Genomic DNA, 72089 nt, shown 5'->3' with positions numbered 1-72089 from the left:
AATTTCTTCTGACCAAATATAATATTTAGCTTCAAGGAAATGCCAGGAAGTGATCAAATCTGAGGGCTCTGAAATCAGATAACTTAGGTTCAAATCCCAGTTTCACCACTTGCTTGCTGTGTAATAAAAGAATACCTATATGGTGGCTTGCCCCTGCCCTCTGTGAAATACTGATAACAGTAGTATATAACCTTATATTATAAATCTTAAAATTTCATATTTTCCTGCTACCTCAACATCCCCACAAACAAGTTGTGAGCACCCCACTCAGGTGACAGGTACACCAGAATGATAAGGGTGGCCCCTGTCACAAGTTACCCTTCTTGCCCTCATCTGACTGTGACCTAGTGTCATTCAAATGCACCAATGAAGTCTCCTCACATCTTTTGCTTGTGTTCTCCACCCTGACCTCTATTAAGGAACTTGCCCACAGGTTCTGAAGCCCACTCTTTGGTGTTCCCAGGGGGTCATGTGGTGACTCTGTCTCTCTAGAATCTGCGAGTATAATAAACATTGTTTCCCTATGCTTCTCATGTGGCCCTTCTTGTGGCCACACGTAGCTGATCATTTCATGAAAGAATACTGAACACACTTCATAGGGACTTTGTAAAGATTACATCTCTCTCTCTCACTCTCTCTCCATATATATATATATATATATATATATATATATATATATATATGTATGGTGTAAAAACTGTCTTTATTTCATTATGAAACTGGTGATTTTACTCAACTCAAAGAATGTCAGATAAATAAAATGGATAGAAACCATTTATTGAATGACTACTATATGTTTTACATGATAGTTTATATGAATTATTTCACTTAAATTTCACAACTTTTAAAATATTGTTCTTCTGACATTTTCCCAGTATGGATGCATTGTCACCAATGAATTATATATATCAAAGAATAGGTCAACTTATGTAACATCTGTATATTATTTTATTAGTCTGGCTTTGGAAGTCAAATATAGAGACTGAGGTTGATAATTAGAGAGAGACTGCAAATTGGTCTAGGCTGATGCATGAAGGGCAAGTAAGACATATCCCATCAATTTTCCACTTATTACTTTATGATCTATCTGTATTCTGGATTGAAAAGTCTCCACTGAGATTTGCAAAGACATGATCATGACTCTGCCCATTCCAAAATTGAGAATTATAAGATGTGGTTTTCTTTACTTCCTTCCTTCCTTCCTCTTTCATTCTCTCCTTTACTCTTTCCCTCTTTACATTAATCCAAATTGCTTTTCTCAAGAAAAGCGTTGAACAAATTTTGGGAGGTTGAGAAATAACAGAAAATTCTTTCTACTTTCTCAAGCAATTCCAATTCTGTCAATCACTACACTATTTCAATAATTTAAAAGAAAATTCTTTAAACACTTAGTAAAAATAAAAGTGAACAACATCCAGGGAACTTCAAATATTCAATCTATTATCATAAGATAGTCTCTCATAGAATTATAAGATCTGAGACCTATTTTGAATTGACATGGTGTATTATTTATCCTTTTTTTAAAAAGTGTCTTCTTTACAAAGCTATCTGTCAATTGTAGTTGGCTCTGGCCTCTAAAGTATGCAAAATTCTATAACTGCAGAGCACTTACAAAGATTTAGAATGATTTCTCACAGCAAAGGGAAGCAGCATTTAATTGAAGCAGTGGAGCAAAACTGAGAAAATCATTCATATTTCAACAACTGAAAAACTGGATTAAAATAGTGCTTATTACCATTTCTAACTAGCATTTTCTAACTCACACATACACACACACACACACACGTGCACGCACACACACACACAGGGAATACATGGAGACATGTAGACCCAGCACTGCTTTCTGTTTTTGTTAAACTCATATTTCAAAGAATAAAGAACTGGATATTACTTGTCAATGTGCTTGGAGGAATACTGTACATCATATTACTGCTCTCCTGTTTTAGCATTTTTTTTCATTTGTTTAAAGATTCCCACTACTTCCATGTATTATATTGATACAAGGCTAAGAGAACTACAAACCCAATTATTCTTGACAGGATTTGTAGTGACCAGGAAATACGTCCACTGTGTACTTGCCAGATGTCAAGTTGCAACTCAGAAAATACAACATCTTCTGAGAAAAGGGAGTCCTGAGCTGAGGTACAGCATCCAGTTGTGTTCAGAGAGATTCATAAACCATCACTGAAAATAGCTTTCCTTCATCCTCATGTAAATGAACATGTTCTACTTCTGATTACCTTAAAATTCCACAATTACAGCGAAGCCATGGAGAGAAGACACAGCATTGATCTTCAGCCAGGCATAAAATAATTCATTTTCTAATCAAGCTATACAAGACAGGAAAGTAGAAGGAGGTAAACACATATTCTTCTACTGTTTTTTTGTGTATCAGTGAAGAATAAAATATAAGATAAATCCATTTTCAAATAAATAACCCACATTTACTCATGGCATCTCTCAAATGCAGTAATGAAACCTAAACATCATAATGAGGAATTACTTTCCTCTAATATGCCATCATGTAAATAAGCCTTACATGATGTCACCAGATGGTAAAACAGTAAGATTTATAAATAATTCCCCTTTGCAAGACAAACCTATCCAAATGTTTGAACTCAATACTGTGTATAATGTTTTAGAATTCGGTGCACTACACTTTCATTTTGCCATTTTACATCTTTCCAGATCATGCTTTTAAAAAGTATATATTTGCTTTTTGCCTTCCTAATGCCAGAAATATTTGAGGTAGTTGATGTCTGTTAGTTTCATTCATTCATCTATTCATTCTTTTAAATTTCCATATTATGCGCAAGGAAGAGCAAGAACTATTTCAAACAACTTCAGTGTAATTATACATTGTTTTTGTCTTTCTATTGTTTTGAATAGCCTCATCAGAGCTCTTCTAAAATCCATAATAATCACAGTCTAGTAGTTTTCCCCAACTTTAAAGGTTAAATGAGAACATAATGAACAAAGCGAAGAAAAGAAAATGTTTTACTTGGAACACTATGCTATGTGTTTTAATATGTTATTTCATATAAACATGCCATCAAACTCACTAATTAGAGTTTTTATTTTTAAATCAAAACACTAAACCACCAAAAAATAAAGTAATTTGCACAAATTTACTATTACTATTTCAGGTACTGTTGCTTGTCCACCACTAAGTTCCAAAATGTAGTGGTTCAGGAGGGTTTTTGAACATACTATTCCTTCAGATTAGAACAGTCTTTCTCCAGATCGTCCTAAGGTTGATCCTCTCATTTCTTTTTTTAAAATTTTTATTGAAATATAGTTGATTTACAATGTTGTATTAGTTTCAAGTGTACAGCAGAATGATTCAGTTATACATATACATATATATCTATTCTTTTTTAGACTCTTTTCCATTATAGGTTATTACAGGATGTTGAGTATAGTTCCCTGTGCTATATAGTAGGTCCTTGTTGTTTATCTATTTTATATACAGTAGTGTATATATTTTAATCCAAAATTCCTAATTTGTCCCTCCCCCCCTTTCCCGTTTGGTTACCATAAGTTTGTTTTCTATGTCTGTGAGTCAATTTCTGTTTTGTAAATAAGTTCATTTGTATCATTTTTTTTTAGATTCCACATATAAGCCATACCATATGAGATTTATTTTTCTCTGTCTGACTTACTTCACTTAGTGCGATAATCTCCATGTCCATCCATGTTGCTGCAAATAGCATTATTTCATTCTTTTTTATGGCTGAGTAATATTCCATTGTATACATATACCACATCTTCTTTATCCATTCATCTGTCTATGGGCACTTAGGTTGCCTCCATGCCTTGGCATAATAGTGCTGCTATGAACATTGGGGTACATGTATCTTTTTGAATTAGAGTTTTCTCCAGATATATGCCTAGGAGTGGGATCTCTGTATCATATGGTAACTCTATTTTTAGTTTTTTAAGGAACCTCTATACTGTTCTCCATAATGGTGGCACCAATTTACATTCCCACCAACAGTGTAGGAGGGTTCCCTTTTCTTCACATTCTCTCAAGCATTTATTATTTGTAGACTTTTTGATGATGGCCATTCTGACCAGTGTGAGGTAATACATCATTGTAGTTTTGATTTGCATTTCTCTAATAATTAGCCATGTTGAGCATCTTTTCATGTACTTGTTGGCTATCTGTATGTCTTCTTTGGAGAAGTGTCTATTTAGATCTTCTGCCCATTTTCGTATTGGGTTGTTTGTGTTTTTAACATTGAGCTGTATGAGCTGTTTGTATATTTTGGAAATTAATTCACTGTCAGTTGCATCCTTTGCAAATATTTTCTCCCAGTCTGTAGGTTTTCTTTTCATTTGGTTTATGGCTTCCTTTGCTGTGCAAAAGTTTTAAGTTTAATTAGATCCCATTTGTTTAGTTTTGCTTTTATTTCTGTTACTCTAGGGGATGGATCCTAAAAGATATTGCTGCAATTTATGTCAAAATGTGTTCTGCCTAAGTTTTCTTCTAGGAATTTTATAATATCTGGTCTTACATTTAAGTCTTTAATCCATTTTGAGTTTATTTTTGTGTATATTGTTGAGAATGTTGTAATTTCATTCTTTTACATGTAGCTGTCCAGTTTTTCCAGTACAACTTGTTGAAGAGACTGTCTTTTCTCCATTTTGTATTCTTGCCTCCTTTGTCATAGATTAATTGACCATCAGTGTGTGGGTTTATTTCTGGGCTTTCTATCATGTTACATTGATCTCTATCTCTGTTTTTGTGCCAGTACCATATTGTTTTCATTATTGTAGTTTTGTAGTATAGTCTGAAGTCAGGGAGTCTGATTCCTCCAGCTCAGTTTTTCTTTTTCAAGATTGCTTTGGCTCTTCAGAGTCGTTTGTGTCTCCATACAAACTAAAAAAATTTTTTTGTTCTAGTTCTGTGAAAAATGCCATTGGTAATTTGATGGGGATTGCATTGAATCTGTAGATTGCCTTAGATAGTATAAGTCATTTTGAGAATATTGATTCTTCCAATCCAAGAATATTGTATATTTTCCAACTGTGTCATCTTCAGTGTCTTTCATCAGCATCTTATAGTTTTCAGAGTACAGGTCTTTTGCCTCCTTAGGTAGGTTTATTCTGAAATATTTTATTCTTTTTGATGCTATGGTAAATGGGATTGTTTCACTAATTTCTCTTTCTGCTATTTCATTGTTAGTGTATAGAAATGCAGCAGATCTCTGTATATTAATTTTTTATACTGCAACTTTACCAAATTCATTGATGAGGTCTAGTCATTTTTTGGTGACGTCTTTAGGATTATCTATGTGTAGTATCATGTCATCTGCAAAAAGTGACAGTTTTACTATTTCTTTTTCAAATTGGATTCCTTTTATTTTTTTGTCTTCTCTGATTGCTGTGGTGAGGACTTCCAAAACTATGTTGAATAAAAGTGGCGAGAGTGGGCATCGTTGTCTTGTATCTGATCTTAGAGGAAATCCTTTCAGCTTTTCACCATTGAGTATGATGCTAGCTGTGGGTTTGTCATTTATGGTCTTTATTATGTTGAGGTGTATTCCTTCTATGCCCACTCTCTGGAGAGTTTTTATCATAAATGGATGTTGGATTTTATCAAAAGCTTTTTTTGCATCTGTTGAAATGACCATGTGGTTTTTATTCTTCTATTTGTTAATGTGGTGTATCACATTGATTGATTTATGGATATTGAAAAGTCCTCACATCGCTGGGATAAATCCCTCTTGATCATGGTGCATGATTGTTTTAATGTATTGTTGGATTGGGTTTGATAGTATTTTGTTGAGGATTTTTGCATCTATGTTCATCAGTCATGTTGGCCTGTTGTTTTCTTTTTTTGTGATCTTTGTTTAGTTTTGGTATCAGGTTGATGGTGACCTCATAGTTGAGTTTGGGAGTGTTCCTTCATCTGAAATTTTTTGGAATAGTTTCAGAAGGATAAGTGTTAACTCTTCTCTAAATGTTTGGTAGAATTCACCTGTGAAGCAATCTGGTCCTGGACTTTTGTTTGTTGGGAGTTTTTAAATTACTGATTCAATTTCAGTACTGGTAACTGGTCTGTTCATATTCTCTATTTCTTCCTGGTTCAGTCTTGGGAGATGGTACTTTTCTAAGAATTTGTCCATTTCTTCTAAGTTGTCCATTTTACTGGCATATAGTTGTTCATAGCAATCTCTCATAATCCTTTGTATTTCTGTGGTGTCAGTTGTAACTTCTCCTTTTTCATTTCTGCTGTTATTGATTTGGGCCCTCTCTTTTGTTTCTTGGTGAGTCTGGTTAAAGGTTTATCAATTTTGTACCAACTTTTACTTTCATTGATTTTTTTTCTTTTCTTTTTTTTTAGTCTCTATTTCATTTATTTCTGCACTGATCTTTATGATTTCTTTCCTTTTACTAACTTTGAGTTTTGTTTGTTCTTCTTTCTCTTGTTGCTTTAGGCGTAAAGTTAGGTTGTTTATCTGAGATTTTTCTTGTTTCCTGAGGTAAGCTTTTATCGCTATAAGCTTCGCTCTTAGAACTGCTTTTTACTGCTTCCCATAGGTTTTAGGTCATCACGTTTTTGTTTTCATTTGTCTCTAGGTATTTTTTTATTTCCTGTTTGATTTCCTCAGTGATCCATTGGTTGTTTAGTAGCATATTGTTTAGCCTCCAGGTGTTTGTGTTTTTGCAGTTTTTTTCTTGTAGTTGATTTCTAATCTCATAGTGTTGTGGTTGGAAAACATACTTGATATGATTTCAATTTTCTTAAAGTTACTGAGGCTTGCTTTGTGGCCCAGCATGTGATCTATCCTGGAGAATAGAAAAGAATGTGTATTCTGCTGCTTTCAAATGGAATGCTCTAAAATTTCAGTTAAATTAAAATTTCAGTTAAATCTGCTCTAGTGTGTCATTTAAGACCTCTATTTCTTTATTAATTTTCTGTCTGGATGATCTGAACATTGGTGTAAGTAGGGTGTTAAAGTCCCCCACTATTATTTTGTTACTGTCAGTTTCTCCTTTTATGTCTGTTAACATTTGCCTTATATATTGAGGTGCTCCTGTGTTGGTTGCATATATATTTACAATTTCTTATTCTCATTTCTTATTTCATTTAAGTCTGAGAAAATGTCATCTCTTTTCTGAACATCCTATCTGGACTAGCATGTCAGCTCAACTTCCTCACTTTCTGTATTATTATTTTGATCTTTTTCTCCGTAGAACTTATAACTACATTAAATTATAGCATATGCTTGTTTTCTTATTACTATCAGTCTTTCTTGCTAGAACACAAGTTAAAGAAGAGTAGAACTATGTGAGTTTTTCTGAAGGCTCTTCAGTGCCTTGAATAGGATGGAGCATATCCAAGTGCAAAATTCATATTAAATATTTGTTGAATAAATGAACAAATCGATAAAGCAATGTTTAGATTAAATAATAATACCAAAAAATGTGGGGAGAAGATAATTATTTGGAAATATACATGAGAGAAAAGTTAAATAATCAAGATTTAGGAAATAAAGACTAGACAGCAAATGCACAGACCCCTTTCTCCAGCCCTCCTCTTTCTGAGGCCATAAGATGGCTTCTTTCTCCCTACTTGAGATTTCAGATTCCTATTAGAGAGAAACTGATTGGCTCAACCTTAGATCAGGTAACTATACCTGGATCAGACCACTGTAGCCAGCATGGCACAGTCACACAATATGGGCACTGTCACTGATAATACAGATTCATATACTGTTGCTATTCCCAGGGATGAGAGAAAGTTTTGAGCTCAGCAGATAACTAAGGAGACAACTACCACTTAATGCTAATCATAAGAAATAAACGGACTTTTAAAATTCCTGTATTTACAGTAGTTTTCATGTTCTAGTGATGAAATACTTTATCTTTCAGTTTGATATTATTTTAACAATTTCTCTATTAATATATATTTATTCTGGAAGATTTGGAGATCAGTCATTTATTGCTTAGTCACGATTTATTCGGATTAATTGAGATTGTCTTATTACATCAAAAATTTGAGGGAAGTGAATATTGTTAAAAAAGAATTGATTGTATATTTTAGTATACCTTGTTGTTGTAAAGACAAAGAGAGAAAGCAGCTTTAGATAATAGAGGGTAATATGAGAAGTTCAACATCAAATGTATTTCATAAGTTAGAACTATGTGAAGGTTTTTTTGTTTTTAAATTTATTCAACTGAAATAGTTCACACACGCTTGACACCAGTGTTTGAGAGTATTAGTTTCTCCATATCCTTCCCAGCATAGCTACATAAAGTTTAGTGTACAATAGAGGAAAAACTACTTACTTTGAATTTTGCAATAGCTCAACCAGTTTAGTTTTACTGTATGACTCAACCTCTAGTTTTACTGTAAAATTGTAGAAAGTATAAAATGACTATTGAAATATTGATGAAAATTCAAAAAGGCAGGGCACAATGTTATGTTGAAATGGTAGTTGAATGGGATAGAAATTGGACAGAAATGGGTTTTAATCTCTGCCCTATCCATATGAGATTGAGCTTGGAAAATACTTATGGGTCTTGAAATACTTATGTGTAAAGTGAGAATAATTAGTCCACAGTGATATTTAAAATCATATGAGGTAATATATTAAAAATACCACAATTTTTTTTTTTTTGTAAAAGACAGTTTAAATAAATGACAAAATTAGCTTTGGAAAAATACATGAGAAATTGATGTTGCTGGTTGCCTCTGGTGAGAAGAACTGAATGAATTTTCCAAGAGTGAGAAAAAGAATTTTTTGTATACCTTTGTGTACTCTTTTGGTTATGAACCATGGGAATGTATAGCCAATACAAAGATGAATAAATGATGTTGAAAGCCAAGTAAAATGTCCCCTTCTCTATCCTTCCTGATTCTTTAGCGAGACCACAAGTAAAAGAAATTTAACATATAGGTAAAAAGTCTTAGCAGGTAAGACATTATTTTTTAAATATGTAAGCACTGAATAAAGTTAAATCATTTTAGATTATAAAAAGATTTTTTCATCTCCCCTATTTAGTCCCTTTTATTTGGGTTTAGGATTAAAGTATTAAGATTGATTGTTAGTAAAAACCATACTCAACTGAAAATTGCCTATTTTTCACTTTTAATATATGTTAGACTACCTGAAAAGCATAAAAATACTAGAAAAAAGTAGTTTTACTATATAAAATGTGCTTATTATATAAAATATTATAGTAACTACCTGCTTTGTTCTTTATGTTTAATGAGTCTTGTGTTTAACCTATTTTTGCCTAATCTTATCATTAGCACAAATATTCATTTAGCATTCAACGTTTTTCTAACAGTTTAGAAAATTAAGAAAAACAAATATTAAACATGTTCATGTTTATTCAGCAGCAGACACCCAGTGCTCTATACCTGTTAAATGGCTTATCTGTGTAGTAATCACATTGCTTTTGAAAGGTAAAAGTGCCAAATACTCAGGTTAGTCTTCGTATGTTAAATAATGTGTTCTAGCCTGCGAACTATTTCTTCCTATGCCAAATAACTCAAAAACAATTACTCACAATGATGATGCAGGGAAATTATTTTAGGATATTGTTAACTGAAGCTCAATAATACTTTTAGTTTTAAAATAACATCTCATACCTGTGCAGTGCTTTACACTTTCACATGTTATCATCTGATTTGATTTGATTATCTTTAAATGGCATATGGCTCTTTAACAAAGACAATAGTGATTCAATTTCTTCCCAGGGCTGAACATGGCATAAGATAAAAATAAAATTTGACATGAACAAAACATGTAATCCAGCAGGATATGGAGCTTAAAACATCTTTTTTTTCCCATTGAAAATCAAATTTGCCATAGACATCGTAATGCCCAAAGGATAATGCTAGAAATGCTATGCAGATTTAAAAATTATGTCTGTGTTTTGCTGGCACTTATGTTCAAGTATAGTTGTCTCATCACATTTTAAAACGGGCAAAATTCCATTTTGACAGATGGACAAAAGCAGTAAATGCCAACTTTCAGTGTGTCAGAATCATGTACAAAAGGCTTGCTTAGAAGGCCAAGAGAATGAAAATGTTCTAAAATTCATCTATTCTGCTATTAAAAATAAAACATTACTACTTCAGTTAAGTTTTGTGGCATTTAGGATTACCAGTTAATCACACCTTCAACATTATGGCAATTATGAATAACCACAATAACAAAAATTGCATTGATTTGATAAATCCAGGGATGGCGTAAGATGCTTCAGAAAGTAGAGAGTATTACAAAGGAAAGTGTAGAAACAAATTGAAAGGGATGCTGAGAAAGGGATAAAAGCATTAAAGGTATTGTTAGAGACCTTGGCCTTTAAAGACTTATTCAATCTTGAGATTCAGGGACTATATTACTTTTTTCTCCTGTGCAGTTTTGTAGACAATAAGTAGAGCAAAATGATATCTACATACAATCCCTAAAATTATTTCGTATCGTAAAAATGCAAGTGGCAATTTCAATTTATTTTAGGCTTTTATTCAAAAAATAGGCATCAGCTGATTTTTATATTAAGAATATATATTCTTTGGGGGGATTTTTAAAATGGATAAATGAATGCATTAAAAAGTCACACATTAAATGTTGGGTTAATGTTAGGTTGTAGCATTTTTGACTAAATTTTTTTTTGACTAAATTGCAAGCTATTTGATTAAGAATAGTAAATCAAGCGTTTCACCATCCCAGGTGTGTTAGTTTTCGTTTTTGTTTTTGTTTTTCTCCCTATGGCGGAAGTAACAAGTCACTACAAACAAGGGTTGAAAATAACAGACATTTATTATCTTACAGTTCTGAAGGTTAGATGTTGCACACAGATCTCATTGGGCTAAACTCAAAATACTGGCGGAGTTGCATTCTTTCCTGGGAGCTCTAGGAAAGAATCCATTTCCTTGCTTTTTCCAGCTTCTAGAGATTGCTCCAATTAGTTGAATCGTGCCCCCTAACTCCATCTTCAAAGCCAGCAACTTTACATCTCTCTGATTGTTCTTCTATAGTCACATCTCCCTCTGACTCTCTTTTTCTGCTTCCCTCTTATAGTTTTAAGTATCCTGTGATTACATTAGACCTTCCTAGGTAATCCAAGAAAATGTCTCTAATTTAAAGCCAGCTGATTAGCAACCTTATGTCCATCTTCAATCTTAATTCCTCTTTACTGTGTAATTTAGCATATTCATATGTTCCATGGATTAGTATGTGAACATTTTTTGTAACGGTAGTTACTATTGTACCTATCACAGTGTGCCCTCTAGGCTGCAAAAATGCATGTCTATCCTACATGAAAAATACATTCACCTCTCATCAAGATCTCCAAAAAGTCTCAACCCATTAGAGCATCTACTCAAAGTGCAAAATCTCAATTTAATCACAGCAGTTAAAAAAGTCCCAAATTTTATCATCTAAATCATCTGAATTAGATAGATTTGGATGAGGCTTTGTGTGTAATTCATTCTGGAGCAAAATTCTTTTCCATCTGTGGACCTGGGAAACAAGAAAATAAGCTATCTATTCCTAGAATACAATGGTAAGAAAGAAATAGGAGTAATGGTAGATATTTCTGTTCAAAAAAAGGTGAAAATGGAAGGAAAAAAGGAAACACTAGTGCCAAGCATTATCAAAATCAAGCTGGGTAAACTCCATTAGGTTTTAAGGCCTGTGAATAGGTGGTGCCACTCTGCACTCCAGGCCCATGACTCCACTCACTGAGTCATCCTTTTATTTTCATGAAAGATCACATGTTTGCAGCTGAGTAGTTTTATCAGACTAGCCTTTAGACATTTGAAAGTACAACAGCCTTTTTTTTTTTTTTTTTAATAAATGTATTTATTTATTTCTTTTTGGCTGAGTTGGGTCTTCATTGCTGTGCGTGGGCTTTCTCTAGTTGTGGTGAGCGGGGGCTACTCTTCATTGCGGTGCGCAGGCTTCTCATTGCGGTGGCTTCTCTTGTTGTGGAGCGTGGGCTCTAGGCGCACGGGCTTCAGTAGTTGCAGCACGTGGGCTCAGTAGTTGTGGCTTGCAGGCTCTAGAGCGCAGGCTCAGTAGTTGTGGCACACGGGCTTAGTTGCTCTGCAGCATGTGGGATCTTCCCGGACCAGGGATTGAATCCGTGTCTCCTGCATTAGCAGGTGGATTCTTAACCACTGTGCCACCAGGGAAGTCCTCAACAGCCTTTTTTTTATTTCACATACTCTCTCTGTCCTTTCAGGTCCAAAATGCAGTGTTTCTTTTAGTTTAAAATTCTCAAGAATTCTGTGGGTCTCCCGTGTATGTCAGAGAAATTCACTCCATTGGGGAAGAGATCCCTCCACAGATTTTTCTTAAATAACCTCATATCTATTTCTGTCTTCTGCTGAGATGGCTCAGGGGATCTATTCATAACATACTTAATCTCTTCCGATTGCTTTTTCTGCAACTAAATACTCTGACCTTTTGATCTTTCTGAAGTGCTATATTTGAAAAAGATTGTGAGGAATTTGGCTACAAGCCAAAAACCTATTGGGATCTTCTGGGTCCAACTATAGGCAATTACAGGGCAGGCTTCATGAGAATCATCTGTTCCCCACGCACCAGATTTGGTGCACATCCAAGGCCTTGCAGTTTTCTAGACTTTCATTCAAAGGCTCAGCACCGCTCACTTCCATAGGTCAGCCATGTTCATATGCATAGCTGCATTCCTAACCCAGGGGCCTCTATTCTGACACCTTTTAATCAGAGGCCTCAGTTGAGAAAATTCCCAGGCTCCTACGCTAAGACCTCATCATTGGAGGCTTTGGCTATCTCCCTACTTCCTAGCTCATGGTTTCATAGATAGTCAGAAGCCTATTTATCAGGGCTCTTTGACAGTGAGGTGTTTCTCTTTGTCTGCCCTGTATCCACTTGACTTTCCTGGTGCTCTTCCATGGCGAAAAATGGAACATAAGTGAGCAAGTGCTTCTTTTTGCCCCTTGAATTCACTGTTGCTGTAAGTAAGTGAGGGCTTATTTGCTACTTTCCGTTTAGCTTGTTGTTCTAATTGACTACCTCAACTCCTGAGTCCTTAGCATTTTCTCTAGGAAGAGTGAATCTCTTAATTGTAGAGTCCTTTGCTATCTAGGAAGGCTGAAAAATTTCTGAATCATCAAGTTCTGCTTTCATTTTTGTTTAATAGTTCTTCCATTAATCCATCTCTTTCCTCTCTCATTCTACTATGAGCAGTAAGAAGAAACCAGGTCATACCTTTAACAAACACTATGCTTGAAATTCTTTCAGATAAATGTCCATTTTCTCCACTTACAAGTTCTGCTTTCCATATAATAGTGGGACGTGATTCCGCTAAGCTTTCTTTCACTGTACAGCAAGGAGCCTCTTTCCCAAATTTCCAGTAGCACTTCCCCATTTCCTTCTGAACTTTTACCAGCAGTGCCTTTAGTGTTCATATTTCTATAGTCTATTCAGAACAGTAGGTATTCTCTAAGGCAATACATGTTTTCTCTACCATGCTCCTGACTTTGTTTTGAGTACTCCTTAGCACAGCTGTTAACATCCATATTACTACTAACAGTTTATTCAAGGAAATCTAGATGTTTTCTATCAAAACCCTTGAAATTCTTTGATCTATAATATTTTTCTATAGCCTTGTAACAATTTACCAAAATTTAGTGGCTTAAACCAACACGAATTTATCATCTTACGTTTCTGTAGGTCAGAAGTCTGATTTGGTTCTCACTGGATTAAATTCAAGGTGTTGACAGGACTTCATTGCCTTTTGAAGGCTCTGGTTAGGTGAGGGAAGGGAATCCATTTCCTCGTCTTGTCCAGCTTCTACAATCCACCTGCATTTATTGGATCATGGCCCCCTTCCTCCATCTTCAAAGTGTGCAATGTTGTATTTCTCTGACCATTCTTGCACAATCACATCTCCCTCTGATTCTCTTCTTCTACCTCCCACATATACTTTTAAGGACTTTTGTGATTACATTGGATCCACCTAGATAATCCAGGATAATGCCCTCATTTTAAGGTCACTTGATTAGCAACCATAATTTCATCTGCAACCTTAATTCCCCTTTGCTGTATACTCTAACATATGCACAGGTTTCAGGAATTAGGACATGGACATCTGTGAAAGGCTATTATTCTCCCTACCACATTAAGTTTAAGGTAGACATTATAGTTGAAGGTATATTGACTACAGAGAGTAGCAAATACACTTACTAAATATCTCATGGCATTTCTGCAAAATGGTATCACATGTAGAAATTTTTTCAAATGCCAACACAGAGATTCCCATTCTGTAACTTTAGGGCAGGGCAAATAAATTGGTATTAAAAAAAATATATTTCAGCCAAGTTTGCAATAAAAAATTTAACAAGGTCTCAATTGTTCTAAGATATATTGTGATGTATCCTTCCATAGAACTTGTAACAGTTGCAAGAAAAAGTGTGCAAAGATAATCTGAGCATTACTCATGATACCTAGGTTTCAGGTTGTTTTCTGCCATCAGAGGTCTACATAGGACCTTGATTTCTCTAACATAAATTTTACTTTCTGGGATGTGGCGAATCTTTGAAAATATGATGATACAACTATATTGGAAGTGTTTTGTTAATTAAGTGTGCTAAATTTTTATTATTATATTTTCCTATTTTTAAGCAACCAAAATTCAAAATTTAACAGCATGGACTTTTTTTTCAAAAATGATTGCCATGGTGTTTATTTAGATCTTCCAACATGTCCATAAAGATGCTGAGATGGTTTTTAGTCTAATTTTTATAAACTAGACACTGCTTCATGTCCTTATTAAGTTTTTTGGCATTTTGGTAAAGATATTTAAACTATGCTTTAAATAGCCCCTTTTCTCAACTATAGCAATACCTCAACTTAATTATGGTGTCAATATCTTAGATCTAAGGGCATTCAATTTCAGGACCATACATTGAAATTCATTACTTTAAAGCTTTCTTGCATTAAATGAGTAATAAGGGAAAGTTTGTTTGTTTACTTGCTTATTTTTGATTCAGTGTCCATGTACTTGCTTAAAACTTGTCACAGTATCACCAATTGCTATTTTCTGTTATTAAAACCTATGACCAAATATATTATATACAGATGTAAAAAATGTTTTTTCTACCCCAAATACATTTTCATCAAAAGGAAAAAAGAAGAAATCCTGAGTAGCAATAAGTTAAACTACAAAACTAGCACAAAATTTTTGGTAGCATTAACCTAATCAGTTGATTACATATTTAGGTATTTACCAGGAGTTACAGAGACAAAAATGTCACCGAATAAGTAAGAAAGCCAGCAAACTCACTTTACCTACAGATTCTCTGATCAGCATATCTTGTATTTCACTGTGGGTGCTAAAGGCTTGCACTATCCACCTCCCTTCCTCGATTAATATTTGAACTGATGCTTGTCCTAGAAGAAAGAAATGTCAAGAAGTAGGACACCTTCAAATTCAGTCTTCATAATTATTATAGCCAAATTTGGAAGGGATAAGATTTCTTTCAGTATCTTCCCAGGGCCAAATATGGTGTGAAACTTAAAATGCCAATACTATAATACAATTACTATACTATTTACTTCTGGATTTATATTACAGACATTGAAGCACGTTTTGAAAAGAGGTGTGAATATTAATGTATTTATGTTGTTATTCCCCTAGTATCAGTGAAAAGATCATGTGCAAAGAGATTAGATGACTTCCAAGATCCCAGAGTGACACTGCAGTGAAAGTAGCTCAGTCAGTTCAAAACTATGTTTATTAAAGATCTGCAATACTTGCCTTAAAAAAAAAAAAAAATTAATCAAATAGTCAAATCTTATAATAAGACACACAAAATACCCTTAAAATTTGTGAAATGAGTTCAGGAATTGTAAGAAAAGTAATTGGTATCTTCAAAACTTCCTTTCAAGCATCACAGGACTAAAACATAATAAGAGAAAATGAACTTTGTTTGAACTCTGCAGACTAACACTTTTCATCATTGTTAATATGTTTCACTTACATTAACAGTTCTCTGTGAGTTCCCTCTTGTGGCTAATCTAAAATATAAAAAGATGTTTTCTTCATTTACCTATGATGGTACTGCATTAGGGAGATAACACACTATAACTGCCAGCTGTATGAGAGATCTGTGTTTCAAATTCTTTTCTGGAGTAGTTTCTTAAATCTGTTGGTGATTAACATACATATTTTATGCCACTGTTATAGAAAGAAATATATTTTGCCAATTATTTTTCCTAGTTATTTCCAAACATATCAAAAGAATTGTAAACTAAATTATAACTCAAATATTGTCCTAGGAAATAGTAAAAGGTTTTCTATGTGCATATAATATACAAGCACATGAAGCACTTTTTTTTTTTTTTTTTTGCCTCAGAGGAGAAATACTGTTACAACTGTTTTGGAATATTTTGGGGACTTAAGACAATCTATATTTTATGCTTTAGAGCTCTGCTACTATGTGTCCTTATCCTACACCATTTTATCTCTACCATTCATATTGCATGATTTCCTGTCTTAGGATACAATCATTTAAGTTCATATATAGTTTATCTTCTTAATAAATTATAATCATCTTGTAAGATTCATATCTGATTGAACTCTACACATCCCCCAAACTCTTGGTTCAGTGCCCTAATATATGGTCAGTAAATAATATGAATTCAATTATGAACTCTCATAATCATGAAATTTTATTGGATGTATATTATATATGGTTATTTAAATAAATATGAATAATGCAAAATATTTAATTTCAATAAAAAGATGGTCTATCTATATTTACAAAATAATATGATAAAATATTTTTGTTTACTTTTCATTCACAGTTGTAACTGGTGATTTGTTATCATATGCATAGAAACTTCATGGTAAATTATCTGCACTTGACTAACCACTGGACTTTCTTACAATAAAACCAATTATATATCATGACTTCTAAGAATGACAATCAAATAGGATATTAGCAAAGGCTATATTGATTAGACATTAGTGTAGATTGAGTTGTAAATGCACAAAAGAGATTAATTAATAAACATATTATCAATTAACACAACAAAAGAGCGCATAGAACTTAGAGTGAAGAGTGGCTCCAAAGGAGGCAATAAGGGCAGAGTACTCATCTCTAACTGAACACAAGGATTGCCTGGAGAGCTCCCCGGCTCAGAGATCCTATTTAAGTGACCTGGGTGTGGCCCTGACATCAATAGTTTTTAAAAGCGTCTGTTCTATGCAAACAAAGCTGAAGGCCGCTGGTGTAGATTTCAGTATGATGCAGATGATGCAGTGACTTGTCAGTGTTACTAAGGATTTGAAATTCAGGCAATGGAAAGTTACTACTGGGTTTTAAGCAGGGCAGTCATAAATTCTCATTTGGTTATTGTAGGGAGAGTAAATTATACAGAAGAAAAGACAGAAATGGAAAACTAGTTAGAGACCTGGTCCAAAAGAGGAAAAACAGTGGTCTAAAGTAGTATGATGGCAAAGAACAAAAAGAGAAGTATAAGTAATTGACACAGTGGTTAAAGGTACAGACTTGAGTAATTCTTTCGCCATCCTTCTTAGCAGTGTGACCTCAAGTGGTTACCTTCCTCTATAGCCTGTTTTCACTATCTATAAAATAAGAATGATAATGTTAAATTAAATGTGTAGCTATAAGGATTATATGAGCTAACCTAGTAAGATGTTTTGCAATATAGAGTAAACGCTTATTATATATCAGCTATATAATTTTGTTTAAGTGGATTGGCTTAAAAGATAATTTGAATAACAATGATTCATTGAAATATTCATTCATCTATTAAGAAGAATATTGTATGTACAAAGGAGAATAGATATAAAGCTTTCTCCTTTCTAAGAGGGAGTATATTAGAGGTCTTATTTTGCTGGTCAATATTGATAACGAAAAGCGGGAGAAGCAAAGTTAGGAAAAGATACCAAAATAGTAACTCGAGAAGGACCCCTCATGTAACAACCATTAAGGATTTTGGAATTCAATAATGTAAAATCCCATTACATTACAAATTTATTCCTGACTTGGTATTTCTTTCACTTTGACCTATATAACTTGAATCTATTTTTAAAAGAGCACATCAAAATAATTTATTATAAGATTAAAGAGGTATTTTATTTCTAGAGCGTATTATTGTGTGTGATCTATTTTCAAAAGATATTTAAGAAATAATTCAAATTATTACCTAAATATTGATACTTAATAAAAATGAAATTGAGTACACATTCACAAACAATAACGATAATTGTTCTAATAGGCTTCAATAATTGAAAATTATTATTATTTAGTGCTATGTCCATTCAGAGTCCTCAAAAATATGCCTAAGTATTCACTGAATAAACACATTTTCATTGCATTAATAGAAACTTGGGTTATCTGTAGTTCCAGATTATATTGTTCCTTTGCTTTTACCACTACCATAGATTTATATTTATAAATTTGTTACTTTATCCAGTATATATTGAGGACTTTTCATATGTCAGGTACGGTTATGGGCTCTGGGGGATACAAGCGTGATAAAACATTAGAAACAACAACAAGAAAAACCCTAATCTACCCCCTTGGAACTTACACTCTAGTAAGAAGTGAATGACAATATACAACACTAATAAGTAAAACACATATTGTGTTAGATGGTGATACATAACAAAAGAAAATAAACTAGGAGAAGGAGTCAGGGAGTTGCCTAAGGTGAGGGTAAGTATAATATTAAAAAGAATAGTCGTGAGCAGCTCCTCGAGAAGGTCAAATTTGACAATAACGTCCGTCTTAACTGCAGCGAGAGTGGGATCTATGTAGGGGTTAGAGAGAATTTTAGGCTTTGGATAAGAGTTTGAAAGGAAACCCATATCTTTTTTCTCCGGCAACATGAAGAATAAATTTGTCACCAATAAGTAAGAGATCTGGGGAGAACAGTCAGGTATCCCATTTTGAAGATGCAAAATTTGAGACATCTTAGTGGATATATCTAGTGGAAAGTTGGAGATACAAGTCTTGGGTTCAGAGAGATGTCTAGATTTGAGAAAAATTGAGAATTGTTACAGATTATACATGCCTGAGAGACTATGTGTGTGTGTATGTATATGTATCACCTAGTTAAATTTAAATTACAGAAAAACAATGAATAATTTTTAATATAGTATATTCACACAATATTTAAGATAATATTGAATAGACGTAGTTATACTAAAACAAGATTGTTTTTTCTGAAATTCCAATTTAACTGGAAATCCTGCATTTTACCTGTCAACCCTACACATATATTTTATGTAAGGCTATGAGCCCTAATAGAAAAGAGAAAAGGCTCAAGGAGGTCCTGGGTACCCCAATGGTTACTTTGAGATCAGAAAGAAATGCTAAAGAATGATAAGAGGGAGTGGCCAATCAGTTAAGAGGGAAATTACAAACAGATTAAAGGGCAGAAAGTCTGGAGTGATATCCTTAAATAGGTAAGAGGAGGAAAAGATCTACTACAAAATAGAGGGACTGGCTTTCTCCAGAACCGTGGACACCTTGTGCACAGGAACAAGTACAAAGCAGAGGACATGCCACAGATGCAAGTTGTTAAGATGTGTGTGTGGACGGGGGAGAGGAAGCTAGTTGTATAAGTTTACTTCTGATTACTTCCATTTTTATCAATGCAATATACACGTAAGACCATCAGTAAAGATGGGGGAAGAGGTGTTGGAAGTTTGAAGTTTAAAGAAGGCATAGAAACAAATATATGTCTGAACTCTCATTTTCAAAGCAAACTTATTTTTTTTTTATTTTTTTTTTTTATTTACATACAGCATTTATTAAGGAAAAATGCACCCTGATGGACCAGGAAAATCTTAACCTGCCACAGAAATCAGACAGATGAAATACAATGTAATAGAAACAAAAATTTTCTCTTTTCCATGAAACCAACTCTAGGGATGCTAGTAAACTTAAATGCAAATATAAAGGCTGCCAGACCAATCTTCTATATAAATGCCTTCCAAACTTCCATTTCAGAGACCAGGATGAGGGATTTAGGGGGGACAATATTTGAATCAACATTTTATCTTCAATTCTTTGCTTCACTGACTTCTGACAGTTTGGCAAGTTGGGGGTCATCACATTTCAAAGAAATGCCAAAGCATGACAAATGCAATCTAAGAAAAATAGTATAAATTCCAAATGCCTGTACAATTTTCTATAGTTCCTAGCATTCTACCTCAAAGTTATCAGATTTAAAACTTAAGCCGTTTCCTTTAGATGGTATAATTTTAGCAAAAACCATTATCCAAAGTACAGGATAACTAAGGTAACACTAAAATCATATACCCAAAATTCAAGTCTAATGCCCTTTTGTTGTTCTGGGTTATTTGGTGTGTAGGAGGATGTATGCAGATATTAACTTTGTTTTTGAAAAAACCTGAAAATTTTCCAATCTGATTCTATCTTACAGTTTCCTCAGTATATGTTCAGGAATCTCCCTCTTTGGAACTGAATACTAGTTACTGGCCACCAACACGGTCCACTTAAAAACAGATCTCCACCCCTCATCCCCCATCTGCCATGGTCTAAAAAATGTGCCAGTTTCCACAGTTTGGGGCCTGTTACTTACAGCCAGAGCTGAAAACAAATATACTTCACCTTTGCTGGTTTCCAGATTTCAGCTTAATACAAACAGGAGTCATGGCCTTGACTGACCTCTTCTCTGTCCAACATTACTTTTGCAATTATTCTACTACAGAAGCTATTTTCCTTAAAAATATTAAGATTTATATGCTTAAATATTCAAACACTATGCATAAGGGTAAGACAAAGTAAGAAGTATTAATTTGGAAAAAAACAAAAATAAGAAACCTGAACAACTAGATATTATCTTATTTTTAAATAAAGGGGACCAAATTCCCTGGTTTCAAAATTCAAATTTGACTCTAGTTTAAAAGGAAGGAAAAAAAAAAAAAGGGACCAGTGATGTCATACATTAAATTCCTAGATAGGCTGTACTTCTTTATGTCAAATTTCACTTAAACAAACTTTAAGGTATCAGTGCAGAACAGAACTGCAGTGAAAGGACAGAAACATAAGCCTTCAATTATTATTTAAGAATAGGTATGACTTCAATCAAAATAAGGTTAGAAAACCCAAAGAAATATCAGGAGTTGGCCTCTTTCAGGGAGTCCTTTAAAAAAATCTACCATTTGGAATAACTACTGCACATCAGCTTTTGAGTTTTTTTTTAAATGAGTTAATATTCTTGTCTAACTATGTGAAAATTTTTAGAGTAATTTTATTAGGAGGAAATTGGACATAATTTGGTACCTTCCCACATGGCACACTGACATGGAATAAACAAAATGGCAGGTGGGAAAGGGGAAGGAGGAAGACACAGAAAGTATAGAGTTAATTATAACGGGTAAAAAAGTTTTTTAAAAAGTACGAGTGAAGAATTTGAAACCATAAGAACAAATTGTGTGCGTGTATATACATATATATGTATAAAACAATTTCGTATCTTAAAAAATAAAATTGGAATGTTATTTCACTTAAAATGTACAGCACACAAGATGTTTTGTAATGGTAAAAAGTGTACACCAATGTAAATTTTCACACTTTTCCAGTAAATGACAGTTCTGAATCAAAAAATTACTATTACAAACCCTTTAATCAAATGTTTATTTTTTGTTTCCAGCATTGTAACTTGCTATAATTCATAAACTTCAATCTAAGTAAGTTTTTAGACACTGACCTAGGGCCTTAAGCACTCACTTATCCAGCAGAGATTATTCACGCAGCTACCACTCTTGCATGGACAATGCTCACTGGTACCTGAACAATTTAAAGTGCATATGAATTCTTTTGATGAATGGAGACACAGCTGTAGTTTTGCACTAAATTTTCAATTACTGAATTGCATGTTTTTCATCTTGATACCTTATGATCATTAGAAAGCTACTTAGCACATGTTATAATCATACATCATGCTAAATGCCCATTTGTAACTGCAAGAAACTCATGTTACAGACACACTATTGTCTATATTATACAAAAGTCATGGCCACAAGTTTCCGCATAAGAGGTTTACTTCTCTATCTCTCAAAGCAAGAACTATCCCACAGTTCAGATTTACACAAGTTAAGTAGTGCCTCTTTTAAAATAAATAAAAAATAAAATGCTGTCCTGTCTGTGAAATTATAAATATTTCTAGTCCACTTTACATCATGTTAAAATGCTTATAAATGCATTATCTCCTAGTAAATACACATTATGGGACTGAAGCCAGTTAAAAAACAAAAACAAAAAACCAGTCATCACACTGGCCCATGGAAATATCTAGGGCTATTTTATATTTCCTACCACTAGGAAAATTAAACTAAATAAGGAAAAAAAAGCAAAGAAGAGAAAAGAAATTTTACAAAATGGCAAGTAGCATGACCTAAAAGAGTGTACTGAAATCTCTTCCTTCAATTCAGTAATGAAGTCCTTTCTGGAATGAACATTTATGGATAACTAGGTTAGGAAAGCATTCCTCTTAGTGCTCAGGGCAAAAAAACACAAGGTACGTTAAAATAATTTCTACATTCTATAAGGAAAGACAGACTTTGAAATGGAGTGACTGTTTTAAAGACCGCAAACCAAGATTTAGCCAGAATGTTCAAGATTGACAGGTTTTGATGGAGTGAAATCTTCACTGGCAACAAAGTTAAAAATCATAATCTTACAGATGCTGCTTATTTTTTACCAATGTGAAGAAAGGAAACATGATTGCAAGGTACAATACACACTGACAGGCTAAAATGAGAAATTATGAACAATTTAAGTAACCAAAATGTTTCCTGCTGAAACATAAAAACATGATTTCCAAATTGATTCAACTTGTAATATGTCTCTTAGAAGTGAGATGTTGTCTTAGTTCTGTGGACTGTTGAATTGCTCTTTACATAAATATTTCCTCCATCCTAAAAAAAAACCCAAAACGGCTTCTGAATGGCATTGACTCCTTCAGTGTGGGAAAGTAGTCTTGGCAAACTTGTTTCCAAGGCTCCCTCCAAGGTGATTCATTCCATCAAGTCTATAATATCTCCAGATCTACATGTCGAACTTCAGGATTTCGTTTTTTCAGTTCCTTCTCAAGTCTATCTACTTCAGCTCCTAAAGTATCAATAATATTTTCTCCATGTTTAAGCATAAAGGTCTCTAGTTCTTCAGGAGTCTTCACTTCTTGAATTTCTTGTAGCATTTGGTCAAAATCTTGTTTTTCCAAATATGATCTCGTAACAACTCGTCCATCAAAATCTACTTCTGCCTTAAATCTTACTTTCCCTAATCCTAGATCTGTGGCTTTAACGTCATGAATTGCCCTTACTGATGGGTCGTTCTCCAGGAGTTCAGTAAGCCGTTGTACTTGTTCTGGCTGGATGGATCGCCCTAAGAGTGCTTCTGTGTTAGTGTAGATGAGGAATGCTGAGACCACACCTAATAAGGTGCCCACACCCAAAGAACCTAGGCTGTCATACAGTGGATTGCCTGTTATAGAAGTAAGGCCCATACAAGTGGCTGCTATTGTCACTCCCAACACTGCTGCAGTATCCTCCAATAATATAACATTTGTACTAGGATCACGACTTTCCATTACATACTTGTACAGTGACATTCCTTTGGCCCGAGCACTCCTACGAAGCTCATTTACAGCAACAAGAAGTGTTGCTCCTTCAGATACTAATGATCCTGCTAAAATACAGTATGCCCATAGAAGAGATTCTATTGGTTGAGGATTAAGCAATCCCATGACTCCATGGTACCAAGATAATCCTGCACCCATCATGAAAATACCAACACCACTGATTAGTGAAGCAATATAGCGCATATTTGAAAATCCATACGGATGAGTAGGATCTGGTGTTTGAACAGACTTACTGATGCCCAATGCTAGTAAGGCCTGATTACAAGTATCAGATAAAGAGTGTATAGCTTCTGAGAACATACTTGCTGAACCCGTATAAATCCAGGCAAGAAATTTGAAGAAACAGTTTAATCCATTGATGCAAATGGCAACCATCACCACCTTTCCTGGCCCCTTAAAAAAAACTGATGTCGGTCTAGAGCGTGGCTTGGTATTGCCCAGAAACTCTCTATATTCTCTCAATATTTTTTGGTTTCTAAATAGCCTTTCTCTATATTCTATTTCTGCTTCCTTACGAAGTTTTTTCTCTCTGGCAAGAGCTTCAGGGCTTCCCCAAACTTCCAAAGATTTTGTCTCCACATCTGATCTCAAGTATACAGTAAAGGACTCGGTATCTTCATGAGGACTTCGTCGTCTGATTTTTCGAAGTTGTTCTAGATCACTGGATTTGAGGCAGAACTCATTCATTGCTCTGACTCCAGTGATGAAATTATTCTGAGTGTACTTTGGTCCATATTCCCTCTTTTTAAGGACGGCTTTGACTCTTACTTGGAGAGGTTCTTGCTTAATAAGTGGAGCTTTCAGTTCTGCACCAATATTCTCTGCTGCTTCATCAAATGATGGTACATTTTCCATTTTGTGAGTTTGTGATCCCTGTCCTTCTTTCTGAACATTTGTGGAATACAACTTTACTTGATTCAGTGTGCAACAGGGAACAATATTTGAAAAGCTTCCAAACGTCACTAAATTCTGCCATTCCTGGAGGTCGCTGGAGCCGCAGGCTACCGCCCTGCAGCGCAGACGAAGCCGGCACAGGGAGGACCAGCTACATCTGTGGGCCGCGGCGGCGGCGGCCAAGCCCAGTAACATCCTGGCGGGGCAAAGGCCCCCACTCGGACACCGCCTGCTACCTCCGCGCCGCCGCCGAAACCAACTGACTCCATAGACCGGACACTTCCGAACACCGACGCCTGCGCCGCCGCAGGCGGCCTTAAAGCAAACTTATTTTAACTACATTTTATATACACTTTATTTTTGATGATTTTTTCTTATTATACAAATGTTAAACATATTTAAGTGCAATATATATTTTAAAAAGCTTTTAAATAAGTAAAATGATTTTATTACTGAAAATATATGTTTGTAAAATAAAAAATACTAGATATTTAGATCTTAGCTTCTTTGACTTTTCCTCAGCTTTCCAGAAAAATCTAAATTGACATTTCTGTGATATCCTATTAACCTTTTGTGTTTTGAGGAATATATTTGTAGTCCAGAGATTTAAAAACTGCACTGATGTAGCACTAGGTGATGGTCATCAACAGGAAAATCATATACAGTGTCCCTTAGTATCCATGAGAGATTGGTTCCAGGAGCTCCCACGAGTATCAAAATCCGGGGATGCTCGGGTCCCTCATATGAAATGGTATAGGAGAGTCAGCCTTCCTTCTCCGTGAATGCTCTGCATATACTGAGGGCCGACTGCACTGTATTCTCCAAATCAGGAAATATTTGAGTGAAAGGAGTCACTGGTAATAATTGAGCTGGAGCAACAGGTACAAATTGGGGCTGTCCTAGGCTAACCAGAATCTACATTCAGGAGCAAGTTTTAAAAGGCATGGGGTTAGAGATGATCTCTGATACTTAGTTATGAAGCTTTATGGAGAGAAAAACAATGTTTTGATTTGGCAAGAAAGACTCATTAGTACTGCACTGTCCTATGAAGAAGGATATATTTTTTCAAGATTTTTATAAATTCTCACAGTGACATATACCTACAGTAAAGAACTAGGCTTCCTTTAGGCAGTAACAAAAAGGGAGGCAATATATCTAAATCAACAAATTCTCTCCAGCCTATAATAAAATAGATGTCCCAGAATAGCATTCTCTTACAATGGCAAAAACTAAGCTGTGGCAAAATTATGTTTTCAGAGTCCTTTTCTGTTTTCTTTATGTTATCTTAGTGTAAAAAAATAATTTATTAAATGTTCAAAGTGGGATTGTACTCTTCTTCTTCTTTTTTGATTATAAAGATTTATATTCTGATGTCTTGGCTAGTTAACCCCACTATTGAGAGGATTCTACTAATTGCCCAGAGTAATCACATTCTCTGTACCCTGAAAGGGCCTTTTAGAAAAACCTGTAATACAAGTTTAGCATCAATAAATTATTATAGAAATAGCCTTTTTTCAAGTTATGAGTGCATGTCCTAAATCAATGATAGATCAATATCAGTTCCAATGGTTAATAATACAATTAACATATTATCATCATCAATCATCACGTAACATAGAAAGTAATTTTTGATAAGTGTGTATAGAAGCTTAACACTGGTGCTTTTACATACTCTTACTGTTGTATGCAGTATGTCACCAAAAGTTACCACTATCTCCTCAGTTTGCATGGTCACTGATGCTTAACTCCTTTATCTCTCTTCAACCTCGTACCTAGCCAGTTAGCAAGACTGTTTAATTGACCAACAAACCTTTCTATAATCCACCTAATGATCTTCTTTCCGTTGGCCCTAACTCTAGATCACTGCCATCCCTTTTCTATATTAGAGACCATTAAATTTTCTCCCTGGCTTCTGTCTTATTCACAGCTTCTTCTAAGGGAAATTGTACCGCTCTTTGGCTTTATTCATGTTGCAAATATGTTCCATAAATGTTTACCCTCTAGATAGCTATAGTTTATCTAATAGGAGTAACCATTGATTTGAAAGCAATTAAGCTATAATTTTTGTTGTCATTAAAAGGCAAGTTAGATTTAGCAATCTCTCTTTCTCAACGTCTGTTTATCTTTCTCTCTCTCTCTCTGTGGAATCTAATCTGGGAAATACTTAGATCAATTAATCCTGGGACCTGAAACTGAAATGTGCATAAATAGAAGGAAACTATAAGATACACTAGGAGACACAAAAAGATCCCGATTAAAGCAATGGCATAAAATCAGAAGCTACGTGCAAAAAGAAATAATAGTATAGAAAAGACATAGGGTATTAAAACAATCATCCAGCAAATTAAAAAGGAAACAAGAGGGTAAAGAAAATTAGTGTACTGGGGATTATCTGTATTCTCTTTCTACTGAGCTTTTTAGAGTTACCCATCTTCTGCAGTCTCCATAAGACCTTCCTTCATTACTGTTCTCATTTAGGGTTACTCATGAGACTTTCTCCCTTTACGGCTGGATATTTAGCTTAGCAGGTACCAAGATAACTCCCTTCCCTTGCTTGAGTTAGTCTAAGGGACTTTCTATTCCTTGCAAACAAGAAAACCTAGCTAGAACACCATAATCTATACTGCAGCCAGAGCCACCATCTTTTAATACCGATCTCATCATGCATGTTACGATAATACAATTTATAAACACTTCATGATATGACACAGATTACATATCAAACCTCACTCTTTATACTAGAGTCACACTATATTTCCTCACCCCCCTCTTTTATCTGCTATACTCTCATTCATTTTTCAGGTATCAAATTATGTGATATCATCTCTGGGAATTTCTACTCGATTCGTGACAAAAATCTGGGTTGTGTGCTTCTCTTATGCATTCATGTAGGTTCCAGTGCTTTCCCCCTTAAAATTTATCACTTTTTTATTGAAGTCTACTGTTTACATGCCTGTGTAAGGATTTACAGAGTTTTGCATGAGAATTCTAGTAAGGCTGTTCATCAGACTCAGGCAAAACGTATAATCAGAACTGACATTATACTACACTGTCCTCAAGGTTATGTGAGCTGACAGCTCCCCATCTCAGGATGGGACTTTTGGAAAGGAATAATGAGTGAATAGAGCAGGAGAAAGAAGAATTAGAGGCAGCATGGCATTCAGGGGTCTATGTGCAGATAAATGGGAAAGGTTTGAGCAGCTGCTAAAACACACATTTTATTAGTAAATAATTGTGATTATTTAATGACATAATTTTGTTTTATATTCTGTGTTCAATTTTTCTCAAATGACTACTAAATTGTTAGAACATAAATCCTGATGAAGTTGTTTGTACTTAACTACTTAATAATGCAACATGGATACTGTGTATTTCTTTTGTTTTAGGAACATTAGGAAAAATATCTTACCCAGACACTAAGGATAACATGAAATAAGAAAGTTTAAAAACTGTTTTTATCTGCTTATGAAGGATCCAAGGATTTAGCTTATTTTACTTTCTTATGTCTTGGCTTCCTCCTTTCCATTTCCTTATCTCTATTTCACCTAATTTTATCTTATGTACAACTGTTTATTTCTTTTGTTTTGCGAGGTACAGGACATTTGACAAGCCTGAGCCTCCATGTTTTGAGAGATCTTTGCCACTTGTCTCACATGCTTTATCATTCAAATCTGTTCTGACTTGGTCTTACTGAAACTTTGGACTTGTTACAATAAAATGTACCAGAGAGGAAAATCCACTCAACACAAAGCTCTATTAAATGCAACATAAAGAACCATGATTTGTATCCTAGTATCCTATGTTTAGCCACACTGGCTTTCATTTTGAGTTCTGCTGCTACAAGATTTCTTTTTCCTACAAAAAAAAAAAAAAAAAAAAAAAAAGAGTAAGAAGGAAATGCATCAGTCTAGACTATATATGTAGAAAAGGCTTGAATTATTAACAAATTACAACTGATTTTTCTGAACAGCACTTATTTGAAAAGCAGGCACACTTTATTGAACTATTATAATGAGTCCACTTAAGCACACGCTCCCTCTTTGTTCCTTTATTTTATGATCTAGGTCACATCACACACTGTGGAACACATTTTCTGAACTAATTTACATTGCCAAGAAATTGGAGACAACAGTTTATAGGAAGCAAAGCATATTCTATCAGATGCTTTTTTATTAAAGTACATTGTCTTCTAATACTGTTACTCTTGCTTGATATTCTGTGTCATAGAACCTCAATCTGTGTATTTTATTGAGGGTGGTTCATGCTGTAATTGCCTAACTTTTTGGTAAACTATGATTTCACATGCAAAAATTAAATATGAATTTATTTACAATTATTAAACCATAAATAACATTACTGCTACTTCTTGGAAACAGGCCTGAATTAAAAAGGTCTTTTAATGCATTTCTTCTCTATAACATTAATCTGTTTTAAAGCAATATGCTGACAATGTTGTCATAATAATGAAAGCATCTCCATTTGTGTTCAAGTAATAAGGATTCCTAAGAATATCTTTAGACTCACCAAAATATGACTCATTCCTGAGGTCTAAAATGCCAAATATTAACTAGTCATGTGTTAATCTACTATTTCTATAAAAAAGATGTAATTTCTTTGATGACAATTTTTTGTTTAAATATATTGAAGTTAAATAATTTAAAGAGAAATACGTGAAAAAAAATTTATCTATGTAATTCACAGAAAATCAATTCTGTTTAATGGTCTCCTTTCAGTTAAAGTTAGACTTTATACTTAATTCCATGGGTGTTACTAAATTTGGGTGTCTACCTTTTAAAAAACTATCAGTTGTAAAATATTTACATTCTCATTAATTTTGACTTGAGAGATTCTAAAGCAGTTTACTACAAAATTTAATAACCATTTAAAGAAATAATTGTCCTTTCTAAAATAGCATGATTAGCATATTTGGAAAATCTGTTAAAGGAAGCACAACTTTGAAGTATAAACCGTCTCTCATCACTTTGCATCTGGAGAAAAACCCTCATCTATCTCGATGGGGAACATCATGCCAGGACTACAACAAAAACAGGCCCTGCTGAAACCAGACATGATATTGTACTTCCACTACAAATTCATTGATCCACGTGCAGAGTTCACTTTTTCTCACTCTTCTCCTTTCTCTTCAAACCCCAAATAAAACATCCTCAGTCTTCAGTGTTTCAAATAATAACCTGGGTTTCTACTTCATTGAGAAAATTGAAGCAATGATGAAAGGTAGATGTATTATTTATTCAGTACAATACTGAATGGTAGTAGTGAAACCAGGTGTCATCACTTGTCCCTAAACTCAGGGGGAAATAATTCAGTCCTTCACTATATAGTGTATTATTAGCCCTGGGATTTTCACAGATGCCCTTTACCAGATTGAGGAGGTTTCCTACTATTCTTATTATACTGAAAATTTTTTATCTTTAATAGGTGTTAAATGTTTTTGAAAGTTGTCAAATCCTTTCTCTGCACCTACTGAAATGATAATACAATCCCTTCTCTATCCTGTTAATATAGTGAATTCTATTGGTTGTTTTTAAATGTTAATCCAATCTTGCAGTATTGGATAAATCCCCCTTGGCCTTCGCTTACACTTTTAAATATTATTGGATTTAATGTGCTAATATTATAATTAGGATTATGGTATCTATATTCATAAGGGACATTGGTCTAGAATTTTTTTTGTAATGTCTTTACTAGATTTTTCTTAATTATGATAGCGTCATAATACAAGTTAGGCAATGGTCTCTCTTCTTCTATACACTGAAATAGTTTATGCAAATTGGGTCTATTTCTTCTTTCAGGTTTGACAGAATTCACCAAACCATTTGGACCTGGGGTTTTCTTTTGGTGGGATTGGTGACGAATTAAATTTCTTTATTTGGTATATGCTGTCTTCTATTTTTTCTTCTGTCAGTTTTGATCAGTTGCATTTTTAATGAAATTCACCCATTTTATTTAAATAATTAAATTTGTTGTTTTTGTTATTAATTTCTTTTTTTTATTTTTTAAGTTTCATTGCCTTGTGATAAAAATATTGTTTGCATTATTTCTTTGCTGAATTTATTGATGTTTTCTTTATGTTGTAATGTATGATCAATTTATGTGAGTCCTATGTTTACCTGAGATGAAATTACATTCTCTAATATGGGGTTTTAAGTGCTGGTATATTTTTATAAGATCTATGATCTTTTTATAATACTGTTTAGGTGTTTTATATTTTTGCCTACTCTTTTGTCACTTAACATTACTTGAGCTGATAATGGTGTGTTAAGTTCTTCTTCTATGAATAAATTTCTTTCTATTTTTTGGCTCTCATATAATATTTTATTTATAAAGTTGATTGCGCTCATTTCTTGCACTGTTGTGTACATGGTCATAACTGTTATATATTTACTATGAGTGTGGCTCTTAGAATTTAAAGTTGTTCTTTATTGATTATATCTAATATGTGGTGTCTGAATTCTGCCTTCTCTAGTATCAGAATAGCAATACTTGATTTCTTTGTTTACTTTCTCTTGGATGGTATAGTTTTCTCATCCTTTAAATTTTAGTCTTTAGAGTCACTTTGCTTTGGGTACGCCTCTTGAATACAGTATTAAAATTAGTTTCACTTTATGAGCCAATTAAAGTTTTTTGTGTGTTTAATCAGTGTCAATTGCATTCACATATATTTGATATAACAAATATGCTTGGCTTTGATTCTATCATGATATTTTTTGTTTATGTTATATATACTGTGTTCCATTCCTCTGTGTGTTTTATTTTCCTTGTCCAGTGTTATTGCTCTGGCATTTATGAAGCTCATGTTTTTATTCTAATGGCTATGATTATACTAATAAAATATGTGGTACTCTTATCCTTTTTTTCCCTGCTTAAACTTTTAATATGGGTGTTGTAGCTACCAAAAAAAATCTTTGGACTCTGCTATGGACTAAATTTCATCCTCCCCAAACTCATATACTAAAACCCTAAACCCCTGTGTAATGGTATTTGGAGATCAAGCTTTTGGGAAATAATTAGGTTTGGATGAGGTCATGACGGTGGGGTCTTCATGATAGGATTAGTACTCTTATAAGAAGAGACATTAGAGAGCTCTCTTTCTCTCTCCCCTGTGAGGACATGCAAGAAAGCAAGTATCTGCAAGCTAGGAAGAGAACTCTCACTAGAATCTGACTATGATGGCACTGTGATCTCATATTTCCAGACTCTGGAACCATAAGAAAATGAATTTCTGTTACTTAAGCCACCCTGTCTATAGTATTTTGTTATGGCAGCCCAAGCTGACAGAAACAGATTCTCATATGACTATATAAAAATCTATGAGCTTATTCTAACTTTCACCATCCCTCTCTTCTCCTTCCACATTTTTAGTTGTATTATTTACATCTTGTCAATATGTTTGTCAGTTTTATATTGGTTATAGCCTTTGTTCCAAACTTCTACTCTTTGATCTATAATTAAATATATTCAATGCATACATTTTATTAAAATGTTTATTATCATTTCTTGGTTGGAATAAGCTCATTTTCTAGTAGATTTCTCAGGAGGATTCTAAGTGCTCCTTGTGTTTTTGCATATTCAGTGGCTTCCTATAGACTTGTTTCTTGAACAGCAACTTGGCTAGATGTAAAATCTTTGGATCACTTTTATTTTTTGAATTCTTTGTTGACTTACATTTCCTGTTCTGTCAAAAATCAAGAAGTCTGACACCAATCTGATTGTTTTTCCTTTATTAATAAACTTGGTCCTTTTGCCTGAAGGCCCTAAACATTTCTTCTTTTATCTTTATTGCCTGACAATTTTGATAGGACCCGGCTTGAAGTTGAAGTTTCTAGGTCAATGTTCACTGATACACAAGCCCTTTCAATATACAGATTCAGGTATACTTTTATTTTTAGTATGTCTTCTTAGATTATAGTGTACATGCTGTTCTGTTCCACTGTTTTATTTTATTTTATTTCTCACAGAGGCCAAAATATACATAAATGTCTGTCTGTATATAGGGGTGTGTGTGTGTGTGTGTGTAGAGAGAGAGAGAGAAAGAACCAAAAGAACAAAAAATTTTAAAAAGAGAAGAAAAAATAATCCAAGAGAAAATGTTACATAAAAAAAGATACTCAGTCGTTTGTATCATATTTGGAAATTTTTGCATAGGGTACTATACTAATAAATACTAAATTCATATTTTAGTAATTAAAATAAATACTAATTCGTATTTTCATTTTGGAAGGTTATTTTTGCTTTGTGGTTGCTCTATTGGGGGGGGAGGAGAATGGATTTTTATCATCTGATTTTTTTTTTAAATTATGAGTTCTACAATTCCAGTCCAACATCCCAAGTTTCATTCCATCTTTCCTTATTTGTAACTTCTTTTCCCAATCATGAAAATACTGGTTTTCATTATTTGCAATATATTTACTAATTGGTTCAACCTTAGTATACATATTAATCATGTATTAGAAATATCAAACACTGATGCAGAAACTAGGCTGGTATTTTCAGGAGGCAGAGAGAAGCAAATAGGCCAGAGCATGATGAGCAGGTCAGAGAGAGGTGAAAGTTTAGCTTGGAAAATTAGTCTAGGGTCTAGATTCAATTATGAACAATAAGCTGGGTACAGAAATATTTTAAAGATATCAGTCGTGCTTTGCTTACCAGGATTGGAGCAGTTATGAACAAAAGCATGTATAATAAGAATTTGATTCTATGTTTACTTTCAAATATTATCTAGCTTAATTGTGATCCATTTCCTCTCAGGAAAAAGAAGACCCAAAGTGTGTTTGGGCTTTGTTCCTGGGAGTTAAAATTTGCATTCACTTCCTTCACATATTCACATATGGCAGAGCTTCCTAAAGTCATTTTCAGAGAACGTAGTTTTTTTTGTTAGCTTTATTTTGTATTGTTTTTGAAAATTCTTCATGTGAGTAAATAAATGTGATTAAGTAAACATTTAACTTCTCTTCAGCTCTACATTTCTGCAATTTATTTGACCATCATTTTTCTTTATGTAAATCCCATTAATGCTTCAGGTCAGTTCCATGAAGTACACTTAGGGAAACAATTAGGCAAATTCCAAGTCAATAAGAAATTGCAGACATATTGTAACCCCTTTTCAAGGGATAAGAAATATAAAAGGCTTGTTGAGGAGAACAATACTGTTAGCACCAGGTTTGAATAGGAAAACACCTTCCTAAGTGGGCTTAGCATAGATGCATTCCCCAGTAAAATGTTTCCTCTTTAATGAGGAAACAGAGACTCAGAATTTGAAGAAATTAATCACTCTCATACCTAAAAGCCCATATTTTAAAAGGGTATTCATGTTCATGACTGCGGTATAATGTTTCCAAAGATGGAATTTATCAAGAATAATATAAGGTCTGAGTCTCTCCAACGAATCAAAGTTACCAAAGCAACTGCATTCAGCAACTTGATTATAGAGGATAGAGTAGATTTGAAACACATCATTAGATTGCTTTTCTTCCACCAGAATTTTAAAACCAAAATAAAAGGTAGCATTATGAAATCTGTAAAACTTCCTTTGAGATAAAACAAGAGTCATGATTTTAGAAAGAATATCAAATACATTATCAAAAGAAAATGGAAATTCCAATTTGGTCAGACCACTCTTTTTGCCCACTGCTCTACAGACTTCAGAGTCTGAATTCTGACTCTAAAATGCTTTAGTAAGTATTCATTTGCAGAATTATGTGTTAATACAGTGAATTGTTATATAGAAGACACACTCATCAAAGTTGCCTTATTTTGTATGCAAATATTAAATGACTTTCTGTGACTTAATTTATTTATCAAATGAATGGCAGTAACATATGTCCTTATATATAAATTTAGACCTACATAGATTCAAATGAGTTATGGAAGTAAATTATACTACATGTTCCATTGATTTTATAGAAAAAATCAGATATATAAAGATATACCCAAAATGGTAGCTTAGTAATTGTCACATAAATTGAATATTTGACAGAAACAGAACTAGGAGAGAGTTTCATATGCCAAGGCACTGCACAGCATTGTTATGCTTGAGAAACACCAAAGCAACTTAGTTCTAGCCACATGCCACTGCATCACACATCTTAATCATTTAAAAACTCCCGTTTAGCCTTATATAGTAAAGATTCAAAACCTGATGTAAACATAAGTAAGAATCAATGAAGTTTCACTATTTACTTCTTGTTTGCTTTCAGTGAGTCCATATGATTTAAATGAGTGGAAAGGCAAATAACTAATACAAATATATAATAACTGTAGAAATATTCCTAGAGCCTTTCTCTATCTATGTAAAAATCCAACCTTAAGATGTGTGTGTGTGTCTGTCTGTGTGTGTGTGTGTGTGTCTGTGTGAGTTTGAACATGCATGTAGTCAGATATTAACTTTTGCAGGGAGAGAGACCTGGAGTTTGAATCCTTTCTCTCCCATTCTAGCTGCATGCACTTGGTAAATTCAACAATACTGAAAACCACAATTTCCACATCTTTAAAAAAGGATGATGATTGTTACTTCAAAGCATTGCAGAATATCCTCCCAACAGACATATTTTGTACTGGAACCAGCTCACACTGGCATGCAAAAGCCACACGTATGCATCTTTTTTCAACTCCCGTTCAGTGACATCACATTGACAGCTTGAAAGCAGACTTGGTGGTAGTATTCACACCATGAAAACCACCAAGACATATCACCTCCCCCTGCCTAGAAGCAGTTTTCATGGCACACAACTGAATGACATATTATATGTACACAATGAATAGTAGTTCTGTAACCCTTATTAAACCATTTAATTCTGGGTTAATTTATAAATTATAAATCTATGTAAACATCTAAGAGACTTTGAGGGAAAGTAGCCCTAATTTAAGGTTTGAAGACCAGCAAATATATAGCAATAACGATAACAACAAAAATTTAGAAATCCGAATTTCTAAATTAAATAACCTTCAGTGGCTCTCTCAACATACAGACATATTTATGTAGAATTAGACAATTTTCCTAGAGCTTTGTGATTAATATAATTTATTGCATTGTTGCCAATGGTTTACTGTATCTACCTATGCTTTCTTTTGGAATTCAGAGAGCTGTTTGTGCTTTCGTCTTTCCATGTATAGTTTGTTAGGTGTATGCATCTTCCCTTGGAGTCCACGACTTATGCTACCCTAAAAATAAAATTCTCTAAGTTCTTAAAACACAAGATAAAGTGTAATTTAATGTCACATTAGACTGATTTTTCTTCTGGACAAGAATGCAAAGTGAATCAATTTCTGTTGTTGACATTGACAGGGCAATACCCTAGATTCCCATTAAGTCCAATCCTATAATAGTGGTAACAATTTTTTTTAGCTTTGCTTTTTATCATGCTGTGAATTTCAATAGAAATACTGATTCGAAATTTCCTTAATGGATTTTTTTCCTACAGTATGTGCTTTTACTTATGAGTGGGTAACTCTATATACTAGCCTGCAAAAATGGATAAAATATTGTAGATTGTTGTTATTATTTCCATGAAGAATTGTATGAATTGTTCTTGGAGGTAGAATCAGAAGTGCAGTGAAAGTACACAAAAAAGAACAAATAAATCAAGGAGAATATGTAGGACCGTGGAAAGTAACATCCATTCTTATGAAAAGAAAATGCATACCTTTCTCTGGTGATTCTTCTCTGTTGTTGTTAAAAAGTAAGTTGCTGATATCCATGCATGCTTACCGTAAGATGTCTTTCTTATACATACTCTTTCCTTGGGCACTTTTGTTGTTTTTCTATATTCTCCACAATGTGGGAATCAGTTGTTAGCTTTAAATGAAAAGTTTAAAATGGCAACGTTAATTTGTATGTCTATATATGTAAGAGCTTGGATCTGCAATAAAAATTGCTGTTACAGCAAATAGGTGGTACAATATAAGGGAACATTTTAATCTAAAAAATTATATACAAAGCATTTTGGAAAAATTTTAAATTATATTTTGATAACCACATTTGACCTTCTGATCATAAAACTTCAGAGTAGGAGAATACCTCTATCTCAGTGAAAACTACTGAAATAAATGTCAAGCTGAATTCAGGCTTTGAGACTATTTCATTTGCTGTGAGTTAATTAATCTAGTTAATTGTCAAGTAAAGGAGTTATTATATGTTTCAGTGTTTGATCTTGAAGTAAAAATCATATAAACATTTCTGCTTCCATCCTGGTAGAGAAACTAACACTGGATTAGCCCTTCCACCATAAACAACTAAAAAATGGACAAAATATACAAAAAGTACTAACTTTATACATTGCCTAAAAGGGAGCACAGGTTTGAAATTTTAATGTGTAATATGGAAAGCAGATCACTGTTTGCCAATAGCTAGAGGAGAGGGAGAGGATTGGCTTCATAAGGATACAGGAGAATTTTGTAGGGAGATGAACATGTTCTGTGTCACTTTGTTGGTTGTTATACAACTGTTTACATTAGCTACAACTGAACAAATTATACACACAAAACTGGTGAATTTTATTTCATGTAAATTATACCTTGACAAAATAATTAAAAGAATTGATCATAGACCTAAAAATAAAAAGTCAAACCTATATCATATCTAGAATAATTTTTTTGAGTATATCATACTGGTTCTTCAATAATAGAGTTTTGTTAGATATTACAAATAGACACAAATGCACTCTAGGTAAAAAGAAAAAATAAGTAGAATCTCATCAAAAATAGTGGAAATATTTTCCACTATTCCAAAAATATATATATTTTTATTTTTCTACTTTTACTTTTTTGTTGTTTTTGTGGTTTTTTTCTTGTTTTTGTTCTTTGTTTTTTATTTATTTTTTTGATTATTTTTATGTGTATATTTTAAGCATGTGATAAAAAGAATATTGCAACAAAATACATCATAATTTAATTTCTTAAATTATTTAGAGAAAATCTTAAAAAACAGCTAAAGTAAATTAAACATTTCACAGAGAAAAACAAAGAACAATTACAGAAGACTTTTCATCAAAAACTGCAAAAGACAGTTACAAATTTAAATTACCAAAAGGAAAAACAGACAGAGAGGAACAGCCCTATCAGTGTTAAATTCTATAGCTAGCAAAAATACCTTTAAAAAACGATGGAAAAATAGACTTTTTCAGACATATATAAAGTGAAACAATTAATCACCAGAAGACCTGAACTACAAGAGATGTTAAGTCCTCAGTAGAAAGAAAAACTCACTCAGATGGAAGTCTGAATCTACATAAAGGAGTAAAGCTCACTGAGAAAAGGTAAATATGTGGACAAGTATAAATGACTTGTCATTTTGAACATTATCTTCAGGGACTTCCCTGACAGTCCAGTGGTTAAGACTCCATGCTTCCACTGCAGTGAGCGCGGGTTCAATCCCTGGTTGGGGAACTAAGGTCCCAAATGCCACATGGTGCAGCCAAAACAAACAAAAAACAATTTTTAAAAAAGACAACAATCTTCAAAATCAACAATTAAAAAACAAATATTAACAATATATTGGGAGGTTTATAACGTATGTAGAAGTAACACATCTGACAACAATAACAAAAAGGCTACTAGGGCAAAATAAATGTCCTATAAGAACAGAACATAAGGTTCTTACAACATATGTAATATATTAGTTGAAAACAGAATGTGATAAGTTAAAGTCATAAATGTCAACTCTAAAACAACTATTGTTTTCAATAATTAAAAACCAACAAAGGAAGACGACAGAAACATATGGAAAAGAGAAAAAGAACAGATGGAATAATAGAAAACAAATAATAAATGATAAATTTAAACTCAATTATATATTATATATGAGATATATAAAATTACATAATTCTATTAAATGTAAATTATCTAAACACCCCAATTAAATGGCAAAGATTTTCAGATTATACATCAAAAAGTGAGACTCCATGATATACTGCCTATACATAATCCACTTTAAACAAATATACAAATAAGATATATACATAAGGATAAATATGATACAGCATTCTAACACTAAACAAAATGCTAAAATGAATATATTAATATTAGACAAAAAGCCAAAACATGTTAGCTGGGATAAAAAGGGAAATTTTATGCTGATAAAATGTCAATTCTTTATGGTGACGTAACAATCCTAAATGTTTTTACACCAAATTAAAGAAATCCACAATACGTGAAACAAAAACTGATAGAACTACAGGAAGAAATAGACTCATTTACAACTTTAGTCAGAGGTTGCAACATTCCTCTCTGTTTCTATTTTTATTGCACGTGCATTAATTTTTAAAACTATTTCATGGGCAAAAGAGAAATAAGGTTATCTGTTAGAAATTATCTGTTATGTTATACATAATATCTACAAAATTTGATGTTTATATTATGTAACTTATCTATATTTTCTTTATTGTTGTTTTTTCTGCCAAATTTGGAAGAAGAATATTAAAATTTAGACATATAATTATAGTTAATTTTAGCAAATTCTATTAAGCTCATTCTAAATTATTAGAACCTTCATGTTTGCAATATTATGAAACAGTTGAGAAATAAGTGACAAGCCACATGAAGCTAGTACATCTAACACACTGCTTTTATTACTGTTGAAGGGCTAAGGTAAGAGTAGATCTTGGTGAGAAAGCCAAATTAGACTGTTTACAGAGCTCCACAGAACAGCAGTGTCAGGCTAGGGAAGATGTCCCTCTACCAAAGAACAAATCTGCTCCTGGAGGGAAGAGAGCAAAATGTGGGTTTTCTGTGAGTAGATAGTCTCCACGAGGCATAAGAATAGAGCTGAGTGAGCAAGCTTGTTCTTCTATTGCCAAATTTGCAAGCCAGACAAGCCATAACACCTTTCCTAAAACAGAATTAGGAAAAGGGGCAGAAAGAGGTTGGAAGTGTTGCACTAATTAGCTTCATCAGCATGAAGGAAAACATCAACAATAAGTGTGACATACTTTCTATTTGAATGGATTTTTCAAAATGTCTACCATTAAAATATCACTCAAAATTGGAGCACTTTTCCGTTATCAAAATATTTTAAAATATGATAATTAGCATTAGGAGTTAGCTAAATAACCCAAATCAGATTGCCATACTCAATTTGTGTTTATACAATAAAATATTCCTCAAAAATTTCTGAATACATCTAATTCAAATAAACTGCTAGAAACACCATCTAAAAGTACAGAAGTCAATCACAGATGTTTTATTTTTCCGTAAAATATTCAAAAAAAGGTACACATGTTGAGTCAGTAAAATGTCTTTCAAACAAATATCTACTGGGAGTTTTTGTAACAGTCTTTCTGTATATAGAGCATGCCTTGGAAAGTAATCATTTTAGTATATTAATCAGTAAAGTGTCTGTGGCATTTTGACGAGATTTCACTTGGAGTGTTATATGCATAATATCAGCAAGATTCCCCCAGACACACAGAAAAATATAGCAAATCAAATTTCCCTTTTAACTAAATGTATTGGAAAATAGTAGAGCATCAATATGTAACCTCCCTTGAAACCCAAGGTGAATATTTAAAAAAATAAAAGGGAAACATGAGGAAAACCATTGTGAAGACAGAAGCATCTTAGCATGATCATTCTATGAAAAACTAAACTAAAAACAAAACATAGGTTCCAAAGATTCATATGAAATCCTGGAGGATTGCCTTTTACATACTATCAGTCATTGGCATTTGCCCTCTCATCATTGTCTTGTCTGTATTCCACAATGGAGCAGTGGCCGTTCTTGGAAACACTCAACCCACCAAAATAACCCAATGCTTTATGTTTTTCCTGTGTTACCATCAATTTTCAAAGATGATATTTAACTATGTTAAGGGTCAAACTAAGCAGACAAAAAACGCATGTCAGTTTTGTTGAAAATAATTGGAATGGAAAAAGATAGAGATGGAAATGAACCAAGTATTCAACACTGATAAGGCTAAATGGGAAATACAATAAAAATCATAGAGAACAAAAAAAGTAAATGTGCTCTTTTAATATGTGAGGCATAAAAAGGTTGCTTGTGAATTATTTAAAGATAAAGTTGAGAAGGTTAAAACATGCCAAACCTGATATACAGGGAACGTAATCACCGACTTTTTATTCAATTGAGAAAAATAAAGAATTCTGTGATTAACTTTTCTTTTTGTCATAAGACTATACACACCCACCCACACCCACTACACACACACATACATACATATTATATATATGTGTGTGTATATATATAGTGTATGTGTGTACACACATTCATCTTTGCCCAAATTTTTTTATTAACCGTTGATTTTACTTGAAAGAGCAGAATTCTTTATATATCCTGGCAATTTAATAAACTATTGAATTTTTTAAATCTACAGTGATATCAAAATATTTTGGTAATGTAATTCCTTTTAAAATGGAAACCTCACTCCTCCTCAGCTGGAACTTGAACCCAGCCCCACCTCAGATTGGACTTGAACCCACAATCCCTGATTTAGGAAGGAACTCAGAACTCACTGTCTTTTAATTAAAACTGCTCACCTGGTGTCAGGACTTACTGACGCTCAAGTTCTTTTGTCTCAGCACAAAAAGAATTCAGTGTGAGGCAAAGTGATAGGCAAAGAGTGAGTTTATTAGCATAGGAAGCTTGTAAGAGATACAAGCAGGCAGGCAAGGGAGCAAAGCCCTGAGGACAAAGAGAGCTACATTTTTATAATCAAAGAAAAAATGGGGAGGGGAGAAGACCACTTTCTTCCTCCCTCTTAGGCAGACGTCAAGGCTTACATCATTAGTTCCTCCTTTAACTCTATATAGTCTAAAAGGGACTGTTATGGCACTATTTAAATCATATGTGTATTAGTAAAAGGTGGTAGCATATACTAAAATATGGTAATTCATCTGAAGTTTCAGCATAATGGACCCTTTCACCTAGTTTCTTTCCCCTTTCACCTATTATCCTGTTTTGGCTACATGCAAGAATGCAATTTTTCTTAGGGTCTGTTATCTTATAGACCTCCCAAGGCCAAATGCAGGTCTTGTATCTATTTTTCTGCGGTAGTAGCCTAAGTAAGTGTGCTTAGTTTCAGAGTATTCTGATTGTTGCTTAGCTGCCAGATGTTCTGGGCATTTTCTGGTTGGTGTCTAGCTTATGGTCATCTCCTGAAGTCCCTCTCTATCTATCTCCCCTTCGTGGGGTTTCTAGCTGTGTAACTATCTTATTCCATCCCTATCAAAATGATCTTTCTATTAAGAAATTGCTATGTAAATATAAAAAATGCCCCATTTAAAAAATATTTTAATGCATTTATTTCCATCAGGATATCAATTGCAATTAGATAACAGTATTATTGACTGAATAGTATAGATTGAGCAAAAAGTGTTCAATCATTTCTTTTGCCATCACAGGTAACTTTAAACATAATGTTATATTTTGAAGCCAGACAAAAGTGGGTGAGGCAATATTTACTTGATTTCTCACAATTGAAACCGTATGAATTCTTGAGCCCAGCATTAGTTTGAATGATACTGGGGGCCACCTTTCAAAGTTTTGATTATAGTTTGAAAGAGCCATCTCCATGCTGAAGTTAGGTTCTAGGCAGAGGAACTGCATATTATTCATTATGTATTTATTCTCAGACCTTTAGCTGTACAATAAATAGAACTTTTATTCATTGAAGCATAAATTCAGTTTTGCCATTTTGGCCATTATTGCTTAATCGTGGTCCAAATAATCAATCATATACCAATCATTAATAATATTTAACACCTGTTATGGACTGAATTATGTCCCTCCAAAATGTGTATACAGGAGCCCTGACCCTCAATGTGATTGTATTTGTAAATAGGACCTTTAAAAATTTCAATACAGTTAAATGAAGTCATAGGATGTCCTTAGAAGAAGAGGGAAAAACACTAGGGATGCTCACACATAGAGAAAAGGCTGTGTGAGTACTCAGTGAGAACATGGCATCTTCAAGCTAAGGAGAGAGGCCTCGGGAGAAACCAAATCTGCTGACATCTTGATCTTAAACTTTCAGCCTCCAGAACTGTGAGAAAATTAATTTCTGTTGTTTAAACCTCCTAGTCTGTGGTATTTTGTTATGGCAGCCCTAGCAAACTAATGCAATAATACCTATAGGTACATTTATCTGGATTAATTGATTTAATCTTCAGTACATTCATATTAATGGATGTACTAAAATTAATCACAGATAAGATTATCTATTATATAGATAAGTAAAACAAGACAGAAATGTTAAGTAAATCCCCCTAGTGCACACTGGTAGTAAACGACTTATGTAGTACTTGAATGCAAATGCTTGGACTCCAGAACGCTTGAGATTACCATTTCACTATGACTTTTCTCTGGAGCTAGCAATCTAGCTATCTATGTATATTTCAATTAATCTAATATCCATTCATTCATCTATCCATTCGTCAACCTACCTATTCACCTACATTTTTAATCTGAATATTCAAAACATTTTATATTTCATTTTGGAATTTTTGTGTATTTAAACTGCATGTCGTATAAATAGGTAAAATTCACTAATGCAATTTTTGAGAAAGAACTATGACATAAATAAATTCTTTTTTTATTTGAATTTTATTTTATTTATTTTTATACAGCAGGTTCTTATTAGTTATCTATTTTATACATATTAGTATATATATGTCAATCCCAATCTCCCAATTCATCCCACCACCACCACCCCCCTCCCTTCCCCCCTTTGTGTCCATACGTTTGTTCTCTACATCTGTGTCTCTATTTCTGCCTTGCAAACCAGTTCATCTGTACCATTTTTCTAGATTCCACATGTATGTGTTAATATATGATATTTGTTTTTCTCTTTCTGACTAACTTCACTCTGTATGACAGTCTCTAGGTCCATCCATGTCTCTACAAATGACCCAATTTCATTCCTTCTTATGGCTGAGTAATATTCCATTGTATATATGTACCACATCTTCTTTATCCATTCGTCTGTCGATGGGCATTTAGATTGCCTCCATGACCTGGCTATTGTGAATAGTGCTGCAATGAACATTGGGGTGCATGTGTGACATAAATAAATTCTTATTTAAAAAATCAGTTGAAATCTTTTATCCTTATGTGGTGCTTTTGGGTTATGCATAATTATGGCACAATCAGAAATTCATATTTTTGAAGCATATTAATTGAAAAACCCTGCAAATAGTCATGCAACTAGAAATAGGAATTGTGTTCTCAGTGGTTCAAGGGATGTGAAACCCTGAAAGACAGTCACCCTGATGAATGTTTACATAATCATTCACAGTTACCATCCCTGTGGATTTAACTCCTGATGGATTTTGAAAATTATTTTCAAGTTCTTTTGGATGACCAATGCTCCAAATATTCTGTCATTCCCTACACTTGTGTCATTCTGTATTGAAACTTGATGAAAACCAATTATCTAGACAAGTTGGTACCTGTTCAGTAACTTTTCGTTGATTCCTTATAACAGATGTCATCTTCTGATCATATTTAAGTGTGTCTCTTCAAAATAACCATTTTAAGATTCAATCTATGTATATTTCCAATATTCAATTAGAATATTAGGATATCATTAATAGTTTGCAAAATAGTTAGTGCAAAGGGAAATTTGTATAAGATCATCTAACCCTTGTGATGGTTCTGAGCATTTTAAAGCATGATTGAATTTAAATAAAACATTAGTAAATTTTGATTTAGAGATGTAAATTGACTTGTTAGCTCTAAAACAGTCTATATAATAAAATGCATAGATTCTGCATTTTACAAATATTCACACAATATGTAAATTATAATTGACCTATTTAAGCTTAAGTGAACCACAGAAAATATATTGAAACAGAAATACTTCCATTATTTTCTGCTATAAGAACCAAAAGATCATATTTTGACATATTCTTTAGAAAAATAAGGTGAAAGGAGTTTTCTCCCTTGGATAATAAAATAATGTTTATGCATTGAAGTCAGTAAACGTAAGAAGTTAGGCCTGATAAATTCGGGGTGAACAAAAAATGGATATCCAAAAAAGTAATGGTGACAATAGGCAGATGTCTTTTGTAAGTCTTTATTTCTATCTATAATTTTAACTGAAGCTCTAAATATTGTAAGAGAGTAGCTGAAGTTCTTTAAAATGTAACAGAAATGAGGGCCATGAAATTAAGTCGGAGTAAATATTTTTTCAAATGTGGTCACATATAGAGTCCATCCAATTTACAGAGGCAGTAATTTAGGTAGATACTCAAGCTCCAAGAGTCAAAGTGAAGACCTATAATCTGGTAATTGAGTCCTGCAAAATCGTTCTGTACCCTAGATCATCAGAAAGATAGTAGATGACTTCAGTTTTCCAAAATTAGAAACAAGCTGAAAATCTGGAAAGCTTGGTGTCAGAAGAAATAAAAGGCTCAAGTAGGTGACAGCAATGAGGGAGCAGAAATTCAAGATCTTCTGTCATTAAGACAACACAACAACAATTAGAAATACCAGCGTGAGCCTACTGTGAGTCCAGGACATGTTGGCCCTCTGGGCACATGTATACTTTCTGTAACCCCATTTTCTCTAGACTTTGCCAATTCTATCATTCTATCATGCTTATATTAAAAATAATAAGAAAAATGTCACTAGCTAATGCCCTTGTATGCATAATTCAAGACTTCAGCCCACTGGAAAAACCCTCTTTTTCTCAGCCCACATTTTCAGCTTACATGTATTTTCTAACATGTTCACTTTCTTCTTTGCAAACACCTCTTCACGTTTCTTGCTCTCTGCTCCTGGAAAAATTTCATAAAGGCAGTACTTCCCAATTGCATCTGCTGCTGCCCTTTCCTGGTGTACCCATTTCTGCAAATCTTCTAAGTCCAAGTGGTGCTGAAATTCTCCTTTATCCCCCTTGTGTCATAGTTTTTCACTCTTACAAGCTACAAAGCTACAACCTATTTCTTTCTTCTCTTAACTCAAGAGTAACACTTTTGCTCTTTCTTCAAGTCTTACTCTGTACCATGTAAGAGGTTATATGAGTACCTTTTAACTTTTTATTTTTTAATTCTAACATCATTTCAGATATACAGAAAGTTGCAAGAATAAATACAAATATTCTCATATACTCTTCACCCAGATTCTTCCCTCCTCTCTCTCTCTCTGTCTCTCATGAGAATAAGTTACTGATATTATGTCCCTTTCTCTGTAAATACTTTATTGAATATAGCACACTTAACAACATTAGGAAATTAACACTGATACAGCATTATTCTCTAATTTGAAGACATTATTCAGATTTTGACAATTTTCCCAATAATGCAATTTATATGACAGAAAATGCCGGAAATCCTGGATCATGCCTTGCATTCAGTTGTCACGTCTCTTGAGTCTCTTTTATTTTGGCAGATTAACTTTTTTTTTTAATTTTATTTTTTAGAGAACAGTAATTTTGCATAAAATACATCTCTCTTTGGAATGTCTGATATGTCCAGGTTATAGATGGGTTTTTTTGTCAGGAACACCACAGAAGCAATATCGTGCTACTCTCAATGCCTTATGTCAGTTAGCATATGTTATTGAAATGTTTCATGATTCATTATATTAACCTGATCACTTTATCAAGTTGTTCCTGTCAATTTTTTTCCACTATCTTGTAAGGAGTTATATTGAGATCGTATAAATATTTTGTGACACCTCAAAATATCACTCACTTCTTTTAGTATCCATTGATGAGTCTTGCCTCAATTAATGTTGATAGTTGTTAAATGGTGATTTTTTGGATCTCTTCATTCCTTTCTTATTTATTACTTGAGCCTCTACTATAAGAAAGGGCTTTCCATATAAATATAGATATATAAACTATTAAATATGGCATAATAGTAAGTTGATTCATTTAAGAAGCTATAATCATTTACTATCATTATTTAACTCGATGCTGAATTGCGTCATATTTAGCCATGGGAGTTCCTCAGGTTGGCTTCTGTGTCCTTTTTGTGTGTCTCAATTTTGAGTACTTACATTCAGAAACAAGATCATCCAAGTTCGTCTTGTACTGTTCCTGCTCCAGCCTGGAATCAGACATTTCTCCAAAGAATTCTAGTTCCTATTAGTGGAGAGAGAGTATTTAGAAACCAGGATCTGGCTCTGGGTCTGTGATTGTTACTTGATTGCCTTGTCTTCTAGCATCTCTCAGACGACAGAACCAGAAGATCTCATGAACTGTTGATCTTCTTCAGCAAATCCAATTATAAATTGGATTTTCTTTGTCACTCTTCCATATCAACCACTTTTCCTTGGGCACCTTCTTTAGTTTATTTATATTCTCTTCTTAATAGTCCTGCTTTTCTTTAAGACCCTTTAAAAGTTTTCATTCTAATTTTTTCTTCCTTGACATCTTATCTTCATTCCTGATACAGGTAAGATAAAGCAGAGCCTAAATACCCAGGTATATTTGCAAAAGCTTAGAACATGAAGAAATTATATGATTTCTTCATGAATGGTAGGGGATGGATTTAAACCCAGGCATGATGACCCATAGTTAAGCATTTTCTCAGTCTGCTTTAAGAAAAACATTTCAAAACCCAGTCACTCCTATGGGTTTAATAACAAAAAGACGTTGGAGTCCTAAATCCCAGTGCTTGTGAATGTGGCCTTGTTTAGAAATAGGGTCCTTGCAGATGATCAAGTTAAGACGAGTTCAGTAAGGGGAGTTCTAATCCTATATGATTGCATCCTGAAAATAAGGAGGGGATTTGGACATGGAGACAGACAGACAGACAGACACAGACACACACACACACACACACAACTCCATACGAAGATGAAGGCAGAGGCCAGGTTGATGCACATACAAGCCAGGAAACACCAAAGAGTGCATGCAAACCACCAGAAACAGATTCTCCCTCACAGGCCTCAGTAGGAACTAAACCTGCGGACACCTTGATCTTGGACTTCTAGTCTCCAGAACTGTGAAACAATATCTTTCTGTTGTTTAAGCCACACAATTTTTGATGCTTTGTTATGGCAGCCCAGCAAATTAATAGAATCACAAAAGTAGGGTGTTATTAAATTTCTACATTATGCTACATTTCTATATAGATCATAAATAGTGTTAAATTTTTCTCTTCCTATTTAACTCATTTGTGAAAGTTAAAAAAAAAAAAAAAGTTGTGTCATTCATTATGTACTTAATGGTCCAGACATTTAAAATACCAAACATTAATACCATGTATTAGAATAAAAACAAAGTACATCATAAACTAAATAAGAGATTAGAACAGTAGGTCATTATGAGAAAACAGAACATATTGGACTTAGGTAAAAATAACAACCTCTGGGTTGAACAATTTATACTAAGTAAAGAAGAAGGATTTTAATGACATAATGTAAAAGCTTCTCTAATGGGAAAAACTTGGCAAGCAGAGGGTTTAGAGAGAAGTGCGCACGTCAGTTATTTTGAAGGTAAGTGTTTCTAAAGTTATTCTAAAATTTAATTTGGTTTAATTAAGTGAAAGGACTCTTTTGGCTCTGTGTGCATACAGGTGGGAATCAGTGAAAGCTGTTTATTATTTTCATGGTGAGGTTACTTCTATATTTTAAAGAGGAACACTAAAAGTAGAAACTGCCATACTGTATAAAAGGGGAATAAAAATGTTCTTTAATTCCTAAGGGAATTGCTTTCCTATTCTTTTATTTTTTTTCCAGTTTTAATAAAATATAACACCTTTGGCTTTCAGGATTTAAATCAAAGTTTTTTATGTTGAAAATAAGAAATATTTTCTTAAATTCACTTATAAAAACTGACCTTTGTAAATTTATTTCAATCTCAGAAATCCTAGAGTGCCAATGAATTTGCTGAAAATCTACCAAGGAATGGATTCTGAAAAGATGCGATATATTTATTAACTAAAATACCTCTCAGTATTATTCTTAGTCATTTCACCTTGGTGAGAATAAGTCTTAGAAAGATTTAATATTTTCATGACAAAATTAACCTAAAGTTATTAAGCCATTTTAGACCCCATGATTCCATGTCTTTCATTCCCTTACTCAAGACTAAACTCTTTTTCTTCTTCTTAGTTACTTGCCAAATATATATTACTCCACTGTTATACAGCTCAAATTTCACTTCTTTTTTTAAGCTTTTCTGGTTACTTTTTCTCCCACCTCCCCAAACAGAGTTCAGTACTCAATCTGAGTGCTTATTTTATCCCTGCCAATACCTTACTTGCAATGTTTGTGTCATAACTATCTGAAAACATGTCTTTCTCCATTGATAAACACGTGTTATTTTAGGGTAAGAAATTTTATTCTGGTTATCTTTTTATTCTTATGATGTATCATAGTGCTGCATGATAGTCTACACAACGATGTTTACTAAGTGAATTAATAAAGTCATGTTTTCGTTATATATTAGCCAAAGGTCACAGGTCATTGTACATACCTCACCCATGAGTTTTATTATTCCCTGTAGCTAGATGATTTGTACGTCTTGGGTTTCCCAGGACAGTCCTGTGTTTTTTGTTTTTAATTAAGATATAGTTGATGTATAATATTACATAAGTTACAGGTGTACAACATAGTGATTCACAATTTTTAAAGGTTATACTCCATTTGTAATTATTATAAAATATTGACTATGCTTCCTGTGTTGTACAATATATTCTTGAGGCTTATTTTATACATAATAGTTTGTACCTCCTTAATCCCCTACCCCTGTCTTTTCCCTCCCACCTTCCCTCTCCCCACTGGTAATCACTAGTTTGTTCTCTATTTCTGTATGTTTCCTTTTTGTTATATTCACTAGTTTTACTTTTTTAGAATCTGCATATAAGTGATGTCATACAGTATTTGGCTTTCTCTGTCTGACTTATTTCACTTAGCCTAATATCCTCCAAGTCCATTCATGTTGCTGCAAATGGCAAAATTTCATTCTCTTTTTATGGCTAAGTAGTATTCATTGTATACATATATACCACATCTTATTTATCCATTTATCTGTTGATGGACACTTAGGTTGCTTCCATACCTTGGTGATTGTAAACAATGCTGCTGTGAACACTGGGGCGCATGTACCTTTTCAAATTAGTGTTTTTGTATTTTTCAGATATATACCCAGAAGTGGAATTGCTGGGTCATGTGGTAGTTCTATTTTTAGTTTTTTGAGAAACTACCATACTGTTTTCCACAGTGGCTACGCCAATTTACATTCCCACCAACAATGTACAAGTGTCTTCTCCACATCCTTTCCAACATTTGTTATTTGTGGTCTTTTTGATGATTGCCATTCTGACAGGTGTGAGGTGATATCTCACTGTGGTTTTAATTTTCATTTCTCTGATTAGTAACAATGTGGAGCATCTTTTCACGTGCCTGTTGGCCATCTGTATGTCTTCTTTGAAAAAATGTTAATTCAGGACTTCTTCCCATTTTTTAATCGAGTTGACTGGGTTTTGTTGATGTTGACTTGTATGAGTTGTTCATATATTTTGGATATCAACCCTTCATTGGTCATATCATTAGCAAATATTTTCTCCCATTCAGTAGGTTGTCTTTTTTGTTTTGTTGATAATTTCCTTTTCAGGACAGTGCTGGTTTATACTTATTATCCTGGCATCCTGTCTGGCTTAGGCTTTTTCCAGATTTATCATTTTTAAAGGGATTATTAATAATTACTTTAAAGTAAATTGGATAGATTGGGTGGGCCTTCAGTTTGTATTTCTGCTTTAAGCCATGGTTTTATCCAGTTTGAGCCACCATCTTATCTCATAGTGTGTGAGACATATTGCAGTGAATCGTGTCCTCATGTTAACCGGTTATTATATCTGAAAGATGAGCAGCAATTACTCATTTCTCTCTTTCCATCTTCTTCTAAAGAAAACAACTGACACTTCCCTTTCAAGAACAACATGCTGATAAAATCTTGTGTGCTCTAACAGAGGCAAGTTGGGAGAGCTAACTTTCTCTGCTATGTGGGGAGTAGTAAGTGTTGGCTGCTGTTGCTTCTGCTGGCCACATAGTTTACAAATATAGTGCAGTTGGCTGTGCTGTGGCTTTCATAGCCAGTGCTTGATCCTTTGAAAAGTCCGTGGATAGGAGTGACTTCTGATCAAGCTTGATGCAGTGGCTTAAACAATATTCTAGGTCTTGGTTTTTCTCTGATCTTATCTTGACTTTGTTTTCAGTGAGTAGGAACAACTACCCTCAGACTCTCTTTCTGGTAGCAAGATGGCAGTAGCTCCTAAATTTCTAGTTCAGGAGAAAAAAGAACTACTTCTTATAAATTCTCCTAGTTTTCTGACATTCATTCAATAGACAGGTTCTGAATATTCACCATTCAATATTTGCTTGATTTGTCTCATGCATGCTCCTCTTCTGAAAGAATCCAAGCGCAAATTCCCATGGAGACTCTAAAACTGACCTCAAATAATATCTAGAAGGAGAATGGATATAAGATAGCAAATAAAACTATCTGTGACTCTGAGACCCTGGAATGTACTAGGTGTTCTATAATTATTAGTTTTCCTCTTTTTGCCATAAGTAAGGCCAACTGTGTAGGTATACTCCCAAAAATCTGCTTACAAAATCAGTTTTAATCTTTCTGAGGGCAAATTTTCTAAAGGGTTTAATTCAAGATCTAAATCCAGGCTTATCCTATTCACCAGATCTAGCATCCAGCTGCCCTTCTGGGTTTCCACAGGCATTATAACAATGCACTACTGTTCACATTTGGAAAAAGAATAGTGTGGTTTTCTTACAAGCTCTTTGAACTTTATTAAAAAAAAAAAACTTTGGCATATTTCATCATCTATTAAATAAATATTACATTTTGATATGAGAATTTGTTAAAAGATTAGGGATAACTAGTTGGAAAAGAGGGGAAAAGAAAAAGAAAAATACTACATTATAAAGTAATATCTTATTTTACCCAAGAATGGCAGTTAAATACCTGAATTAAAAAAATGGAAGAAGCTTATTACCTATAGTGTTTTTGCTTTTCTGGAGACAGATTCAATTGAGAATGATAACCTCAGAAGGATGGTCTACTGACCCCTAAGTCGAAGCCTGACTTCATTTAAAGTTAGAGAAAACAAGAGTTTGCTGGGAGATGATGGGAGAATGCTACTAGTTTTCTTTCCATGGTTTCCTTTGTATATACTTTTCTTTAATCTTTGGAGAGACATTTTACAGTTCTGCTGCCCGTAAAAGTTATGTTTGAATGTATTCTACAAAAGTTGCAAAGCTGGTAACTCATAAAATATTCCTGAGGTTGGCAAGTTTCACAAGATGAAAGGTTCACACAGCTCTAACAAGTAACTAAAAAGGAGACTGGTGTAGTGGGCACCAGCACAGCAGTTTAAAGTCCCATGATGGATACTGGACTGCAGTTTGAATTCTTATCATGGGCCCAAGAAGATAAATATTATCCCCAACATGCTTATCCTTAATTGGTGTGTTTAAGCTTAATTGACCTTACTACAAAATAATTGAAAATATGAATAAAACAACCCTGTTTTTTGTCCTTTTTTTTTTTCCTCAAAAGAAGATGAAAATTCTACAATGAAGAGGATTTTCACATTTATATTTAGCTCGTTTTGCTTAAGCTTGAAAAACAGGTCTCTAGTTTCTGCCAGCACTTGTAACCAAGGAGAATGATTACCACATGCAGGTGTCACTGATTGGTTGGAATTGAAAGCTGCAGATTGTCTTGAAGGCCTGAACTGATCTCTCTATCCCCTAATCTCCATTTACTTCTGCCAAATGCCGTTAGAGAGCAGTCAGATCTGTTTTGACCAACAGCATAGCTAACAAGTAGGATCGATGTCAACATATCATTGGTATTTATGGGGGAAATATATATATATAAAATAAATGAACATTGTCTGAAAATTATATTTCTACAAGTATATATTTTAAAAGATTAGTTATAAACATATTTTAACCAACTAAATGGACCTGCTGTTGAGAATTCTGCTTTCTATTCTAAATTTCCCAAAATACTTTGCAGTAGTACCTTAAGTAAGGAAAGGGGAGATATATATATATATATATATATATATATATATATATATATATAAACAAACAACAACAGAAACCCACCCATCTAATGAATAGACACTAAGATTTATGACATAAGACTATAAAATACTTAAAAATAATTATAAGCCCTTGCAGATAATATATAAAAGCCTTATTCATTAAGTGGACTGTATCTTTATTTATAGAACATACAGAAACTCTCTTAATATGCCTTCACATAATCTTTGAGACTAATTGAAGGTTTCAATTTCCTTTTGAAAATATACCAACTGAATAACCATGGCTAATAAGTGCCTCTCTCTTTTGCTCCACACCTTCTGCACTTCTTACTTTACCTAATGAAACCATTGCTAGATGTTGTGTGAGGCCTTAGGATGTCTTTTATGCAAAATGTGGAAAATAAATCAGTAAACTAAGTTTCGAAGAAAGGCTTTGTCCCTACATCATAAGGTGCATGCGTATGTTTTAACTTGAAATAAAATTTTTAAGGTATGCGTACATTTTTTGTTTGTATATGGTTCCTACTTTAACCTACTTTTCAATTAACTTACCAAATAATTGTTCCAATCAAGTAAGATAAGATGGCTCTTAAACTATATACTATAGAAGTATTATGAATATAACATAAAACGTAGAACTTTTAAAATATAATATAGTGATGGCACTGAAAATTATAATTTTATATTTTAAACATGTGTCTTCAATTCCTCTCATTCGGGATTCCTTTAACTTGGAAACTAAGTATAAAGAAAATCTCAAGTGCAAATACTAGGAGGGCAGGGGAGATTAACCTTATATTTGCCAAATTTTTAGAGGCAGATTAAAACTTCTACCTACAACTCCCATTGCATCAAATGATACTATCCTCTCCAGAATTTGATTAACAAAAATTCTACTATTAAAAATGAATTCCATTGTTTTGCAAATCTTTCTGTTATGAATGAAGAATAAACCCATCAGAGCTTCAAGTTGGTGAATAAATGAAAGTGCTGGGACAGGTGCATGCCCAGAGGGTGTGGAAGGTCCACACCCCACCTCCCCATATCTTGCCCTATGCATCTCTTCTATTTGTCTGTTCTTTAGTTGTATCCTTTATAATAAACTGGCAAATAGCTCTTCAGATGCTGCATACTTGGCAAGGCACGTCAGTGTGATGTGGGAGTTCCTAAAGAGGCCTCAGCTCTCACTGTTAATAGGCTCTGTGGCTCTGGTTTGCAGTCCATTGTGAAAGGATGTCAGGAAATGTGTGTTAAAGATGCTGAAGTTGTCTTGTGTGGAGGAGCCAAAAACATGGCTCCTTACTGTGTCAGAAATGTGCGTTTTAGAGCCAAGTTTTGATCAGATCTCAAGCTGGAAGATTCTTTGCGAGCAGCATTAACAGAGCAGCATCTCCAACTCCCCATGGGAATTACTGCAAAGAATCTTGCTGCAAAACATAAAATTAGCAGAGAAGAATGTAACAAATACACCCTGTAGTCAGAGCAGAGATGGAAATCTGCTAAAGATGCTGGCTACTTTAATAATGAGATGGTACCAGTTGAGGTAAAGACAAGGACAGGAAAACAATGCAAGTAATGAGCCGGTTTGGTCCCAATGAGCCTGGAGCAGTTAAATAAAACTTCCTCCAATTTTCGAGGGAGAAGGGACCATCAGTGTAAGGAATGTACCAGAAGTATCTGATGCTTTCATAGCTAGTAAAGATGCTGCTAAAAAGCATAACTTTACACTGGCAAGAATTGTGAGCTATTTTGTATCTAGATGTGATCTCTCTGTCATAGATACTGGTTTTGTCCCTACCTCCCATGGGGCACTAAAGAAAAGAAGACTGAGTCTTAAGGATGTGGATTTGGTAGAGGTAAATGGAGATTTTGCTCCCCAGTACTTGGCAGTTGAGAAGAGCTTGGATCTCGACCCAGGTATAACCAATTTAAATGGAAGAGCCATTACTTGGGATCAGCCATTGGGAGGATCTGGATCAAGCATTATTGCACACATGGTTCATAAATTAAGATGTGGAGGTGGAAAATGTGCAGGGGCATAAGCTTGCATTGGAGTTGGCCGAGGTATGACACTCATCATTCAGAGCCCAGCCTGAGGAAGAGAAAGGAGCCCACCATGGCCCACATTTACTTTACTTGGCCAGGCCACATTAGAACAGGGAACCTTTAGAGCAGCTGCTAAAACTGGCTATGCCCTGCCACTGAAACAGTGATTGAGTGTGATCAAGGGTTGATGAGGTAAAGATGTATTTATCATGAGTTAAGAGCTCAGGCCAGAAATAAGTTTTCTCAAATTTGCACTAAATGTGATATATTTCTGAACTGAAGTTTAATTATAGAAGGCCTTAAAAAAGTCATATTCTGGCCAATGACCACCACACATGCTTTAGATCATATGATTGCAAGGAAATTGAATGTGTTGCCTTACTTTCCAAAAATAAATAGATGAATGAATCCATGAATAAATACCTTTATGAGGAATTCTTAAATTTTCTTATGATTTTCTTTTTACATTTTATACTTTACAATGGAATATTCTATTAACATTCTTTAATAGAAACAAGTGAGAAAGAGCAAGCCCCTGACATGCAGGCTGTGGCCTCATAACTCTCAGCCAGGCCTTGGTGTTGCTTCAAGCTGTCCTGGCACTCACAGCTAGGTTTCCGCGTCTCCTGCTGAAAATAAGATTTTTCACAGAACCTCAAACTCAGATAAGACCACTCTGTGATCGTTATGGATAAAGACAAAAACAAGACCATTCCTTAATCATGGCTGAGCATAGACAAAGCACTACCCAACCCACAGCTTCACAAGTATAACCCTTCCCTGGTTAATGTGAGCAATGGCTGTTTCTTAAATCGTTACAGGATTAGCCTCACTCTGGTGTATCATTGCCATGGATAAGATGTTTTGAGATACCCTATCATAGAATTGCTTCCAGCTCCTGATAGTATACAATCCAGTGCAAGGTACTGCTTCCTTAAACCCTCCTCCAAACAACTCAACCAAAGCCTAAATTGTATAATAGGCTTCTTTTTAATACCCACTGTGATGGTATTAATTTTACATGTCAATTTGACTAGGCTAAGGGATGCCCAGTTAGCTGGTAAATCATTTTTCTGGGTGTGTCTGTGAGGGTGTTTCTGGAAGAGATTAGCACTTGAATTGGTGAGCTGAATAAAGCAGATGACCCTCCCCAATGTAAGAAGGCATTATCCAATCTTTTGAGGGCCCTGAACAGAACAAAAAGGCAGAGGAAGAATGAATTTGCTCTCTTTCTGCTTGAGCTGGGACATCTTCTCCTGTCCTCAGTCATCAAACCTCCTGGTTCTCAGATCTTTGGACTTGGACTGAATTACACCACTGGCTCTGCTGGTTCTCCAGCTTGCAGATGGTAGGTTATAGGACGTCTTGGCCTCAAAAATTGCATGAGCCAGTTCCTATAATAAATATCTCCCTTCCTCTCTCCCTCTCTCTCATTCTCTTTCTCTGAAAATGGAGTGTTCCTATGAAAACGTTTGTAAGTTGAAATGGCCTAAAGCAAAGAAGCAATTTTTTCCTAAAAGTGCAAAACCTCTTTAGATTTCTGTTGGTTAGTGAAAACAGGTACTAATACAGGTCTTTCATAAAAGCAAAGTGGCATAAAGCAAATGTTCAAAAAGCGAGGATTACCTGTATATATATATAGTCTTTTGGTTCTGTTTTCTCTGGAGAACTCTAATACACCTTCTTACCAAGACACCTCACATTTCACCATATGTATGCCCTTTAATGCTGCAAACAAGAATAAATACAGCGGTGTTCCTGGCGGTATTTGGAGGTAGGGTGCTAACACAAAGAACAGAAAATAGATTGCATGTGTTTAAAGACTTGATTAGAATGGGGGATATATTACCTAAATCCTAGAGGAATGCAATACAGGAAGATGGAAGAAATAGGAAGCAAAGATCAAATTTCTCTGCTCCCAGAATTTTACATAGCACAGCACTAGAGAGTATTGTGACTTATTGATTAAATTATCCAATTCAATAAAAGTATGGTGAATAGATGCAAGAAAGCTGTTTCTGCATTCTCTGTTTAAATTACAATTAAGCTTCCAGCTGGATATCTCCAAAACATAGTGGAAACCTTGCAGTGATGGTATTTGCCTTGTTCTATTTTGGGATTCTTTAGCAACATCACCTTATAGCAACAGCTGTTCAGAGTGCTGGGATTGGTATGAATACTTCTTCTACTGCTGGCAAGTTGAAAGCTGTAAAATATTTTCAGTTCATTTCAGGTTCAGGTATCCCTAGGAGCAATTGTCTTCATGCAGTAGAAGGGAAGGTACTAAGACTATAAAACAGAGATTCAGAAACTAAATACAAACTGCTGTTGGTTGAAAACTCCAACTGGGACTTTATTGCCAAACACCAGACATTAGAAGATCAGTAGCTAAATTAGCCAGAGTAAACATCCTGAGGTACAAAACTAGTACCAGCTCACTGAGCTAAGAATAAGACACATGGGTTGGCAGTAGGGCTGAGGAAAGACCTAAATAAATACGGATAAATGCAGTATCCGTTTCTGTATTGAAGGACACATTTGAAAAAAAACAAAAAAATCAGAAAAATAAATTCAGCTATAAAGATGTAGAAGGGAATTTTTGGAAGGTTTATGCCCTTGATTAGAAAATAAATAGCTATATTAGGATTATATATTTTATATGTAATTTAAGTGCTACTATAAGAACCTCATGATAATCATTAAGATAAATTAACCGTAATTTAACAATCATACATGGAAAATTTAGATCTTTCATGGGACTTTTTATTAAAATGAGAATATATTAATATATATTTTCTTTTATCCCTTTTCCCTCCTCTTTATTGTATCTTTTAACCTAAATCTCCAAACAATTGTTAACATTTTTACTATTATTATATAATACCAAAAATTGCAAAAACCATAATTTTACACTTGATGGCTTTTCCCTAACTGAACTGACCTATATAGCCAGCCCTCAGATCAAAAGATAGAACATGAAGAACCTAGGGACAGGACAGGAATAAAGATGCAGACATAGAGAATGGACTTGAGGACACAGGGAGAGGGAAGGGTAAGCTGGGACGAAGTGAGAGAGTGTCATGGACATATATACACTACCAAATGTAAAATAGATAGCTAGTGGGAAGCAGCCACATAGCACAGCGAGATCAGCTCGGTGCTTTGTGACCACCTAGAGTGGTGGGATAGGGAAGGTGGGAGGGAGACACAAGAGGGAGGAGATATGGGGATATATGTATATGTATAGCTGATTCACTTTGTTATAAAGCAGAAACTAACACACAATTGTAAAGCAATTATACTCCAAGAAAGATGTTAAAAAAAAAAAAAAGATAGAACATTACTAGTACCACAGTTCCCCATCTGGTGATTTTAATATCTATAATCCAATTACATTTTTTTTACAGAAATGGCACCCTCTACTGAAGCCAAGATGAATAACTATAATAATAATAAGTTATTATTATTATTATTTGTAGTAGTATGTAACTCTGTTCACTGATCATGTATAAATATAAGGCTTATAAGATAACTAAAATTTCAAGCATCTGAATTTTAATTTTTTAAAAACTGTGTTGATGTTTTTTTATTCAAAACTATAGGCAATGATAATGAATTGAACCTCATTCCACATGCAATGAGAAGCCACTAAAGAAATTTCTTCAATGAGAGGGCATCAGTACATTTTTTTTTAAGAAAAAACAAGACTTTCTGGAATGTGAATGATGAAATGATGAATTAATAAGAATCAAGTAGGAATCAGAAAAGAAATTTAGAAAATAAGGAATTAATCTACTGTATAAACTATAAAATTTTGAATTATTATTGTAACAATAAATGAAAAGAAGAAAAATCATGTCCAAGTGGTTGATTTAATGAGGAGATTCTGGGAGACAAAAGAGTTAGTCTCCAGTTCTGGCTTGGTGGATGGTCATTATCATTAATGACAAAAAATATAGAAGTAATAACTAATTGCATGTATGTATATTTCATTGCAGAAGAAAATTTCTCCTTCATTCTTTCATGCTTTATTTATTTATATTTATTTAAATATATAAAACTAACATGACAGTTACATTGCAAAATCCTTCACAACTGAAGTATCTTATCAGGAAAATGTGCTTGAGACCCAAGTGTGGACTCTTTGAGTCATTAAACTATTCAAGGATCTGATCTGTTTCTCACAAAACATGCATTTTTTACTTAAAGTTGCTTTAGCTTTCGAAACTTTATACATTCTGCTTCCTAATGAGTCATTTAAATTTTCTTAAATGTAACTATTTCAAACTGTTTTTTCTATTGACTAAAACCAATTATGTTTATACCATACTACAGTAACTCACTTAATTGTTTCCTGGATATCTACGACTCAATATTTCTAGATGACTTTTATTTTCCTCACCATAATTGCCTGTATTTCATTTTCTTTTATTGTCTCTCATTTTCTTCCATTATGTTCACATATTTGCTTCTTTTTCTTCTACCATTTCCAGCCATTAGTGGCCATAGAAAGGCACTTTTTAACTTCCCTTATTAAATTATTTCCCTTAGAAGTTCATTTCATTTGCTTCAAAATTAACACCATTTTCATATACTTGATAATATTCAGGACTATTTCTTTCTTTTTGATTGGAATAAATTCCATTGCCAATCATCTCTATCAAAGTTATAGGAGCTGGAATGGCATGTTCTTGTCATGTCTCTTCTGTAACCTGGCACAGTTCTTCAGCCTTTGTCTTTCCTTACTTGAAGTTTTCTTTTTTTTTTTGAGAAATAAAGATCAGTTATTTTGTAGAATATTCCTCAATATGAGTTTATCTGTTATGATTTTTTTTCATAATCAAATTCACTGTATACATTTGTGGCAGAATACTCAGTGATTTTTTTTTGTCTCTTATTCTCAGTAAATGAGATCAAGAGGAAAATGATTCTGGTTTGTCTCAGTATTGGTGATGTTAAATTTGGTCACATGGTTAAGGTGATGTCTATTAGGTTTCTTCACTATAAATTTACTATATTTTCCTATGTGATCAATTTAGGAATAGTAAGAAGATGTTTTGAAACTATTTAAAAATCTTGATGCTCATCAAACTTTCAGTCACCAGTATTATCAACCATTGATGATTTTATAATTATATATGTATATATTTTTATAATACATACATTCATCATTATATATTATCATGTATATTATTTATATATTATATATAATTATAACTAGACATTATATATACAATACAATATATGATACTATATTATAATATATATACATATATGAACTAGCTTCCTATTGTAAGGAGAGCTCTCTCTTTGAGCGTTTGTTTATATCAGTATGGTTTCATAAATTATTATTTTATTCAGTGGGTTAAAATGATTACTCCATTTATTTTACACTCAACTTGTCCATTTAATGTATCTATCTACCCACAGTGATATATCTATCCAGGCCCAGTATCCCCTGGGAACAGAAGCCTGAATTTTTTGCATTTAAGAAAGGTAATAGATTGCACATGTTATATCCATTGAGGAATCTGGTTGAGCACATATTTTGGCAGCAAAATATATGAATATTCAAACTAAGTGTGATTAATAAAGACTGCATATACAGCATTAGAGTCAATTCATATCAGATTTTGCCATACGTTAGAAAACATTTTGATTTTTAATGATTTGGGAATTGCAGAATCTGAAATTCAGGCTAGTTGTAAAATCTAAAATTTGAATATAATTAGGAGATTTTCTTAGGATTTAGAGAAATTAGATTAATCTGGTTTATATATTAATATAAAATGCACATAGAGTTAAGTATTCAGAAAAATCTGTCAATAAACTATAAAGAGTATTTAAGATAATATCTATGGAAGCCCAATAATATTATTTTTATATCCATGGCTATTTACTTCATGTATAAAAGGTTTATTCAGATTTATGTTGTCTAATCAGTTTTGCCATGATATATCAATAATACTAATACCATCCTGGGAAATTTCTGTCTTATATAAGAATATATAAACTTGTAAAACTTCACATAGTAATCTACTAAAAATTATCTGAAAGGTTGGTACTGGTAGCAATAAAAAGCAAATTTGAGAATTTTAGATTAAAAACTTACTCTAAGAAATTCTTTCTCTGAAGATTTTGTAACAGGAAAAATAATAATAAAAATATACAGGGACATATATTAGGTTATCTGTAACTAATGGCAGGACACTTTAAAGTAGGTTACTCCTTAGTTCAAAGATAACACTTGGTAGTTTCCTCACCATTGCCCTGCTTTTCAGTGAGGTGGTAGAATGTTGGATGAAACCACTGAAACCATAAGATGAATGGAAAATTTGGGTTGCCAAAACTAGGTGTTGTATGGTCCTCATGTTGGTCTCCCATTTATTCCCAAAGCAGCAGTCCCTTGATGCTAGAAAAAGAAAAAAAAAAAAAAAAAAGATTGGAACTAAAATGCACTCATATACAATGGGAATATATTTCATATAAGATGCCAGCATCCTCAATCAATCTATTACTATTTTATAGTCTCTAGCAATATGTAGAGTAGTTGTTATTAAAAGGAGAAATTAGATCATTTTATCTTTGAGTATATTATTTAACTTTATTGTTGCCCTAAAGGCTTCCATTAATGTGTCATGTCTTAAATGTAAGAAGTCTAAATTGGTAGAGAACTATGATGATTTCTACCTGTTCTGTTCGTAATGCTTTACTGTGCCAATGCATTACCTATAATAGTTCTTCCACATTACTTTTAATATACTCCCAAGAAAAAAAAGAACACCTACATAGTTTGTCTAAAAGTATTTTCCCTGGGATTAAAAGGATTGCCATTTTTACATGCTGGCTCAAAGGGAAGAGGAATGAAAATGAGAGCTATTTTCTTTTTCCAAATGTGGCCTTTGAAGTTTTCAAAGTGAACCTTGATAGAGAATATGGCCAGATAAAAATGCTACTACTGCTTTGGCCTCAGGAAGAAAAAAATCAAAACAGCAATTTCCCATGGTGTTTCCCTTTTTGGAACACTGATCATTAAACCATCATACTGTTTGACATCCTTTACAGAAGTATGATATTACTTCTATTGGAGCTTAATTTGGGGAATTACCTTAAAAAATTTTTTTAATCCTGTAACTTTTGAAAGAGTGAAATAAAGACATTCTTCCCATCATGATGAATGCACTCTCTACACCTAAAAAGGTTATTCTCTCTTAGATCCCAATGGACTAAATCTGGGTTTGAGACCACCAAGGAACTATATACTTGGATAGCAATGTCTTAGCCCCTGATAGAATTGCTTTCTGAATTGCACAAAAGCATTTACCACCAGCTTTTGTTCTGGATGTTAAGAGAAACAATCATAAGAAACTTGTTAGCTTTCCTTTTGTGTCAATGTTATTGAGGACATCAGTCAATATATGGAACAGCTACCTCTTTACAGTATCCCAAAGGAGACATTTCTTTTAGGCCTCTGTTATCAGTAGAAGGTATATCTCTTTTGAACACAGGCTCCCCTCTGTCCCTGCCTCTCTAATCTTATAGAGGCTATATCTCTGAATTTTATGCTGATTGCTTTGACCACCAGGAATTTTAGAGTCAACATTTTAGTGCATCTCTGCATCTACTCAGGACTTTACAGTGGGCATTTCTGACTGCTAATCTTAACCCTGAGTATATTATTTCCTTTCTCATGATTTCCTTTCTTCTTTACTAAACTTTTTTTATATTGTAGGCATTTTAAATATTAAGCACGTAAAGCAATTAGTGAGTAAGAAAGGTCATTTAAAAAGATGTTTTAGCTTTTGGCATATAACTGAAACTCCAGTGCTTTCTCTACAATTCATGACTGCTTGAAATAACTGATCTAAACATTTTTTTCCTGTCACAGATGGGGTGAAGGACTACTTGGTGGAGGAGGGTGGGGTGCTGATGGTGAACTATTGAAGCCTTGACTAGACCCTTTAGCTTTAAGACTTCTTAATCTCCTTACTCCTTAAGGGGTGTCTTTATCTTAGTGGTTTCATATTCTTCTCAAGCTACGCTTTTCAATGTTCCTATAAGTACCTATAAATTTCTTATTGTGTAGTTAAAATGTGAGGTTTCGAATAAAACCTGCCAAAATTTTAATTAAGGTAAACAAACTAATTAGATATGGTAATAAGTGAGCCTCTGAGAGGTGTTGCATCTCTGTGTCTAGGGGCAAAAGCAGTACATTATTGACAGTAACACAGAACCACTTAACGGAATATATTTCTACCAAATGTTATTTCAACCCATTTTTTAATGCACAAGGGAGAGCCTCATTAGAAATCTCTAAATAACTGTATAATTAGTTGCACATATAAAATGAGAACAAGTGAAGAAAATTAAGGCATTGAGAAGGTGCTGACATTTATTGACTATTTACTCTATGCCAGTCACTGATTTATAATATTGAACTTTTAAAAATACTTTTCTTAGCCTTTGAAGAGCAATAAAATATTGTCATACCTCTGTAATGTTCTCTGTTTTACTAGACATAGAAATTATCTGTGGGAGAATAATAAGATCTATAAAGTGGCACTTTTAGAAAAAAGCTGACGCTAATAGCAGAAAATGCTATTATTCCATTGTAAGAATGATAGAGCCTAAAACTTTCCATTTACAGACTTCTTGGAAACTCAAAGCTTTGCTTTATGTCTAATTCAATGATTTTGCCTCAGATACCTAGTTTTGCTATTATTTACAACCCCCAATCTTTTATTATTCTTTCTGTTCTTTTCATCTCTTTAAAAATTGAACCCATGCTAATCATTGAGTCTGAGAGGGAGGCAAAATAATTATAAAATTTGCATTTTTTTGCTGTTTATTTATATTTTTAGGATTTGCATAAAAAGAATGATATGGGGAATATCAATGTCTCTGGGTAAAGGATATCATTACTGTTAAATTGGAACTGGATACACTGTTTTCCAATTCTGTTACTTTTGTTGCTTCAAACATTCAGGATACGCCTTGACTATCCTGTCATTTTTCTCTGTTTGTCTTCCATCTTCAAAAAGAGTTCATGATGGAATAGCTTTTCTATGGCTGAAAATTGTGGATTCCTTTCCAGAGTAGAAGAGGATTAATAGAGTTAATTGAAAAGAGATATGAACATCTATGGTTTGACTAGAAGCCTAAAGCTCTGAAGTAATAAATTCAATGCAGAACCCCAGTAGCCATACCTTGCATGCATCATGACTTAGAGGTTTTATCTCTATTAGTAACTTATTTGATATTAAATATCACCTCTGAATATACATTGTACATGCTCTTACCTTAGGGTCCTTGCGCTAGTCCTTGGCTCTGCTTGGATTATTCTGTCCCTCACCTCTTCCACATCTTCCTCAGGTATGACAATCCTATGGAGGCCAACCATGATTATTTTAATTAACACTCTACTCTCCCTCAGCCATCATCTGCTTTATGTGGCTCTATCATTTCTATCACTCTTATTACTTTCTAAGGTAATATTTTGTTGTTGTTGTTTATTATGTCTCTCCATTAAGAAGTAAACTCCATGGGCTGTTTTGTTCATTAATTTATTGCAAAAGCTTAGCCTGACATTGTCATTGAGTTAATGCATCTTTACGAGGAGTGAGATTAAAAACAATGTGGATAGTAAAGTCTATGGTAAGAAGATATTTTTTACATGAGAGTTTAGCCAGTTTGATAAAAGGTGGACAGTATGATGAATAGTGAAAAGCAACTCCATGTATGTATGAAATTATTATTGTCAAAATACAAATACATTAAAATGGTTTGGTGTTGAAATTGTGAAATAGTAAAGAAAAAAGAGCTAACGAGTAACTCAAAATATTGTTTTTAATTTTTTATTTAACTTTATTTTGGAGATGGCTTAATTTGACCAGTGGGTGTATATATCAGAAAATTACACAAATATAAAACAAAAGCTAGGAAACACTTTTTTTGGTATTATTGGCTCTTATTTAGCCCAATTGTTATTAATTATTAGCTCAGTTAGCTATGAACTGACTTACACCATTAAATAGATTATGAAGTGTTATAGTGCCTAGCTGGTCATCCAGGCTGTATGTAATCTAGCCCTCCTCTGAATTCACAGTTGTACCTTTCTTTGTCAATCATTGAGCCATTTTGTAAAAATGTATGTGCATAACTTGTAGAACTGAAGATCCTTATGACCTCTTCTGTGTCGAAATAATTTTTCTTTTCTCCAGTTGGCCTATATGTGTGTCATCAAGAAATATTTGTCAAGTAAACAGGTGTATAATTACCAATCAAGGATAAGGATTATACTTTTGGAGAAAGAGACCGCATTTTCCCTTTCAAAGAGGAAACTCTTCCAGCAAGGCTTCTTATTGACACAATTTTGAGAGGCTACCATATCAGTTATAATCTTATTAGAATCAAGAAGATAATCATAGCAAAATAACTCAGTGATAAGCATTTTAAAATTATTATCCCTTTGAGTCTGACTCCAAATTATGGTACTAGACTCCAAAACTTTTTTCTTGCATTCCATGAAAGTAATAATAATGAGAAGCTGTTTCTAAATACTTGGATAGTTGCTGATATTATGTATGATAACTTTTTAATGATAATTTTTTAAAATTTATATATGTTACCTGACGTTATTAAATTTTTTTGCTAGCAGTAGAATGTTATCACAAACGATTTTATATAAATGGATGTAAACCCCTGCTTTATGTTAAAATTCTCTTGACTTAAAACTAGAGGATGTACCAGCTACCAAATTCTAAGCATGACAGAAGGGCACTGTCCAGGCAGATATGTTCATTTGGTGCTGTCATACACAAAAGCCAGGAAGACCAATAGAAGGTTGTTTTCCTGAGTTTACTTCCTCTTCTTTATAATAGATTTGAAACATACATATATAGTTTCTTTACTCTTAGTGAGACTATATATATATTTACTGAATAAAAAGAACCCTTAAAGGTAAGAAGAAAGTGCAAGGGAACTGATATTTGCTGCATGTGTACAATGTACAAACACATTAATAGGCAAGTTACATACATTTCTAATACATGCACTGATAATATATTTCCATATTTTAAAAATAAAGAATCTGAGACTAAGAGAGAAGAAGTGGCTCTCACTAGGGTACACAGCTATGAAAAGGTAAATTCAGGATTCAAAGAACCAGTATTAAAGTCCCCAAACCAATTTCTTTCTACTGCACCGAAGTTGCCCAATGATAAAAATCATCCAGAGCTCTCATTGAAATCACTATCCTAAGCCTTCCCCTTCGACATCCTATTCTCGTTGCCCAGGGTACTTTCCAGTAATCTGAATTTTAACAAAGGCCTCATATAATTCTTATCATCAAGTAATTTTGGGAAACACTGCTCTACAACTTACTACTTTCTGTGCAGTTGAAAAATGCCTTCTTTGTATCTAAGGAACAGATAATTCTAACTAACTCTATGGATGCAAAGATTTATTATATTTATGCTGTTTGTATACTCATATAAAGGTGAAACTATTTTTAACCTTTGAAAATTCAAAGAAATTACTAAAGTATGTGATAGAAGACCAAGGTTGTGATGAGAGTACCTAGCAAAATATTTAGGTATGTTTAATTTTTTAGAAGTTTTTCTTAAGGCATTGTACTTACTAGATCACAAGCCACTTCATGCAGATGGGCACATTTTCTTACACCTGGAATGATCCCAAAAGCATTACCTGTGTGAAGACCTTATTGTTTTAATTGTGCACTTATATTAGTCTGTGTGGAATCTGGGCAGCAATGTTAAATTACATTTCTCGGTAGCTCCAAGGCTCTATATCTGTAATTAGTGGCTTCTGTTCTTTATTACACTGATCAGTAATGCAGCTCTATTCATCACCACAGTCTCAGTTAATTATCCTTGCTAATGACTTTCATGGTGTAAAGAATCTACAGGACCCATTTGTAAAGATATCTTGCATTGAGATTATTGGAAGGTATGATACCACAGTGAGCTGAAAAACTGTTGGAGGGATGTTACCATGGGAAATGGGTACTCCCTTTCTATTGTACTTGCTTTGATTGAGAAGAAGTTACAGAGGGAATGTAATGCAATCTTGCATTTATAAGATTATAATACTCCAGGTGTGCAAGGAGGAGGGGAAGAAGTCAACCAGAATACAAAGAGAAAATTAAACTTCCTCTGTGTGCCTGAGCCAGTGGTAATACTAAGTTAGCAGCTGGTCTATCTAGTAATGAAACTGAAAGTGCATTTTATTTGATAAAATGAAATTGCCACTTCATTATGTGTTTAAATTTTAAAATATCTGATGTAGAGAAAATAAATCACATTTTGATTTTTCTATTCATTTTGGATTATTAGTTGGAATTTTAGAATAAATTACAGGTCTCTAGTAGATATAATAGCTTAATAGCTAAGAACTTTTTTTTTAAAGACTCAAATAGTTGTAAGCCTTACTTAAAGATACTTAATTTTAGAAAAAGTTTCTAAAGTTTTTAGCTTTATTATATATAATGAAATTAGGATTGATTAGAAATAATTTCTTAAGGTAATATGTATAATTTTAGAGGAAATATAGTCCAAAAATTTTCAATTCTCTTTGTAAAAAACAATCGAGTATATATCAAAAGATCATTTACATCCTTTTAGAAATTCTTTTTTTAAAATGAGAAATGGTTATTTGAAGAATCAAAGAACAAAATGCTAAAATAATTTATTGAAGAATGTCATTGAGAGAATTATAGTTCTCCATCCATCAAAAAGTCAGATAATTTGTATTGGTTATTCTGTTTACTCAAAATAATTATTATTGTAAAAATCAAAAAATGTTTCTATTTGTCTTCAGAGTTGAATTCTTATTTTTCTTAATGAAGTTGTTTTCTTTTCATATACACCAAACTAATTTTATGAGTGCATTCAGAATATGTGTGATGAACACTGAATGAAGCCCCTGTAATTAGAGAGTAGAACTGATATTTGTTATCAGATTCTGAGCTAAAATAGATGTTACAAATGTTTTTGTGCCCATGTGAAAGGGAATGAAATTTAGTAGCAAATGAAGTGAAATCATTTGGTTGTATGGATTAATAACCTCTATGGAAGTCAATTTCAAAAGAATTTTTTAAAATAATATAAATTAAGTTAGTGTCACCTAACACTTATGACAGCATTAAGACTGAGTACAATACCAAAACAAATAATCTTCGTGACAAATTTTTATGTACTTGCTTATTTATGGGTTTTTTTTTTTTTTTGATGGTTGTCATCTGGAAACACTAACTGAAATCATTGTGAGAAAACACACAGTATATAATGATTCCATAACGGCAGACTTCAATAAATCATTAAATTCCTGACTGCTAGAAATTTCCAAAGCATAGGAACTAGTTTCTCAAAATCTGAAGAGATATTTTGATATCAAAAAGAATCATAAGATATAGTAAAACAATTCAATATATCCCAGCCAGGAGAATTTCCCCACCAAATGTATAAAATGTTTCATATTAAAAAATCTATCTATATCTACCTATCATCAGTCTTTCTGTGGCTTCTGGTTATAAAGAGGGGCAAAATTTTTTGTCATATGCTTTGAAACAGGAGTCCAGGGAAAAACAGTCCTAGAGGTTTCCAGAAATTGATGTGCTTCCTCCACCCAATTTCACCTCCCTCTCCAATAATGCACTTTGGGACAATGAATTTCAAGGATTACTATCATAAAATATATATATATGTATCACCAACATCTCTAAAATATCTAAGGCTCACTGACCACTTCTAACCTAAAGATGTCTCAGAACCCTGGCCTGGCCTGGATGATCATGCATGAACTAACTGGAACATGCTGACTTTGAACAACTCAACCTCCCTTAGACTCATTTTAGTGAAATGTAAACTGGGTTTTATAAACATTAACTGAACCCAACCAGATAAACTTTACATGATAAGGAGAGAATAAAAGGATTGACTTTCATTCACATCCCCATCACTTTGATATCTATTTAATATATTTTTCTCATTTTTTTCCTACCACCTCTTATTTCTTTCACTGAATTATTTGTAAATGAAGGCTATTAGTCACATACTACCTGTGCTGCGTTCATTTTTTCCCATTATGTCATTCATCTTTTGCTTTGGTTATGGCAAAGATTTCCTTAGTGGATTTAAAAATAATATATAACTAGACATATTAACTTTCATATATTGTTTCTGGCTTTGGTCCTGTTTAATAAAAGCTTTTGCCTAATCTAAGATTATAATTTGGGGAATAAGAAGGAGAAAGGATTATATCCTCAATATATTCAACAGCTGTGAAATAGCACAAATGAAGGTGGGAAAACCTCTTGAGATGAAATTGATTAAACCTTTATATGAGAACATTATGGTCTCATATGTGGCAGTAGTATTGACAATGAAGAGGAGAACCGTTTGAAAAATATATTGAAGCAAAACTAGTAGGACTTTGTACTTATGATGTAGGTCAGAAAATAGTAACTGGCTCAAACTTAGCCACTAATTACTTTGTGACCTGTGGCAATTCAGTTAACCTCTCCAGATCTTAGTTTTCTCATCTATACTATAAAAATGTTGGATTCAATTATATATTAAGTCCATTTCATGTCTGAAATACTATGATTTAAAAAAAAAATTCTCTGGGGTCTCAAAGTGATAAATGCTATCTTTCCCTATCTATTAAGAAGAAAAAAAATGAGCAAATAAGCAGACAAATACCAAGAAAAATGTGCACATAAATAAATAACAGTACATTACCTAATTGAAAACTCAGCTCACTAGAATACAGGTAAAATTATAATTGAAAGAAAAATAAGTCTGAGCAGCCAAAATATGTATTCTAATGTACACTGTATAACACCCACAGTGGATAACAAATAATTAGTTGAGTAAGATGAAGCATTTCCTGTGAGTCAAAAGCTTTTAATCTCAGCTGTACCAGTGAACAGCTTGAAATGAAAAATGCAGGGTTTGGTTTTCTGAGGGGTGAGATTACCTCATATCTATGGTGCTCAGAAAGCTAGTTTCTCCAGGGACATACAGTTTTTTGGAAAAATTTTAAATTAGAGCTCCCCAGTAAATTAGAGAGCCATCTCCCATTCAGCAATCAGTGGCAGACAGTATGTCAAGAAAAGAGAGTCAAACACATCCCCCTCACCAAATACTCAGGTTTATTAATCTATCCATAATCTTCCATTTTATATTCTAAAGATTGTTTCTTTTCAAGATATATTGGAATGAGATGCTAAATTAACCCAACTGTTCATATGCCTTACTATAACAATCAAGTCATGAATATATAAATGATTTTAGGATGACTTCTCTATAGTTACTCCAATGAAACCAAGCTATGCATAAAAGTAGATATGCGATATTTTCTAAAAATAAAATTAGCCTATCAATGCCTTCATAAAATGAGAGACACTTGTATTTTGTACTGTAAGAGTTAGGTTGCAAGCTGAAACTGTGAAAGCTAAAATGTGTGCTGGAGATTATGCTAAGTACTTTATAGGCATTATCTCATTTAACATGCACAGAAATTCAATGAAACACTAGGTAAGGTTTTTAATGCCCATTTGCAGATGGTGAAGCCATCAGTGTAATGGAATAAAGAATTAAACTTCAGAGTAACAATTTTTATAAATTCATAGGTGGGTGATAGCTCTCAAGAATTCAATTAACTATAAAGCAAAACTCAGGAAACTTCCATAGTGACTGTGCTTTCATTCTAGTTTTCTTTTCTTTTCTTTTCTTTTTTTTTCAACAATGCTTTCTCTTAGCGGTACTGTGCAAACTTATGTCAACTTTGAAGTAAACCTGACCAAGCATCATGCTTGTCAAATAAAAAAGAATCTATGTAAATATCCAAAACCCAAATTGCTCCACTTTTAAAACATCCATTTGATTGTGATCAAATATCTATTTTCTTCAGAGAAAAATTCAGCATCTCTACTCGTTGGAAAAAGTCATTTCTGTTGTCACACATCTCTTCAAAAATATTTTGATATTTGAAGATATATTTTTCAAACATCTTGTTAGTTTTCATGAAGAAATAGAATGGATACATATATATGATGAAAATATGTTTTTTCATAAAATAATGAAGTCTAAAATATACCTAATAAAAAGTCACACTTATGATAACTTTAAACTATTAAAGGATATCTGGTAAGTCTGTGAGTAATGAAAGGTACTGAATGGAATTACAAAATTAAACATTTTATTTTCATCAGTGCTCATAATTTGGAGGAATAGGATGTATTTCATTTTAGCAATTGCTTCTTTTTATTGTTTTGGATTATTTTATGCAGGTAATATAATATTCTAAATATTATAGTGTCCTATTTTAGAGTACCATAACTTACTAAAATTCTATGTGGCAGAAACCTACATGGAAGAGTGCATGAAAGCATTTTCTGAAACTTTAAAAATTAAAAACCCAATATATAGGAATATTTTAAAGAAAGTCGTTCTCAGTTGGGTTAATCCATTCTATATAGTGAAAATACTAGACTTGTGACACATGTATAGCAAGAAGTATATGACAGTGTATTCTTCTAAATCTTTTTATGTTAACCTATGCATTAAGTGCCATAACAGGTTATTAATAAATATTTTGGTTGAAAACAAAATTTACTAAGTGTTTTGATGACCTTTAGTACTATCTCTAACTATTCAAATGACAGTAATAAGAACATACTAGGATTTAACATTCTATGTCAGTGCTTTCCAATAGAAATACAATGTGAATCACATTTTAATTTAGATTTTCTACTAACTGCATTAGAAAAGTAAATGAAATTTAATAATATATTTTATTTTAACCCAATATCTAAAATATTATCATTTTAATATTTTTTCAATATTAAATATTAGTGATATATTTATAATTTGGGGGGGTGGCTAAGTCTTGATATCCAGTGAACATTGTACACTTACATCACACAGTTTGGACGGGTCACATTTCTGGAGCTCAGTAGTCACCTGTAACTACCATAAAAGACCATCTAGTTCTAGCAGATGGTCTGCAGAACCAAAAACCCTTATTTACTTTTTTTTCAGTAATAATTTTATCAGTACTAATATTTTTCCTTTCTTAAAATTCTGCTTTATCATTTACTTTTCTTTTTCATTAAGATACATTTTAGTAGCTTGATACAACAAAAATATCCTCAGAATGACATTAAAAGTAAAATGAATAAGACGTTTATTCTGTTAGGAAGGGGATATGATGAGAGAAAGTAGGAGATTTTGAAAGAGTGGGGTTGAGGCTGGAACTGGAGGACAATACAAAAAAGTAATTCTCAATTCACATTTTCAAGATTATTTAATATTATTTAATACAAGATAGAGGAAAGAATATTATAGGAATATCACCCATATATTTTATATTCAAGGACAATTTAGCCCATAAATTAACTTCTTAACTATTTCATAAAGAAGTTGTTTAGTAGGGATAAAATTTGGATTTTCTTTATTATTATTATATTATCACTGC

General features: G+C 33.4%; 1 protein-coding gene and 1 pseudogene across 1 annotated transcript; one reads left to right on the top strand and one right to left on the bottom strand.

Annotated features, from left to right (window-relative positions):
* Positions 1–22885: 22885 nt before the first annotated feature.
* Positions 22886–24863, bottom strand: LOC133099697 (proton-coupled zinc antiporter SLC30A9, mitochondrial-like). Its single transcript, XM_061203515.1, has one exon. It carries the CDS (start codon positions 24744–24746, stop codon positions 23046–23048), a length of 1701 nt encoding a protein of 566 aa, XP_061059498.1. The 5' UTR covers positions 24747–24863; the 3' UTR covers positions 22886–23045.
* A 4702-nt stretch (positions 24864–29565) lies between these two features.
* Positions 29566–54640, top strand: LOC133091784 (3-ketoacyl-CoA thiolase, mitochondrial-like; annotated as a pseudogene).
* The last annotated feature ends 17449 nt before the right edge of the window (positions 54641–72089 follow it).

Source organism: Eubalaena glacialis, chromosome 1 (assembly GCF_028564815.1).
Source record: "Eubalaena glacialis isolate mEubGla1 chromosome 1, mEubGla1.1.hap2.+ XY, whole genome shotgun sequence".
In the NCBI taxonomy this organism is placed as follows: domain Eukaryota; kingdom Metazoa; phylum Chordata; class Mammalia; order Artiodactyla; family Balaenidae; genus Eubalaena; species Eubalaena glacialis.
The sequence above is the reverse complement of the archived record's forward strand: the minus strand, read 5'-3'. Positions and strand labels throughout refer to the sequence as shown.

Coding starts and splice junctions, on each gene's coding strand:
- LOC133099697 (XM_061203515.1), bottom strand. CDS start 24,746: ATGTTACTGGGCTTGGCCGCCGCCGCCGCGGCCCACAGATGTAGCTGG.